Source organism: Cucumis sativus, chromosome 5 (genome assembly GCF_000004075.3).
Source record: "Cucumis sativus cultivar 9930 chromosome 5, Cucumber_9930_V3, whole genome shotgun sequence".
Lineage (NCBI taxonomy): Eukaryota > Viridiplantae > Streptophyta > Magnoliopsida > Cucurbitales > Cucurbitaceae > Cucumis > Cucumis sativus.
In genome coordinates this window covers 22546522-22611359 of record NC_026659.2, presented here as the reverse complement: position 1 = coordinate 22611359, position 64838 = coordinate 22546522, and the positions used below count along the sequence as shown (strand labels likewise).

Below are 64838 nucleotides of genomic sequence, written 5' to 3'. Positions count from 1 at the left end.
TACCATAATGTATCCCGATTACGAAGTATAAATTTTTATGCCAATTATTTTTCGAAAGATCACTATACCAGTCGATCATCGGTGTTCTTCTTCTTCACCGCTTATACTTCCCTCAATCTTCTAATATTCGACGTTTTTAGGAAATTTGGATGAATATTGTAATATGATATCCATTTTAGGCTATCTAGGTTAAAGATTCTATAATTAATTGGAGAAAAAAAATGTTATAATTATTAATATATATAGATGTATTTATTAATAATTATTTTTAAATTAAAAAATAAATAAAAATCAAATTACAATAAAACCAAAGTAAGAAACAAATAAATCTCCCAAGAAAAATATAAGAAACAAATAAATCTCCCAAGAAAAATGATAAAATTAAAACAAAAAGTTTATCATGATCCGTACTTTTATATATACTATATATATATATATCTTTTTTCCTTTTTCTTAATGTATTTACTTTTGTTAATTATCTTGGAAAACAATAATAATAATATTTATTTTGGATACGAACTACATCTTAAGAGATTCATCTTAACAAAAAAAATTTATAAACAAGATCCCGTTGATTATAGATTGAAGATTTCCCATTTGTATTATAAATAGGGTAAGGGAGTGGCAGTATAAAGCAGAAGGAATATTAAATCTACCATAAAGAAATTTGAATATGAGCTTTGAATCTGCCTTCAAAAACTTTGAACCTACCTCCAAGAACTTTGAATCTATCATAAATAACTTTGAATCTGCCACCAAAAAAAACTTTGAATCTGCCATTAAGAACATAAATCCGCCACAGCCATCAAGAAAAAATAATATCTTCTTTGTTGGGCGAAAATTATCATCTTCTTTGTTGGCGAAGAGTTTGCCAACTCCCATTGTACGAAAAGGGTTTGAAACTGGAAACTGCACTTTTTTTTAATATGTGTGGAGAACAGGGGTATAGAGGGCATTGCAGAGAGAGGATAAAAAAAAGAGTAGGACGAAGAGGGAGGGAAAGAAAAAAGAAAGAGAGAAAAGAAAAGAGAAGACGAGAAAAGTGTTGTAAAAATTCCAATGATGATGATTAAAATAATTTACTGTATCGTGATGAATCACTGCCTTGAAAGTAAAATTCGACCAGACCGTGGTAGTAATCTTACTGCCGATTGCTCCCCAAGGTTAACACAACTCCCTACTTCTGACGTGCACTCACTGGAAATAGGAATAAAAATGATGAAGGATTGCTCAGAACTTTGTATCTCGGAAGGGAGGATGATTTAGAGATAAAGGTAGAGATGAGAAGGTTTTTTGTGTTGAATGAAAATGAAGTGGAGGAGGGCTCTATTTATAATGGAGTCCCCCTCAACTGCCATCTAAAAATTCATCAAAAAAAGGGCACGGAGGAAAGAACGACAGTGGCGTGAAGTGTGGAAGACCGACTATTTGGAACGACTGGAGAAGTGGCCCGAATATTAGGGGAACCAAAAAACTATTCAGATGAGTATCAAAAAATACATTCTTATTCGTGCAAGCGCGGTTGCCCGAGCCCACTCGACCGGACGGACAGTGGCGGCGGCGACGCGCGTGGTGACAATATCATACTATCACCATCAACACAATTTGTATTCCCCTAGTTGTACTTCACTATTTAAAAACATTTGCCTCTTTTAAATTTTCAAATAAGGAACAACATTATAAATCACTTTGAATTGAGCCAAAGACTCACAGACTTTTCAAACAAAAAGGAATAGAGAATGAAGAGGAAATAAACATAGGAGGAGAAGGAAAAGGAAGAGAAAAGAAAGAGAAAGAGAAAAAAAAGAAAGAAATAGGGGTAGGTGAAAGAATACCCTCACTTGTATCAAGCTCATTGCATATGATACCTTCACTCGAATGTCACACCTACACGAACACGTTGGTGAAGGAATGAAATTCCCATAGCGGAAGCGTGTGAACGCCGTGCAAAAGAAATTCAACTTGAAACACAGAGAAAACACCTAAACATGCTCCTATGGAGGATAAGAAGAAAAGAAAACTAACTTTTGTAGAACCTTCCAAGGACCACCACAGAATCTTCCTCGTTATCCTCAAGATTAAAAAAAAAAACACACACACAGTTTGTGGGGCTTCTGTATTTTTGTTTTGTTTAAAAGGAAAAATATTTGGAGAGAGAATTAGAGAAATTGTATATCACCTCACTTTTATATCTTAACCAAAAGATATGAAGAGAGATGGACAAGAAAGTTATCAAAATAACTTCCTCTCTCTTCCATTATGTAGAATAACTCCCTTGGGAGTTATTCTTTTATTTAAATTAATATTAATATAAGTATAATATAAGATATAATGTAAATTTTATATTATATATTATATAATATTAATATAATATAACCAATTGTTTAGATCTTCTCATATGATCTATAGTTCTAATATGAATAGAATCCATATTAATTTTTAATCTACAGTTTATTTATGAATCTTATTCATATTATTATTATTTGAATCATATTCAAATATTAACTTCTCTCGTAAAAACTTTATATTATAATGTATCAAATACATTATGTTAATCATATACAATTTATTCTCTTTAATCAATTTGAACGATTCAAATTAAACCAAAATAAATTTGATTCTTATTTATCTTTATTGAGCTAACAAGAGGACCTTGTGGACCTATAGATTAAAGCTTCAATGATGTGAGATTAATTAATTAAACATTTTAATTAAATTAATCACTATTCATTAACTATCAGTAATTCCACTAAAGACCAATAGTTGCACTCCTCTTACTGTAGATATATTTTTGTGTCCATTAGATATAACCAATCAACAGTGCAATGACCCTTCACAAATTGGTCATAAGTATAGCTGACCAAAAATTATCGTTTTGCCTCTGTAGTTACATCTAACTCCTTAAGTACCACAAATTCCTCTAATGAACAACAATTATAATCCCACTATAACTAAACTCCAACTCCTCTCGAGCCATGAGAGGGTGTGGCGCCACATTGTTCAAGCCTTGGAATCAGCCCTTAAGAGAGCAATTTCTCTACTTACTCTATCTATAGAGAAGGAGTGAATTCTTTCTTGTGTAGTTGTGTTCCCAGCTTCCTAATCAAATGAATCTCCAAAATGGTAGGCCAATTGAGTCAGCGATATAGGCCACTCTCACCCATGCAAATCAAAGGATTGCCTTCATAGGCATGAGTCAACTCACTTAGGATTCAGGTCAAGTCACCTATGGTCATCTTGGTGAAATGTAGTCTCAACTAGTAACTGTGTTAATAAGAGAGAGTATTCATTTCATGGTCCGATCTTATACAAACTCTTTGTATGGAATGCCCCTACTCTAATGTCTCTACATGAATGATTAGGATCAAATCATTTGTAGCACTTTAGAACAACTGTAATAACTACAAAGCAGGCTGTATTCGTAGTGTCACTAGAATAAGGTATACAACCTTATCCATCTACTACAGACCTTTTAGGTTATCATTTAAACATGATCCACTTGTATGTCTCCACATACATGTTTATGTTACATAAGATAACCTTGGATGTTAGTTTATTAGTTTTGTGGGTTAGTGCAACTAAATGTTAAATAAAATAAGACACTTTAGATAAATAAAATGTTTGTATACAAAACCACAAGATTTAGGGCATCAATCCCAACAATCTCCCACTTGTCCTAAAGCTAGTGGGGTGTACAACATAAAAGTTAAATCACTATAATAGTACACAAAACAAGAAACTAGGGCATACAATACGCACCTAGTAAATCTTCCACTTGCCCTAGATTAAGTGTGGCATGTCACGTAGACCTAGACTCTCAAACACCTTAGCTGTGAGAGACTTTGTAAACGGATCAGCAACGTTGTGCGCCGAAGCTATCTGTGTGACGATCACGTCCCCTTGATGCACTATCTCTCGAATCAAGTGATACTTGCGTTCAATATGCTTTCCACGCTTGTGGCTTCCAGGCTCACTAAAATTAGCCACAGCCCCCCTGTTATCACACTACAATGTAATTGGTTTTGACATATTTGGAACAATTTCCAAATCAGTCAAGAATTTCCTAAGCCAGGCAGCCCCTTTGGTAGCTTCACAAGCTGCGACATACTCTGCCTCCATGGTGGAGTCAGCAATACATCCTTGGTTGATACTTCTCCAAACTACAGCTCCTCCATTAAGAGTGAACACTGAACCTGAAGTAGATTTCCTAGAATCTATCAGTTTGAAAGTAAGAGTTTGTGTATCCTGTGAGGATCAAATCCTTAGAACCATACACAAACATGTAGTCCCTCGTTCTCCTAAAATACATGAGGATAGTTTTAACGGCAATCCAGTGAGCTAATCATGGATTTGGATTGATATCTACTAACTATCCCCACCGCATAACAGATGTCAGGTCTAGTACATAGCATCGCATACATCAAGCTACCAACAACTGATGCATAGGGGATATGTCTCATTTCCACAACCTCTTGAGGTGTCTTAGAACATTGTTCCTTAGACAAAGTAACTCCATGCCTGAAAGGTAGTAAGCCTCTCTTGGAGTTTTGCATTGAATATTTAACAACTATCTTGTCAATATACGATGCTTGAGACAAAGCTAGCGTTTTGTTCTCTCGATCTATAAAGATCTGAATGCCCAGAATAAATAGTGCCTCTTCCAAATCTTTCATTTGAAATTGGGCCACTAGCCATTGTTTGATATTAGTTAGTACACCTATATGATTTCCAATGAGTAGGATATCATCTACGTACAAAACTAAGAAAGCCACTGAATTGTTGATAATTCTCTTGTAGACACAAGGTTCATCAACGATTTGATTAAAGCCATAAGATTTTATTGCGGTATCAAATCTTATGTTCCAAGATCGAGAAGCTTGTTTCAATCCATAAATGGAAAGATTAAGCTGCAAACTGTTTGCTCTTGACCTGGAGTTATAAATCCTTTTGGTTGTTGCATATAGAAGGCTTCCTCAAGATTGTCATTCAAAAAAGCAGTCTTAATGTCCATTTGCCAAATCTCATAGTCATAATATGCAACAATTGACAAAAGTATTCGAATAGACTTTAACATGGCAATAGGTGAGACAGTCTCCTCATAGTCAACTCCCTCAACTTGGGTATAACCATTTGCCACTAGTCTAGCTTTAAAAGTTTGCACCTTACCATCTGCACACCTTTTTCTCTTGTAGATCCATTTGCAACCTATAGGTTTTACCCCTTCAAGTTGATCTACAAGATCCCATACTGAATTGAAGTACGTAGACTCCAATTCAAGATTCATAGCTTTTATCCATTCATCTTTATCCACATCCTCCATTGCATTACTAAAAGTCAATGGATCCTCAATTTTGCCACCATATATGACATTTAAGGCTTCAGTTAAACTAATATAACGAACAGGTAAGTTTGTAACTCTCCCCTTTCATCGAGGTTTCCTCAATGATTAAGGTTGATGTGTCCTAGTGGATGAACTGACATGAACAACTCTTGTTAATGCACTAGGCTCTTCAACAACTCTTGTTGAAGGTTCAATAGTTTCATTAGAAAGTTCATTTAACACTATCTTACTACGCGATTTGCGCTCCCTTACGTGGTCCTCTTCTAAAAATGTAGAATTTGTCGATACAAACACTTTATTAGCTTTAGGATCATAGAAGTAACCACCTCTAGTTCCTTTGGGGTATCCTACAAATAAACATAATTTTGAACAAGATTCCAATTTCTTAAGATTGGTCTCAAGCACATGTGCTAGACAACCTTATATTTTGAAATGACGTAAACTACCCTTATGACCATTCCATAATTTCAAAGGTGTTTCATAAACAATTTTAGATGAACCACAATTCAAAATATAGACTGCAGTTTGCATTGCATAACCCCAAACGAATTAGGTAAGTGAGAGTAACTCATCATAGACTGAACCATGTCCAACATGGTTGGATTTCTCCTTTATGATACACCATTTTGTTGAGGTATACCAGGTGCTGAGAGTTTGGATACAATTCCACATTCCATCAAATAGTCTTGAAATTTTAAATCCATATACTCTCCACCTCGATCAGATCGAAATGTTTTAATAGTTTTGCTTAATGCATTTTCAACTTCAACCTTGTATTCCTTGAACTTTTCAAGTGCTTCAGACTTATGTTGCATTAAATAAACATACCCATATCTTGAATAATCATCAGTAAAAGTAATTAAATATTCAAACCCTCCTCTAGATCTGAATGTACAAGTTCCAAGGGTTCTTTAGCCCTATGACGTTTTCCAGTAAAAGGTTTTTTAGTCATCTTACCTTCGAGGCATGATGCACATACAGGTAAAGAATGTTCTTCTAACTCACTTAGAAGTCCATTCTTTACTAATCTTTCAATTCTATTGAGATTTATGTGCCCTAATCTTAGGTGCCAAAGATGAGCATTTTCTTTTGGAGAAATTTTAAGTCTTTTGTTTTGAGTTACCGTAGTTTTGAACATTTCAGTACTTAGGAGGGCTTTAGATGTTAACGAACTTAACACATAAAGATTATCTTCTAACTTTGCAGAACAAACCTCAACACCATTTTTGTAAATAAACACTTTATTTACATTAAAAGTTAAAGAGTAAGTTTGTTCAAGTAAGCATTTTATAGAAATCAAGTTCCTTTTCAAATGAGGAACAACATATACATTTTCTAATAAAATAAAAGATTTGTGTAAACAAAGTCAAAGCCCTCCCACTGCAACTGCTGAGACGACATGTCTAGTTCCAACTCGCATCGTCATCTCTCCAGTCTCCAACTGAATGAAGAACAAACATGATTAGTGGCACCTGAATCTTCTTCTTTTCTGCCAAGTACTTGGGACAGATTCTCTACCAATGTCCCTCCTAGTTGCAATCGAAACATATTTCCTTTGCAACCTTGGTTTTCTTGCTCGTTTTAACAGCAGTAGGGTTAGCTTTATTTCTTCGACCGCCCTTCTTCTTCTTTCACTTCTTAGTGCTAGATAAAGAAGGCACAAACTTAGTTCTAGAGGTCGAACCTCTATGGAACTTTCTTGTGGAAGTAGCAACATTTACCTCTCCCTTTTGTCCCTTGATTTTCATCAGAGACTCAAAAGTCTATAGCTCATTGAGAAGAGTGGTAAGGGTATAAGAAATCTTGTTCATAACAGCAATGCTTCTAAATTGTAGAAAACTCTCTGGTAGAGATTCCAAAATAAAGCTAACTTGACTGGCTTCATCGATGACAACCCCCATTCATTTTTGCCACATTGAAATGAACCATTATATTGAGAACATGTTCTCGCATTGAGGCTCCCTCATTCATACGGGCATTATAAATGTATTTCAGAGCATCATGCTTGATTTGATAAGAGGCATGACCAAACATCTTCTGCAAGGAGTCCATGATCTCACGAGTAGTGAGTATTGATTCATGTTTCTTGGCCAATACTTCAGATAAGCTTGCCAAGATGTATGCTTAGGCTTTTTCATTTGCCTTGACCCAGCACTCATGTGCTTCTCGAACAGTTCGTGTTGCATTAGCCGCTGGGACTTGAGGACACTCCTCAACTAGGACAAATCATAGGTCATCGATAATTAGCACAGTGTTGATAGTATTTTTCCAAGATGCATAATTAGTCATTAAGTTTATCAGCAACCAACATATTCAAAGTAGCACTCGTCATTATCAAATTGCTAAAACATACAATTTATTTATATTAGATATACATGCACTTTTCATACAGAAAACCAATCAATTTAGCAAAAAATTAATATATCCTAAGTGATATCTATTTTTGCAATGATGCTTCAGTGAGGTAGGATAAAAAAATCTTCATAGGGTGATTAATTATCCCTTCACTGAATTGAGACAATCTCAACTAAATATTATACCAGAATAACTCTTATTTCTATAATAATTAGTCATCAGTGTTTAGTCAAGAAATGATTAACTTACTTAAAAATTTCTTGTAAGTGTAACCCTTCATTTTAGATTCTAGAGTTCCGCCCCAATAAGTAATCCGTAGGAAAAAAACGATTGGAGCAAAAACTAAAGAAATCCTATCCATTTCTGGAGTTTGAGTAAAATCTCATGCAAACACCGTCCGTAGGGGGACACAAGCAAGGGTGCCTCGAGGCCGAGCATGAGAATTTACTAGAAACTAATGAAAGAGACCGCGGGATATGTTGACACACATCCCTCTCCCACTTACTATAAACACTATCTCTATTCACCTTGTTATAGACTTAAGCAAACACCAATCGTAGGGGGACACAAGAAAATATGTCTCAAGGCTGAGCATAAGTCTCACGGTGTGAACATTTAAAGAGAAACGTGAAAAGAAAAATGAAGTATCATATACCCCATTTTCTTCCACTTAGTGTTTTACTTAAAATTAATTAATTTAGAAATAAACGGCTAATTAATTATCTAAGTCCATTGTTAAATTGACCCAATATAACTCTTATATTGGATAGTTTAACAATATATGATTATTGTTCACCAAACACTTTGATAAATATAATCATGCATTGCATGCTTATAAAATATTCAACTAATTCACCTTCCAGGTCAGTTCCCAGGTAGGGGTGTTCCGTTACCGTCAGCTTAAGTACCCCAGCCTAGATAGAACCTTCCTTAGACAAAGGTCCCTTATAGACAAATATTTTATAAAATTAATCTTTTATTGATATCATTTTAATCCTTTTAAAATAATAAAAAATTAATCTTATTTCTAATTTAATTAGAAATATTATTCATTAAGGTCTAAGAGAATTAATTTTAAACCATTTAGAACTAATTGTGACTTTATGTTAGCGTGCAACTCTTTATTATAGAATTTAATTTTCAAATTCATAAACTTATAACACTTATAAGAAAAGGAAACAATTAAAACCTATAAATATGCATTTCTAATGTCATTTTATAAAGAAAATAATTATATTCATTAAGTAATGACATGCTCAATGCATTTCCAATTTTATCACATAATATAACAATTATATTAAATATGATGCATGATATTTATAATCCTGAGGTGGGATTTTAAACTATATGACATACCATATAATTAATCTAATTAAAAAATATTCAATGTTAGACTAAATAACAAAATAAACAGAATTTGGCACCCCTAAAAAAAATATTAATTTAAGTAAGTAAATAAAATGAAAATGTGCAGAGCTTCTAGGACTTGAACCGACGACCTCCAACAACAATGAAAGATGACACAACCAGTCAGCCATTGCACGAAAAATCCTTCGATAGTGTTTCAAATTTTGCACAAAAAGTATATATTTGTTCCTGTAAAAAATCTTCGGAAAAGGGCCAACCCACGACTTCTCCACAAGAAGACTAAGTCCATCTTCTCTTGGTCGATTTTTGTCAAAAAGTATTATAAAATGTCTGTTTCCATTCATGAATCGTTCTGTGAAGTAAACCATTGTTCTACAAAAAAAAAAAAAATCACAAGAAGAGAGTTAGTGCCAACACCTTACTTTCGAAAAAAGAAAACATTGGAAAACAAGTATCATGAAATTCAAGCTGCCAAAAAGCCAAAGAAATGGGCGACGTGATAGAGTTGCATCGTCTATCATGTACAAGCCCAATAAGTCTCAACAGTACTAAGAGCCATGATAGAGTTCATCATCTATCATGTACAAACCCAGTCACAGCAGTGGACGCCATGATAAAGTTGAATCGTCTATCATGTACAAATCTAATAAGTCACAGCAATAGTGGACGCCATAATAGAATTAGATCGTTTATCATGTACAAACCCAAGAAGTCGCAGCAGTAGACACCATAATAGAGTTGGATCGTCTATCATGTACAAAACCAAGAAGAAGTCGCAGCAGCAGTGGGTGTCATGATAGAGTTGGATCGTCTATCATGTACAAACCCAAGAAGTCGCAGCAGCAGTGGGCGTCATGATAGAGTTGGATCGCCTATCATGTACAAACCCAATAAGTCGCAGCAGTAGTGAGAGTCATGATAGAGTTTGATCGTCTATCATGTACAAACTAAATAATTCGCAGCAGCACTGGACGCCATGATAGACGATCGAATTCTATCATGGTGACAGAAAGAATTGGATCGTCTATCATGTACAAACCCAAGAAGCTAGAACGTCGACCAAACAGATACTTACATAAGACCTTAAAAAAATGATAAGAAATTAAAAAAAAAACAAAAAAAAAAATAGTCATGAATGGTAATATAAAAAAAATGGAGACCTTATCCTTTGATAAAGTCTTTAGTCACAGCTTCAGCCACATCTACTAAACTTGCACAAGAAAAAAAAATAGTTTAAAGAAAAATCAGAATAAATAAAACAAAAAGAAAAATATAGCATTGTTTTTTAATAATAATAAATAAAATAAATAAAATAAAATCAATTGATCTAGCCAGGTAACAAAATGTTTTTTTATAAAATAAATAAATCTTATTTTGTTATTTGGATTAAAAATACAAAAGAAAAAAATGAAAAAAAAATAGTAAGAACTAAAATAAAAAGAAAAATAAACAAAAAAAATGAAAAAAATAATTATAGAGTTTTTAATGAGTTAAATAAAAAAAACAAGAGAAGAAAATAATCTAAATATGATAATAATGAAAAAAAAAAGGTTTTTTAGAAAAGAAATATAAAGAGAAAAAGATTTTCTATATATATATTATATAATAATAATAATAAAAGTTTTTTAGAAAGAAATATTTATATATATATATATAAGAATGAAAAAAAAACATTAATATTGAAACACAAAACAGGGGAAATTAAAAATAAAGACAGAGAAACAAAAAAATAATAAAAATTAAAATTCTTTTATATATATGTAATAATAATAATAATAATAAAAAGAAGAAAATTAACTCTCATCTTTCTTTTCCCTCGCCAACCCTAAACCAAATGGTGACGAAATTTACCTATTTACAATAGAGGATTAAACATATTGGGTTGATTTTGCTATCAATCTTCTCCTACCAATAAGGTTGATACAAGATCTCCCTAAGATGAAGGAAAATTTTGAAGATATTGAGTAGTTTTTTTTAAAAAAAAAGACAATTTATGTTTTAGGTGAATTATTAAATAATATATCTATATACATATATATATTATTTTTTAAAAAAGATAAAAGTTTGGTAATTAACAAGTAAAATAATTAATATATATATATATATATAATATAAATAAATCTTTAAAAAAAAATCTTGGATTTGAATTCATATTTTGACATCCGCAATTTTCCAACTTTAGTCTCCAATTAAATACTATATATAAATTTTTTTTCAAGATCTTGTATATTTAGTACACGATCTTAAACAAAAATCATTGGGATATTGGTACACGATCGTACGATCGTACGATCATGTACTAAATCTTGAACAAAATTGTGTACCAAATATAAAAGATCTTGAACAAAACGATTGTTTAGATTTAGGTACAGGATCATGTACCAAATCTACAAGATCTTGTACCAAATATAAATTTTTTTTACAAGATTGTGTAATCAACATAAAAAATATAAAAAAATCGTTGGAATATTGAAACAAATCATCATTGTGTTGACAAGTTATATTTTTTGAAAAAATCTCTAAATGATTATATTTACAAGATTTGAGATAGGTTATATTAGTACATGATTGTTTATGTTTTAAGAATTAAATTTGGATACATTTCCATAATTGAAAGTTGGGATTTGAAGCCTTTTAGGATGACATAAGTCTTTAGAAAAATATTTGATTTTCTCACATTGTTAATTCCTTTATTAAACTACAAGTTAAGTTTCAGAACAAATTGGGGATGTAGCTCAAACGGTAGAGCGCTCGCTTTGCATGCGAGAGGCACGGGGTTCGATACCCCGCATCTCCATTTCTTTTTATTGATTATACCTTATGGAAAAATCGTTAAAAGGCCTCCAAGAATATGCACATCCGAGCCGGCCCAAAAGCAACTAAATCCACAGCAGCCTAAGATCAAGTATTCACGAACTTTATTGAAGTATTCATGGTTATATATTTTTAATAGAGCACAGGAGACTTCTGCTAAACTTTACCTGTCTACCATTTTTATTACCTTTTTTTTCCTCTCTCCTTCAAATTTATTTTTTTACAAAATGAATAGAAAGAAAATAAGATGCTTGAAACATAATTAATTTTAAAGAAATGAGTGATAGTGAAGCAAAAAAGAGAGGAGAACTTTCTTTTGAAAGCACAATTATTTGATGATGATGCCAAAATAAAATAAAATAGAATGTTGAGATTAGGCGATGGGATGAGGGCGAGGGGTGTGTGTGGTCTTATTTGTTCTTGTTGGGAAGTTTAATATTTAAATTAAACTACGTGCTTACAAATATATATTCTCTTTTATTTTAATTTATAAGTCCTTTTTTGAGTTTGGTTTAGTTTCATATCAACCGAATCTTTTTTTTTTTTAATTTAAAATGTTCTTTTCCAAAAATAAATAAATAAAAGCTCTGATTATCTCTCACAAGTTTTGCTGTTTTATTTTCTTGTTTTGTTTAAAATTTTCTTATTTTGATAATTACATTTCATCTCTCAATTTCCAATTATGTGTATGTATGTTTTGCCTTTTCTCTTAAAAAGAATTGCCCCATTAAGCTTAACTATCCATTCTACACTTCAACATTAAAATCTTCAATTTTGTCGTCATATCAATTTAAATTTTGAACTTTCCTAAGTATATCAATTTGAACTTCAAAACCTATAACTATATCAATTTAAACCATCTATTTGAAGGGGTCAAATCAAAGCAAAAGCATTTGATCGTCTTGTCTTTAAAAATAAGAATGTATGAATGACATCTCATTGAGATCACTCCGCACAACCATAACTCGATAATAAGAATGTATGAATGACATCTCAATCGAGGTGACATATACATTTGTGATTCATTGTGAATTTATGCCTTATAATTTATATTGAAATTATTTACATGAGGAAAAGATGAATTTCCAAGAGATTTTGGTGTGAACTAAATGTTGTGGATTTTAAATGATTGAAATTGCTTAAAGCAACGAAATGATTTTCAGATTTGGAACGAATATTCTTGTCAATCTTGTTGCACCTACGTAATGAATTTCAAGTTTATGATTTATGCATTTGTGTTTACGAAAACCTATTTAAATGAAATGTGTTGAAGAAATCCCCAACTCACTAGACATTTTGTCTAATATTTCAAATGTTCCCTAAGTATTGAAGGATATCCAACGTTTGACTTGCTGTCTTGATCATCTGTTGTGCGATAATTGCATCACATCTTTTTGTTAGTGTCACCCACCAATCTGATCGCATAACATGTAGAATAGTTAGGTAGGATGGGGAATTGTGTAAACTATATTATGTATTAATGAAGTACTTTCTTTATAAATATTTCTGATTTAATCTACGTGAAATGTTATGAGTTAGCCACTTGAATATGTTGCATGCCTTGTGTGGAATTAGTCAATGCGATACAAAAATTAGGCGATATAGCATTAGGTTAGAGTCTAAGCATTTGATAGAATGAAGTCTTCTGATAAATTAACTAAGTCTATAGTACGTGTTAAGTAAGTGATTGTGGTAGAATTTTGGTTACTAGGCACCTAGCGCATTATCACATGGTGAGATAGGTGTTGAGTGCCTAGGTGGTCACACATTCTCTAGATCGTGTGGACTAGCCTCGAGAAGGGGTATGACAAGCTGGTATCAGAGCGCAAGTTCTTTAGGGAGTCTTAGAAGTTAGAATCATGCATATAGTAGACGCATGTTAGGAACATAAAAAATAGGGAGTCATGGCACCATGAGGTAGGCAAGCGACACCTAGAGTTCCAGTTACTGAAAGTGTTGTTAAAGTGCAAGAGTCTGAAGGGGGATCAAGCAATCCTCATAAGCACGTGGGGTAAGATATGGAGGATAACGTGTATGACTTTATTACTCAAAGGTTGGCTTATCGCTTCGTGCCTGTATCCTCTAATGCAGAAAAACGGTTCAGAGTTGAAAGATTTAAAAGACATTAGTAATGGATTTAAGACATGAACAACAAAAATTTGATTGTAATTCTACCATAATTGTTCTTAATTAACATGTATAGTCTAAACTCTAAATTAATTAGATATTAGGGTTTATCAAACACGTACCTTTGTAGCTACTATAAATGCACAATACTCCACCCGATCAAGCGAATCACCACTAGAGTTGACCTACTCTCCTCCAGACGCAGAACTGGGTTGTGAGACAAAATGAATGAAGGAACCAAGAGAGAGAAAGAGATGGAAATTGTGGAATATTTTTTAGAATTGAATGTTTATTATGAAAAACATTTTTTTATCTAAACCAAATACCTAATTTAAAAAAAAAAATAGAAAAATTCTTCTCATGCTCTTTTGAAGTCTATATGGAGAGAGAAAAACCAGGCAAAATTGCATGTCTCAAATTCACTATGACTCAACATCTCAGAATCCACTTTCTATTGTGGGCTTTTTGTCATCATTAAATTACAACACCTAGTCCAATAGGGTTAGTTGGATTATCCAACAAAATGTTGAATTTTCTCATTAATTTTGGTCAAAGGGCAAAATGGTCATTTGGTCAAAGTAAAAGTTTGGCTTTTCAAACTAAAAGTCAACGATTTGACTTTTTAAGATCTTGTCTATCTTGGATAATGTCGACCTCTTGAGCATAATTTTGCATTCATTTCTTCAAACTTCAAATCACATTTAAATATATTGCTGATCAAATTTGAACTTTTAAAGTCCAAAGTCAACCCTTTGACTTTTTATGTTGACTTTTTACGACTTTAACCATTTCAATCAATTCTGAGTTTTTGAATATGAATCCGTATTCATATTTTTTTATATTTAAATCTCATTTAAACATAAAACTCTATCTTTAAACTGATAGTCGATGACTATATCACATATATTTGTCGATTTCTCTCTCCTTCCTAATTCGAACAATTTGAATCATTGTATCATATTGTTCTAAGTTTATTTCATATGAGCTAGCATGAGAACCTAATGAACCTACATATCATGGGCTCTAATGTTACGAGATTAACTATCTAAACTCTTTTGGATTGAGCTAATAAATACTCGTTAACTAACGAGTTATTCCAATAAAGTCTCGTAGTTCCACTCCCCTCACTATAGATATATTTATTTTCATTTGATATAACCATGATTAGTAAGTTAATCCTTCATATGTTTTTCGTAATCCCGGGTAGGTCAAAATTATTATTTTACCTAAGATTGCATCTTGTTCCTTAAGTTTCACTAATTCATTATTGAACAATTGGTTTAAGGTCCAACCCATAAATCGAATCTCTCTCAGGCCAAAGAGAGGGTGGAGAGTCTTGTTCAAGACTTGGATTCAGTCCTTAAGAGAACAATCTATCTATAAACCCTGTGATGGACATACGTGAATTCCATCTTGCATCTTATGTCCCCAACTGTCCACCTAGTCTTACCCCTGAAATGGAAGGCTTATTGGGCCAGAGCTGATGAGTTGCTCTCATCTATGCAAATTTAAGGATAATTTCGTCTAAAGAAAAGTTCATAGTTAGCTTAGGATCTTTACATAGGATACCCCCACTTTTATGTCTTTATATGAACGACTCAGGATCACATTGTTTGTACTAAATGCAAAGTGAGCCACATCTATAGTGTCCTTAGAATAAGACATCCAACTCTATTCATATACAATAGATTGTCTAAGCTACAGGCTCGAACTAGATCCATGTTTATATCTCTATTTAGAGTTCAAGTTTACTCAAGATAGCCTTGGGACTTATTTGATTCAAGATTATAATATTCAATTTCACTAATAATTTTTCAATAACAACTTTATTAAATAAAATGTAATTTTAAATTACAAACTACGAGTTTTAGGACATAAATTTCAATAATTAAGAGCTACTACATTCGAAGGAACTGTGAATCCAGTCGACATGGAGAAGTGACTGAGTGTAATAGAAAAGTGTTTTGGAGTGATAGAATGCCTTAGAGAAAAAAATGTTAAAGTTAGCAACACATTCTTGTTACAATTTTTGTAAGATAACGTTGAAGATTGGTGGACCTTGTGTGAGGCGAGAACAAGAGGAGTGAGTTTCGTTTCATGGGAAGAGTTTAAGGGAGTATTTTAAAACAAGTCATATCGTTGTTAATTTTGTGATGCGAAAATGTATGAATTCACGAGCTTATTGTAAGGCTTAATGATTGTAGTTTTGTAATTAATGAAAATATTTTTATTGTCATAATTTTACTGCCAAATTTTACCACATTGGGGCTTACCTAAATTAACTAAAAAAAAATAAAAAATTAATAAAAAATAATAAAACAAAAAAAATAATATTAAAAAGCCTTCCCCTACGCACGTCTTTCATGTCGTGGAAGGGTTTCGACAACATCATGTCGCAGAAACCGTCTGCGACGTGCTGACAGCGTGCGCTGGCAAAAACCTCCCCGTCATTGATGTGATCTGCATCAGGGAAAGTATTCCCAACGTGCTTTCCTCGACGTCATCCTTGACGTTGCGGTAACCTTCCCCGATGTTGTTTATATTTTTCAGTGACGTGTTGCTACGCTGGAGAAAACCTTATTTCTTGTAGTGTATAATGTAAAAGACTGTTTCATGGTCCAATTTTATGATTTTTTTTTTTACCTAAAATGCTCCCACTCACATGTATCAACATGAGCAATTTGAGATCACATTGTTTGTATTAATTGCAAAGCACGCATCTATATTGCCTCCAGAATAAGACACCAAACTATATTCTTATACTATAGACCATTTAGACTATCTAGTCAAACTTGATCCACATTATTTATGTTACTAAATAAAGTTCAAGTACTCATACTATGATCAAGAAACTTTAGTTTATTAAATTTTGAGTAAATAACTTATTATTCAATAATAATTTATTGAACAATATCTAATAACAACTTTATTGAATAATAGAATAGTTTAACATTCATAAACCATGGTTTTAAGACATAAAGTTTCATACAATGTCTATTATTGATAGGTAATGACATTTTTCAAAATCTATAAATAATTTTGTTCATCTCGGATAGGTTTGTTATTTTGCTATATTTGAAAATAAACTTACAAACACACACACGAACATGTATAACACACAATAAAATTCTTTGAAAATATATAATTTGTATGTGTTTAGTTAATAGTTTGTAAAAGTGTTATAATTATTAGTAATCAAATAATAAATTGTTTAAATATTATTATAGTTGTAGTTTCTCCCATTATTTAAATATGTTTTCAAAGTATGGTGAAAGATGAAGAGAGGAGTTAAGGGTTTTATTCCATATTTTGCATTCAAGATTATATTTAAATTTACCAAAACTCACTCTTTTCTACTCTCAACACAACCAACTTTATCTTTACCTTCTAACTCAAATTTCTTCTACTCTATCCTTTTTTTATTTTTCTATTTTTGGTCAACCATTATAATATGCAAGAAAAAATTAGAAAAAAAATATAATTGTTACTTTCCCTAAATTAATTTAGTTTCCATTTGGTACTACAAAACTTACTACAAATATGTAATTAAGCAACTGTATTATGATAGGTATATTATGGTTAGGGTGTAATTTACATTATTAAAGTTTTATTGGCATTAAATAAGATTGATAAATTTGTTTAATAAAAACAAACAAATGTTTACTCATCCTAGTCAAATTTGTTTGAAATTGTCATTTTATTAGCATCAAGAATGAATTGGATATTTTGTTTAATAATTAAAGTGAAATTTACAAAAATTTGAAAATTTGAAAGATGAAAGGAAAACAAACATAAAAAAATGAATTTAAAAGCAACGACTTTGCCTCAAATTGCAAACTTCTTTTAAATAGAAATTTTAAAATGGTTAGCTTTCAACCTAAAAACAAATGTGTTCTACTCAATGTTTATAAATATATATATATATAAATTAACATGAGCCTTGTCAAAATGTCACTAACTACGACATCATGCACCATAAAGATAAAAAATAATACAAGTAGAGTTGCACCAAAATGTACATAATTTATTCATTCTCAAAAACAAATTAATTAAAAGTAATTACCAGATGATTGTTCAATTTAATTTAATATATATCAAATTTGTGACCAATTTGTTAGGAGTGAAAATTATGAGAAAAAGAACTGCTATTATGTACAAGATTTTGTGATTGTTTTTAAAATGTAATTTAGTTAGAAAATATATTAAGGATAAGTTACAAGGGTTTCTTTTTTTTTTTTTAAAGTAAAAAGATCAATTATTTTAATAGAAAAAAAAAATTGTTATTAAAATATTTAGTTAATTTTTCAAATATTACGCTAACTTTTCAAATTTTTGATAAATTTCAAATCATAATTGTTTTAAACATAAGATCTTACTTTTTTTTTTTTTTTTAGTTTTAAATTATAAATGAGATTAATCTTTCCTCGACGTTTGAATTTTAAAAATTGAATTTGTATTTTTATTATCTTTTTTATATTGTTTTTATCCTAATTTTATTATCTTTTCTACAAACCTTTATTTGAATTAAATTGGTTGTCATATTGTATTTATTGTTCGTTTGTTTTTCTATATACAGAAAATAACAAACAAATATGAGTCATTTTTGTTGTTTACAAATGGTCATATGATTGATGGTGTCGATGGGATTGATTATGATCAACCTCCATATGGAAATTTTAGCATAAATTTAAATAGTAGAATTGTTTTCGAACAATTTCTCCAAATGGTGGGATTATCACTTGTTGTATAATGTAGATGTGAGTTCAAGCCAGATAGAGATAATGTATAGACACCATAATTTAACCTCATCCGGATCAGTAAAGTTTATGTCAATTCCTATTTCAAATGAACAAGCAATGAACACCATGTTTTCAATTGCACAGCTCTTTTCGAACATGGTACATTTGTATGTGACTGTGAGTAGGGTAGATTAGGGCATAAACTTAATGTAGAAACATAATATGTTGATGTTGACCTGGAGTCAGAATGGGTACGCAGACTTCGGAACAAAAACTGATGATGAATTTGAAGAGATGGAATTTGTTGGTCGTGAATATGAAGTTTCATCAAATGCATTCACTAAGTTGGACATGAATGCAGTAGATAACATACAGGAACACGATCCAATTATAGTTTCAATGGTGACTGACAATAAGAAATTGTACAAGGGAATGATTTATGAAAACAAAGAGATGCTACAACATATGGTCAAGTGCTTTGCTATTAAGAGCCACGCATCATATGAAGTAGTAGAGTCAACACTGACAAAGTAGACCATCTGATGTAAGAAGTTGGACGAAGGTTGTAGATGGAGACTTCGTGCAATAATGAAAAAATCTCATGGTTTATTTGAGATCACAAAATTATCTGACCAACATACATGTTTTTACTTGAAACTTAGTCAAAGTCATGTTCAGTTGGATTCTTCAATGCTTGCATGAGAATTTTTTGAACCTGTTAGAGAAAAATCATCAATAAATATTGCGTCACTCCAATCAATTATCAAGGAAAAGTTTGGCTATCGTATTTCTTACCGTAAGGCTTGGGATGGTAAAAGAAAAGCAGTTGCCAAAGTGTTTGGCAATTGGGATGAGTGGTACAAATTATTACCTAGGTGGTTATACATAGTGAAACACACCAATCTTGAAACACTTGTTGAATGAAGGGTACAAGCCACATTTATTGAAGGTCATGTCATACTATCGTCGATATTTTGGGCATTTGGTTCATGTATAGAAGCTTTTAGTAGATGCAGGTCACTAATTCAAATCGACGACACTCACTTGTATGACAAGTATCAAGAAAAATTATTAATTGCTACATCTATTGATTTGAATGGTCATCTTCTGCCATTAGCATTTACCATTGTGGAAGAGAAGTCTGCAGATTCATAAGGATGGTTTTTAAAACATCTAAAAAAATTGTGACGCACGATAAGAAATGCTTGGTTTCTTGTCGACATGCTGATATTATATCAACAGTGAATAATTCAGAGAATGGGTGGACAAAATCAAATTGTCATCATAGATCCTGTTTACACCATGTCATCAGCAATTTATACCAGAGATATAAATTCACACCATTGAAGAATTACGCTTATCGCATCGAGTGTCAATTCCATATCCAAAAGTTTGATAAAATAATTTAGGATTTGATGAGAATAAACAACAGTTGTATGAGTTTTTTTTTATACTAAGTGTGTCAATTTTCAGGTACGCCCTTAAAAAAAGTTTGAAATGGGCTACAAGATCCAGTAAGCATGAAGTTCAATCATATGATCGATTTCAAGGAGTTTTTCATGTGAAAACTGGACATCACGACTTGAATTATAAAGGAGGAAATATCCAAATATTAAGTTGTATGAGCGGTATTGTTCGTGTAACAAGTGACAAGCCTTCAGTATTCCATGCTCACATTTTATGGTGGTTTATTCACAGTTTAACATGAACTACAAAGACTTTATTGAGGACTATTATAAAATATCAACTTACGTTGCATGCTACGCTCCTCAATTTCAACCTATACGACATGAAGATGTACACCCACGAGTATACCTGTCTTACATCCAGATCCATCGTTGTTGAGGAAACCAAACTGACCAAAGAGTTCACGTTATCACAACGAGATAGATTGGACAGAACAAAGTGTTCAACAAAAATGCTCATTTTGTGGTCAACTTGGTCACAACCGACGGAAGTGTACTTTGTTAAGGAGATAGATACCTAATAATTAGAGATATTTGTGTACTTAATTTTTTTTTATAAATATTTACATCTTAAAAATATTTGTTACACTAGATTCTAAATAATTTATATTTAATTAAAGTTGACTTCTATTTACTTTTTCTTTATATTGTTCTTAATGCTAAAAATAAATTATTCGTGTGTAGATAATGACATTAAACCTAGGACCAATCGATCCAGGCATTATATGATTAGAAAATTCATCGATCAGAAATTGTATGTGATGATCGAACTACATCTGAGATAAATTGTAGACGACGTGAGGCGATTGTTTATCGTACTATTCCACTACATCGCAACATACTTCCACTCCTACGTGCTTCAAGATTTTATGGGATTGTCAGATTGAGGTTCATCCAGTTAGACTGGCATCTCATCACTGCACTTGTTAAGAGATGGAAACCAGAGACACATGCATTTCACATGTCGGTTGGAGAGTGCACAATTACGTTGCATTATGTGAAAGTTTTGGTGGAATTACCTATTGATGGCGAGTCCATTACCAATCAGAGTCATGATGAATGGTTGCATCTTTGCCAAGTGTTACTCGGTGTGACCCCACATCCTGAACAAATTATGGGTTCAAGATTGAGTTTAACATGGTTGGGGACAGATTTTCCTGGATTGGCTAATGATGTTGACGAGAAAACTATCACAAGATATGCATGGGTATATATCTTATAGTTGATGTTGGGAGTATGTTTGCAAATAGTTATTTCAATTTAATTTAGATTAACAACAATTTTTTATATGTAGTAGATTTAAAATCTAAAATATTACTTGAACAATACAGATAGAGAGATCAATTTTGTGTGACCAGGTCGCTTACACATGTAGTCTCTCAGTATAAGTACATGTTTGGTCTTCTTCAACCTGATCAGATACGTCGTGCTAAACTTGAATTTTAAGTTTTATATTATTTGTGCAATATTATTTATTTCATACAATATGTTGTGTTTCAGATTATCTGGGAGCTGTACAAAGCCGTCATAGATAATTTGTCACATTTATCTACGAACGGTCAAGACATATGGCAGATGATTCGTCCTCTCATATGTTTCTACATTGGTGAGTGGCATCAACCTGATAGAACACCTAGACAGTTCGGTATTCAACAAGGTGTTCCATGTGGTTGTAATACTGAACCACTTTTGCACGACATTGACCTAAGAACTGCTGATTGGTTAGATATAGTTACTCATTTAGTGATGCGATGGCTAAATCGCATAAGGTTTATTGTTGAGGGACCTCCAATTGAGCAATTTCATATGGATGTAACTCTAGAATACATCCACTGGTACAAAAACATCACTAGGCTCTATACCACCCGACTGGGAGCTGCTATGGGTCATGTGGTACACATTTAAATACTGTCTGATTATTTTAGTATAAATTTATTTCCAATGCTGTCTAATTCATTTTAATATTTAACAGAGATCGAATAATAGTAGACTTCAAGATGTTGCAGATGCTCCACAATAGGTCCTAAAGTATGTGCAACTATAACGAGCCGTACATGGAGAACATTTACTATATGTACGAGGTCCCTATTGTACCTGCTCCAGTTCAAAGGAGACATGCTCGAGGGCAAGAGCTTGATCAATTGGAAGAAGTTAACCAACATGTGGAAGAAGTGCCTCCTGTGACATAGGCACAAAGCAAACATGGTTACTCCAATAATGATGATGCCAACATTTGGAAACGACATATCCTGATTCAGGAGTCTGTCAATCATCAGACTTTGGAACATGATATTATAATTCAGAGGCAGGTTCATCATCATCAAAATTTGGGCAACAATACTATGATTTAGGGAGCGATCCATCATCTTCATACATGCATGGTCACGGGTGCGGTCGTGGAAAACATAATGAACATTTGTACTACGAAGTACCTGCAGCAGTACCTGAGCAACAACAACAAGAGAATCAGGAGAAAATACAACAACATAGAGTTTAGAGTCGACGACGACAACCAACTAGAAATCGTCAACGTCCAGGTTGTGGAACACATTCATCTTTATTTTCAATGAATGAAAATTGCTAAATTATTGTATTAGACATTTTGTTCCATCTTTTAATTATTTTCTAATCAAAATCACTTACTACAAATTTACGTCCTTCCATTAATATAAAACTAGTGGATTACAACCATAAATATCCATAAATTAGAAAATTAATGTAAACCTAAATTGGAAAATTAAAGAAAAAAGTTTAATGAATTTTCATCGATCTAAAATATAATGAATATACATTTTCAATAAGTTTCAATAACAATAAAATTGGTTTTCATAAAACAAATAAATTTTTTTCATGGAAGAGGAAAAAAAACGATAATAAATTTAAAAAATTAGAATTTAAATTAGTTAAAAAAATAAAATTTATTTGTTATATAAAATAAAAATTGATTTAAAAAGATATTATTTTCAAATTAATTTAAATGGCGTGAAAATGAAAAAAAATGGAAAAAGAAATATAAATGTCAAGTAGCAATGAAAGAGAAAGAAAAAAAAAAAAATAAAACAACCATATTTTGGTAATTAGTTTGAAAAAAGCCACATTTTGGTAATTATTTTGAGAAAATGCATTATTAATATAATTTTGTGTGGAAGGTAGGGTTTGTGAATATAATTTAAATCTAACCAATATATAATATTTTAATTAAGTTTAGTTACAAAAAAAATTGTAACAACTAATTTTAATCAACAAAATTTTATTACACATTGATTTTTTTTTATTAAATGAAAATTATTGTATTAGATATTGCTGTTTCATCTTTTAATTATTTTCAAATAAAAAACACTTACTACAAGTTTATGGTCTTCAATTAATACAACACTAGTAGACTACAACGATAAATATCCATAAATTAAAAGTCAATGTAAATTTAAAAATTAAAGAAAAAAATTGAATGAAATTTCGTCAATTTAAAAATACAATGGATTTACATTTTCAACAAATTTAAATAACAATAAAATTGATTTTAAAACAAATTTTTTTTTCATTAGAGAGAAAAATAAATGGATATTAAATTAAAAAATTAAAATTTAATTTGGTTAACAAAATAAAATTTATTTGTGGTGCAAAATAATTTTTTTTCAAATAATATTACTTTGAATTATTCAATTACGTTAAAAAAATAATAATAATAAAGGGCAAGTCTTGGCATGTGAAAGAGAAAAAAAATTAAAACATTTATATTTTGGTAATTAATTTAAAAACAACCATATTTTAGTAATTAGTTTAAAAAATTACATTATTATTGATTTAATTTTCCCCTTTACAAAATCTCTCATATATTACTTCACAACTAATATTCTAATTATTCATTTCCTTATCACTCTTTCATTTTTTTTTGTTTTACAATATAATATATTTGTGAAACTACTCCTTTTTTCTTCTTCTCATTTTTAGTATTGCAATTTTAATTTGTGACATTTCTAATAAAATAAATTAAAATATTTATAAGTTATAACAAAATTTTGGATTTATCAATGATAGTCTTCTATCATTATAATATATCAATGATTATCAGTGATAGAATTTGCTATAAGTTGTAAATATTTTGTAAAATCTTCTATTTTTAAAAATTTCCCTTTTAATTATTGAAAATCAATTCTATAAAAATTGCTAAAATAATATAATATTTACTCATTCGAAATCAATTATTATAAAGATGATTTATGTTCTTTTAATGGAAAAATCAAACATAAACATAACATTAGAAACTATCTTAACATTTATTAATGTAGGTGTATAAATAAAATATAAATAGTTACAAACTAAAGATACCAAAACAATATTTTTAGCATTTTTAATAAAAAAAAAATTACATAAGATCACAAAAACATTTTTAAAAAATAGCCAATGACATTTTTTTTAAGTATTACAAATATGACAAATATGACAAATATGACAAGTAATTAGTGATATCGACCGGTAATTAGAGGACTATCAAACAGTTATCAAAAAGTTATCGACATTTAAGTTTACTACTTTTGTAATTTGAAAATACAGTGAGATAGATCTTATTATCATAAATTCTTATAATTTCTAACTTTTTACACAAAATAAATGAAATTAATTTTGATTTTTTCATTTATCTTAATCAATCTTTGATGTATGAATTTGAATATAGAACCCTTAAAAAACATATATAGGAAGATAGAAGGAAAATATAATTACTCTCCCATACAAATAACCTCAAGTCAAAGAATATCGTACTTTAATAACATGACTTAGTTAAACATTATTACGTCTAAAAGATGGAGTTATTATTGAAAAGACAATAAGATTTTAATTTCATCAAAGTTAAATAATATTCATTTTTTATTAAAATAAAAATTGTTTTGAAATATAATAAAATGAAGCAAGATGTTTAAAAATAAAACAAAGTATTACTAATAGAATATTTTGTCTACTAACCATACAAATAGTAATTTATCGCGTTTTATGGTTGATATAAAATGATATTTTGGTGTATGGGTAAATATTTTGAGTAGTTTTGTTATTTAAAATAATTTTTTTTAAAAGGACAACGGAATAAAAATGTAAAGAAAAAAAATATAAAAATTGGGTGTGGGTGAGATGGAAATGATTGAGTAATATTATTGTATGATGGAGTGAATATTTCTTATGAAGAAAGAATTGAAAAGCTTAAAAATCACACAATTCATAGCTTTTATTTTGCACCAAACACCAACATCATCATCATTCATCCATCACTTACGCATCATTATTCATTTCATTTACACACTAATTTTATCTCATGCCATCTTTTCATTTTCCATTTTTTCCTTTTTTTTGCCAAACTATATTATTATGGTGTCATACTATTTGATTTTCATCCATTTTCTTTTCACGTTTTGGCATGTTCGGTTAAACTGTCATTTTTATTATATCATAGAAAAATCCACCAAATACAAAAATGAGCATTAAAATATCACTAATATAAATATAATATGAGTAAGGACTATTTTCAAATGAGTATTTTTAAAAAGTAGTAAAATAAATTAAAATATTTACAAACTATAACAAAATTTTGAATTCTATCACAATACCATATAAATGACTATTAACGATAGAATTTGCTATAGATTATAAATATTTTTGTAAAATCTACTATTTTTAAAAATTTTCCATTTTCAAATATATTAAAATGGACCAAAATTTAGCAAAAGTACATACTATTATAATAATAGACATCAATAGTAATTTATCTTGGTCTATATGTTACAAATATATTGTGATATTTTACTATATTTACAAGTATTTTAATGCGTTTTATCCTTTTACAAAATTTTCCTCTTCATACGCTAAATAATTTCCCTATAAATGATGGTAATAATATCTTATTTGAAGATAATAAAGTAAGTGAAATAAAAATTAATAGTAAGATTAAAAATAAAAGAATAATTTTGTAGTAAAAAAATGATGCATGAGATTGACGGGACAACGGAACCACATTTGCATTTGGGCTAAACAATGTCAAAAAAGATAAAAATTAAAAAATCCATTTCTTTTTCTGGAGACCCTTCTCCTCCTCCTTCTCCTCAAAGCACAACTTAGAATCATTGCTTCTTTCATTATATTCAATTCCTCACTCTTATTTACGTCCCCTTTTCTATTCCTCATCTTCCTTTTTAAATTTCTAACACCTTTTTTCCTTTAATTATTTTAAAACATAAAACTGTTAGAAGCTATTATATTATCAAGCACACTGCAACTTTACTTTATTGTATGTCAATGATAAATATATGTACTATTAGTGATAGATGATTGTAGGTGATATTTTGCTATATTTACAAATATTTTTGTTCCCTTTACTATAAATTTATTCTTAAATAATATTCATTTTAATATATCATTTTAGTAATATCACTTTAGAAAAAGAATTAATAGTAAAACCCCTTCTGTTTCTTTGGTGGAATTGGCAGGACATATGTTTTGGGTTTGTAAGTTTACTAAACATATATATATATATATATGACTCTTCATTTTTCCAAACTTTAAGGGTCTTTTTTGGACAGTGGGAGCTCGACTCATCTATGGGATGCATTAATGAATCACAAATCTGGTTTGGATCAAGAGGTCGCAACCATTCTTGTGTGGGGTGTGTAGAATCATCGAAACTATATTAAATCGTGTGGCGTTGATCTCGATAGTGAAGACATGCTCAACAAAATATGATTATATGTCGAGGAATTCAGTTAGAGATTTTTCGTGTAGAATGAAGTGGTCAACAGAAAGTCTGCAGCCAATCGCATAGACTAAAGGCATGTTTGATCTCATTGTTCAGATCGGTGTTTCTCTATACCTTTGCATGATTGTTAAGTTTGACTATCTTGATCTTATTTTAAGTTGCCACTCATGTATGTGGGAAATGACTTTTCTGAGTTGGTTTAGGTCTATTGAGGAGACTCTCTCCATGTCTGAAGCTCCCCAAGTTGCGTCTTTCACTTGGTGCTCAAGAGCGGGGCAATATATATACTATCTTGTTTGTGCTGCAGTGTATTTGGTAGTTTTGGAACTTACTTTTTGTAAATCTTCCTTCTTCCCTCCGTGAAAATGTGTGGACTACACTATTTAATTTTGCATGGCTTGGTTTTCCTTTGATATCTTAAGTGAGGCATGTCATTAACGACGTAGGGATTAGGGTGACTATCCTGAGGTACTCGGACAGCGTCAGAAGTTCTCCTTCCATTAAATCCTTTTGTTTTATAGAATCAAAAGAGAAAAGAGAAAGAAAAAATGAGAGAGAGGGAGATCGAGAAGAAGAAGAGGAGATCTCACTCCCCGTCGGTGCCCACCGTTTGCCGACATTTCGTCGTCGTTTTCCGCCGCTCGTCGTCGCATATCGGTAAGTAGGGTTATTTTATATTAGTTTGATGTAATTTGTTTTTATTTAGATTAGAAATTATGATTTAAATTAGAAATTATATTTTGATTAGAAATTTGGTTTTTGAATTAGTTTTTGTTTCGAGAATAAGATTTTGAATTATGTGGAATAATATTATGCTTTTGCGAGGGGATAATTAGAATTGTTGATTGAAAATTAAAGGGATTTAGGATTGGATTAGAATTTTTAAGGAAGGGGTGTTGAATTAATAATTAAAGAAGGGTGAATAAAAAATTAATGGGAGGGGTGAATACAAGAAATGAATGTATCTACCTTCTATTTGAAATGAAAGGTATTTTTTTAAAAAAAATAGAGGAACTTCCGACGCACAATGTTGTGTATCGAGAGTTTCGAGACATCTTCCAACGCTATATTGACATCGTCTTCGACGTTTATACAACGTCGGGAGTTCCTCTCCGGACACATTTTTTCGACTTGTATCCCGATGTATATTTATGCGTCGAAAAAGGCTTTACTGATACTTTTCATATATCTCCCGACGTGATGATTCTATACGTCGGGAGAGCCCCCTTTTCTTATAGTGCATAATTTTAAAACATAACTGAGTAAAACCCTTCTCATTAAACAAACTTTATATAAGTTTAGTACATACAAAACTTAACCTTATTTACATAAAACATAACCTAATTAAACTAACCTTCCTAAACCTAAGTCTAATACCATTAAAATACCAACTAAACGTAGTTTGGAACAACAAGACACATACGATAATAAAGCCAAAACCCTTCAGCAGACAGATAGCATCGATTTAGGCTTCGAGGATACGATCTCTACTTGTAAAGTGGAAAAACATTTTCCAGAGTGTGAGCTAAACGAGCCCAGAGAGTGATAATTTTTCTAAATAATTTTTCGTAAGCTTATGAAAAGCAATAATTCGTAAATTCTTTGAAATAGTACATGATGAATAAATACATAAATGTTTGAACTTCACAAACATTTAAGAAACAGTGACAATTAAATCCTTGGTTTTTCCGCTCATTTTTCCTGCTCGAATCCCAAGTATTTACTCTTACGAGATAGTAGAGATTACTCAATACCAACTCTAAATTTCAAAGATGGCCATCTCTAATCCATGTTCCTACGAGGTAGGCGTCCCCGCTCATTCTTACGTATAAGTGTACTTACTTGTCTTTGGCGCCCCTTATTTTACCCCATTAAGGGCTGTTTTGAGATATCTTGGTTCCGTGAAAACATTTAGAAAATCATAAGCTTTAAACTCCTTAAAGAATCCTTTTGCATAAAGAGTCTTTAAATCTCATAACACCTTGATAAACTCATTTTTTAATATGCCATAAACATTTCTCACTAAACAATATGCTTGAATAAATACCTTAATGAAATCACATGCCCTGGAAACTATTCGTAAAACAGCTTAAACATTTAATTCAAATTCTTCATAAACAATAGCTTAAGAACATGCTTGAAATCACTTTAATAATTTCATTTTCCACTCATAAATACAAGCTTAAATTATTGGTTTATGGATTTGCTTGATCTCTTCTTGACCTCAAAATAATGGTAAAATAATCCATTTATTTTCCTTAACCATGAAAATATAAAAAAATTACTTTGAAGCTTTCAAAAATCACAAAAACGCCCAAGACACCCCAAGTTTAAAATTATACAAATACCAAAATTGGACCGAGTGAAAATTTCTCTTTTTACTTTCCCTTTTAGTTTTGTAAAAATCAAGCTATAAACTCTTATTCTACGTCTAAATATAATAGACAGAATTGTCAAAAATAGTAAATTTGACAAAATATTTACAACATATAACAAAATTTCTAGATTTTATCAATAAAAGACATTGATAGTCTATGATATGATTCTATCCGTGACATTGATAGAATCTAAAATTTAAATTTTTTATTTTAAAAAATGTGTCAAGTAAACCTTATCAAAATTTAGAATTGGACTGATCTAAAAAAAATGAGAAGAAAAATAGATTTAATTTAAAAAGAGAAAAATGGTTATCAAAGAATTGCACAATTTTTATTTATAGAAATTAGAGTAAGAATTGAATAGTTTGGTTAGTTTTTTTGTTTTTGCTAGTCAAAACATAACTGAATTGACATGTATGTAAGGCCCGATTGGAAATGCTATAGTTATAAAAAAAAAAAACTTAGTTTTGAAGCGATTTCAACATCTGAGCCTGAGGTGGTTTAATATTTTAATGTATGTGACATTCTGTTTAGTTTAAAATATATTTCTAATTCCATTCTGTTTAGTTTAAAATATATTTCATGAATTAGAAAGAAAAAAAGAAAAGAAAAAAAGAAAAGAAAAAAGAAAAAAAGAAAAGAAAAGAGCATGATATATATAATTATAATATGAGAGAATGAAAGCGTTGAAATAGTGTGTATGCGAATTGGTTGAGAGGTGTGTTTCTTTTTTCTTTCTCCAAATTACTTCATCACCACCAACTCCTTTCCTTTCTTATTCTCTACACCAACAATGTCCGTTTTCTAATCTCACCATTTCTATTCTCTCCCCCTTACCTTCTTCAATGACAAGGTCTTGGTCCTCTTTTGCCCTTCCCAACTCCAACAACTCTCGCCGTTCCACCTACACTCGTCGACTTCCCGACGACCACGGAGACCACGATCTCCTCCACCATCATGATCATGATCCTCAAGGAATGTTGCCTATCTTCTTGAATGACCTTGTTAATCACCAAGACTTTGTCGAGGTCACTTTGGAAGTTGAGGATGATTCTGTTTTGGTTCGCAGCATTGCTCCTGTTGCTCCCTCCTCTGACCTTCAAGATGACGCCGCTCTTTCCATCACTGCTAGAATTCGTAACAAATTCCCTTGGCTTCGGTCTGCCTCTTCTCGTGCCTCCACTGCCTCCTCTCTCGACAGGGACGACACTGCGCAGGTACCCATGTCTGCTCGTGACGCTCGCCGCCTTAATGCTCAGCTGCAACGTACCCGATCTAGAGCTCAAGCTGCCCTTCGAGGCCTTAGATTCATTAGCAAGACCACCAATGCCTCTGATGCTAACGAGCTCTGGCAACGAGTCCACTCAAGGTTTCATTCTCTGGCTCAAGCTGGACTGCTTGCTAGAGATGATTTTGCTGAATGCATTGGTGGGAGCTTCTAAAACAATGTTACCCACAGTTTTAAACTGTTTTTCAAATTTCAAGTAATATTTGAATTTGTGACAGGAATGGTGGATTCAAAGGAATTTGCGCTGAGAATATTCGACGCGTTAGCAAGAAGAAAAGGATTGAGGATTTCCAAAATCAACATAGAGGAACTCCATGAATTTTGGTTGAAGATTTCGGACCAAAGCTTCGATGCTCGACTCCAAATCTTCTTTGACATGTAAGAATGGTTGTCATTCATCCATTTTCTCTCTTTCACTCTCTTTCGGAGTTTGTAACGAGTCATTACATTCAAAACAAACAGGGCCGACAGTAATGAAGATGGCCGAATCACAAGAGAAGAAGTACAGGAGCTGATCTTGCTAAGTGCTTCTGCAAACAATCTTTCCAAACTCAAAGAGCGAGCTGAGGAGTACGCTTCCTTGATCATGGAAGAACTCGACCCTGAAAACCTCGGATACATTGAGGTAAGGTTTATAATAATTTAACTATATGATATCAGAACCCAACTTTGAGGTGATGGAGTTCCTTACAAGCTGTGAAATGGATTGATTGATTCAGCTATGGCAACTTGAGACTTTGCTTTTACAAAGGGACACATATATGAATTACAGCAGACCCTTAAGCACAGCAACAAGTGTAGGATGGAGCCAAAATCTAAGCTCATTCAACCCAAAACACATCATCAAATCAGCAACCACAACATTTAATTCAGTGATCTTCCAAAACTGGCAAAGAATTTGGATTCTTTTTCTATGGGCCTCAACAATGGCAGCTCTTTTCACATGGAAATTCCTTCAATACAAAAATAAAGCAGCGTTTGACATAATGGGCTATTGTCTTCCCACGGCAAAAGGCGCCGCCGAGACTCTAAAGCTCAACATGGCCTTAATTCTCCTCCCCGTCTGCCGCAACACTCTCACATGGCTGCGATCGACTGCAGCGAGATCACTAGTCCCGTTCGACGACAACATCAATTTTCATAAGCTAATTGCATGTTTCATAGCGATTGGAATAGCCGTCCATGGCGGGGTTCATTTGGCATGCGACTTCCCGAGATTGGCGAATTCATCGGCAGAGGAATTTGAAGTGATATCGAGTGACTTCCACAACAAGAAGCCAAACTATAAGGAGCTATTGATGAGTGTTGAAGGGGTAACAGGGGTATTCATGGTGATTTTGATGGGGATTTCATTTACACTTGCTACTCGTCGTTTTAGAAGGAATGTTGTGAGATTGCCTTGGTTGTTCAACAGATTGGCTGGATTTAATGCCTTTTGGTACTCTCATCATCTTATGGGATTTGTCTACCTTTTGCTTCTTGTTCATGGAACTTTCTTGTTTCTTGCTCATAATTGGACTCAAAAAACGGTAAACCCAATCACAAAATTCTTCTTTTCTTTTGTAACCATTTGGTTTTTGCAAATTAAATTTATACGTACAACTTCTACTCTCTCGTAAGGTTCTCTGATTATTGAAATTTAGTCCACTTTTCTGAATCAAAATTTGAAAAGCCAAATGGTTATGAAGACCATTGTTCTTGTTTTTGTGTTTTTTATTTGAAAAAAGGATGAATTATTTTTTGGTGATAGACTTGGGTGTATATCTCTTTTCCTTTGCTGCTGTATCTTGGTGAGAGGAGCCTCAGAGCCTGCAGATCAGAGTATTACTCTGTTGAGATATTGAAGGTACGTAATGCAACCTTTAGTTAAAATTTACCATGCCTTGGCTTTACTTTTCTATTAAATTTCTCGGTTCAAACTTTACTATAGTCCGTATTGGTTAGGGATAACGAACATCCAAATATCTCTACAATGGACTTTTACTTCATCCTCTTGTTTCACAAATTAGGACTTTGATTGCATTGCATTTCCAGCAGTATTACTTATCAGCTTAAATGAATATTATTTAGTGGATAAAATAGTCGTCATTGTGAAATAGGTTTCAGTATTACCAGGAAATGTATTCAGCTTGGTGATGTTAAAGCCTCGTGGATTCAAATACATAAGTGGACAGTACATATTCCTTCAATGTCCATCCATTTCCCAATTTGAATGGTAAGTTTTTAGAACTCCAAATCCTTTTGCTTAAAAAAAAAAAAAGAAGAAAGAAAAAGAAAAAGAAAAAGAAAAAAAGAAAAAAAGAAAAAAAAAAGCATAACATTGAAAACAAACCTGCTCAGGCACCCATTTTCTATCACTTCAGCACCAGGAGATGAGTATCTGAGTGTTCATATTAGAACAGTTGGGGATTGGACAAGAGAACTCAAACGTGTCTTCACCGATCATGTCAACTCTAGACCTCTCCTTGGTAGAGCCAAATTGGGGCATTTGGTCAACATGGAAAGAAAAAGGTAATATAATATGTCTTTTCCTCGATCTCTTTCCGTGTCTATTTATTTAGTTTATATATCTACTTTTGGTTCAGCCAGCCGAGATTGTTGGTGGATGGGCCATATGGTGCTCCTGCACAAGACTACCAAAACTACGACGTGCTTCTTCTGGTGGGACTTGGAATTGGAGCCACACCTTTTGTTAGTATCCTCAAGGATCTCCTCAACAACTCTAGAACCAATGAAGATCAGCAAACGCCTGCGGTAAATCCAATATACACAACGTATTTATTATTATTAGAATTAAATTGTTTCATTAGTATATAAGAGTTGAACCGTAGGAATCAACAACAACGGAAACAAGTAGATCAGAAGATAGCTTTGGATCTTTAAACACGAGTACACCAAGTGGAAAGAGGAAGTTGCAGAGCAGGACACAAGCGCAAGCGTATTTCTATTGGGTAACGAGGGAGGCTAGTTCGTTGGAGTGGTTCAAAGGGGTGATGGATGAAGTAGCAGAGATGGACAAGAAGGTAACTAAAACTTAATAAGACGAGACATTGAACTAAATGCTTTTTTTTTCCTTCCTTTTTAATTAAATCCATAGATTAATGGAAGTGTGTACTGATGAAATGAATTAGGGCCAAATTGAACTACACAACTACTTGACAAGTGTGTATGAAGAAAGTGATGCAAGGAGCACATTGATCACAATGGTTCAAGCTTTAAACCATGCCAAGCATGGTGTCGACATTCTGTCCGGCACACGAGTGAGTAACGTAACGTAAATACACGCTTATGAATATATATGTATGTAATGTAATTTGGGGAATTTAATTACAATTCAGGCAAGGACTCACTTCGCGAGGCCGGAGTGGAAGGAGGTGTTCGGACGAATTGCATCGAAGCATGCATACAAGACAGTGGGAGTGTTCTATTGTGGAATGCCAATGCTGGCCAAACAACTCAGAAGACTATCACAACAATTTACTCTCAAGACTACAACTAGATTTGAGTTCCATAAGGAATATTTTTGATTTCATTATAATTACTCTTTTCTTCAATATAAACTATACTATAAAGGGAAGGGAAACCCAAATTGGAGTGCTTATATATTATATATTAGTTGTAGCTTAGCTAGATATAGATTCACATGCCATACCATATATTAATTATACCCCATTTATGTATATTTTTCTTTCTTTGTAGGGGATTTTAAAACTCTTACTTGTATAATAAACGACATATTTGTGAAATATGCATGATTAGCATCAAATATAACTCATACCTTACACTTCTTTAAACTCAAACTAAATTTGTTACAATGTGTTCCATCTTATGATCTTTGCAATACATAAACTTCATCCGTTTATAGTATAGTTTTAGTTCTTAAAGTAATAGACGGTCGTATCTCAAATAGAAATCTATTAAGGGTAAAGTTTGACAAATTTAGTAGTAACATGTTACTATACACTTATTTATTAAAAATAAAGAGACTATTTACCACCGTTAACGAATATTGAAAGATGTAGTTTTGTAAATCCAAACATCAAACTATACATAAGATTGCTCAATCCAACAGGTTCATTAATTGAAGTGATTAATGTTAAAAGTTTGGTTGTTAATTTAGCTTATGAAGAGGTTCCAAGTATTATTTATGTATATATTAAGGAAAAATAATTAATCCACAACAATCTATACAGCTATGAAAAGATTTGCAAAAGGAGAGAAGATTCAAAGCATCAAATCTGGATTTTGATTTGGGATTCTCAAAAGTGTCAATCCACTAAAGAACAGCTGTTGGAAATTGATATATTGCAAAGGTTTATTCAAACACAACTAAGGGTTGTTAAATTTTGAAGACAGAAAAAGAAAAAGAAATGACATCTTAAATCGTATCGAAACCATATCTTAATAATGGGTTTGAGCAATGTACAATAATACCCTATTAAGATTAAGACTAACTATATATTAAAAGAAAAAAAAAAAGAAGAAGACAATGCTATAGAACAATTTGAACTTTGAAGTCCAAGTCAAAATCCTATGATTGAATGGCAATTTGATGAAATAATTGAAATACAAAAAAGTTATTCAACAATTAGGTTTTATGTTTTATGGATAAGAAGATCCATATGTAGAGTTGGCATATTGTTGACCTACTACAATAATGGGGTGATTGTTAATAACAAATAATATTCATATTTGACTACAACAAGTTGATATTTATTTTCAAAATGAATTAAAACAAAAAAACAAATTATACATTTTGTTTTATGATGCAATTAAACCCAATTACCAATTACAAGTATTCTCAAAACATTAAAGACCCAATGTTTGAATTTTTTTTTTTTTGTTTAAAATTGAACTTATAAACATACTTCCTTTCCAATTTTTTTATTTTGAAATTTTTTATTGTGTTATCTTTTTTTTAATCTACCTTTTACCAATGCTTTTAAAAAAACGGTGCCTAATTTAGAAAACTAGAAGAAAAAAAAGTAGTCTTCAAAAAAATTCAAGTTATAATGAAAATAAACATAAATTTAAAAATTTTCATTAATGAATAGTTTCTAGTTTTTAAAAATTGAACTTATAAAAACTACTTCTACCTATTGATTTTTGGGAAATGATAAAAAATATGATAATTTTTAAAGGTATAAAGAGTTCTGGGATGAATTTTCAAAAAGATGATTTTTAGGACAAATAACTAGGACAAGTCTATAATGTCCTTTTTTTAGTTATAAAAAATCATAAAAATCAATTTATGGAATTCTTTCTCGGAAAATTATAAAAAATGAGATAATTTCGAAGGGTATAAAGAGTTTTGGGAATGGATTTTAAAAAAGATGACTTTTAGGACAAATTAACTAGTAAAAGTCTATATTGGCCTTAAGTAACCGTAAAGATAAACTTCTTACTATTATTCTTCTTTTCCTCCCTCATTTTCGCGCTCTCCTTCTCCTTCACTCTCTTCTACTGAGCAAAATGCAGCGACTTCAACTTTCTCAGTCACCGCCCTCGTCTCCTTCACCGTCGTCGATTGTTCAAGCCTCCGTGGTGGTCAGTCTATGTATGGCATGCAAGATTCTAGAGAAATGCATATTGGCCCCCTATTTTCCTCCCTCTCAGTCTTTCAAGTTCACCATTGCTCACCGCATCTTCAGCACTAGCAACATCATCAAATTGCTTCTGGTACTTCCTTAGTCCCTAATTTTCTACTTCTCTCCTTCAAATTTCAGGTGTTATCTTCTTGTTTATAGGTTTAGAAATTATGAATTTCGTTTTGAAAATGGACCAAAAACCATCAAATTAGTTTAGAAAATTTGTTTGAGCAATTGATGTCATCTCTGGTGGGAATGAATTAGTACTGAAATTGATCAAACAAAATCCTAATAGATTCAACTTATTGTGGTAATTATCCTTGTCATATTGTGATTGCTTCCAAAACATGTCATTGCTGTAATTTGCTTTCTTTTTTTCTTTCCTAGAAAACATCTTCGGAAGAAACTCGGGTAGGATTAGAACTGTAGCTGCCAAAAGAAGAATGAGTTCCAATTAATCCTCTTCTGGTATGTAATGTTCTTTTACAAATAGTTGCTGCCTGGGGTACCATGATTCGATGAATTTGATGGCACTATTTCTTTGTAAACATATTGTACCATATAGTTTACCCATATGCAGCAATATTCTTAGTCATAATTGTGCATTTCTATATCTATACATTCACACACGGTGTAGGATGTTTATCCTTTAGAAAAACAACCTACTGCATCTATCATAGCACTAGGAGTGAACAAAGTTGAAGTATACTTCAAATTGACAAAGTTCAATTGTTTTTTTTTTTTTTGTTAATGTTCTTCTTTTTGGGCTTCAGCTCTAAGTTCAATTGTTTTTTTTTTTCCGTTAATGTTCTTCATTCTTGTGCTTCAGCTCTACCTTTTCTTTAAGCAATTAATAAATTGGTAACTTGTGCTCTTTTGCTTCCTATGATATGAAGTTTGTTGGGTTGTGTGGATTCTAGGCTGTGTGGATTCTTCCTTGTAATTTCTTATTATACATCTCCATTTATTGATTTTTTCTTCAATTTTTTAATCATTGTTGACATGTGAACAGGTTGGATTTGGACAAAATATTTGCATTCCCCTTAAACCCAAATGTGGAAATTGTAGTGTTAGTGACCTATGCTCATCTGCATTCAAGGAGTCTTCAACACCATCACTCAAATTAAATGGTTCAAGTTCTACCAAAAAGTTGTGATCATCTCACTCAAATTAAATGGTTCAAGTTCTACCAAAAAGTTGTGATCATCTTTATGTATGAATGAATATATTTACTTAGTCCAACGTTTTTCCCAAGTTTTTGGTTTTCTATCTTTTTGTTTTTTTGTTTTTTTTTTCTTTTTGGCACCATAATGGTTTATGAATTTAGAGGTTCCATGATGGTTTATATCGCCAAGTGTTGAATAGATAAATAAGTGGATATTGAAGAATCTCAATTGGCCAATGTTGTGTAGAACGAACCTTGTTATTGATATTATAATGTATTGATGTTGTTGGTGCAAATTTTACATTATACCATAATTTCATCATCGTCATTTTATGATTTTGTGCATGTTTATTAAGTTTATTAAACCTTTATGTTTTATTTTGCATGCATCTCGCAATTATCTCGCACCTATCTCGCATGTTTCAAACTTTCACTATGGGTTTTACAATCAAATTGCTACCCCTTATAACATATTTAGAGTGATTTTGTGCATTTTTATTAAGTTTATTAAGCCCTTATGCTTTATCTCGCACGCATTTCGCAACTATCTCGCACGCATCTCGCAACTATCTCTCTCACTTATCTCGTACGTTTCAAACTTTCACTTTGAGTTTTACAATCAAATTGCTACCCCTTCTAAGATATTTAAAGTGATTTTGTGCATGTTTATTAAATTTATTAAAGCCCTTATGTTTCATCTCTTACACATTTCACACCTATCTCGCATGCATCTGACACATTCTAGAAGTGGTTCTATGCTTGTTGATTTCATCTTCATGGTTGCAGAGCTTAGTGTGTATTTATAGTGATTTCATCTTCTTTCATGTTTTTTTTTAATCTGAATTTAGCAATAGAAACAACTATATCAATTAGTGTGTATTTATAGTGATTCTTTTCATTATTGCAGAGCTTTTTGATATTACATTTCTTGAGGAGGAGACGATCAGGGAATGACTCTACTTCGATAAGCCAAGACATTGCATATAATCACTCTAAATGACAGTATTTGAGAACCATGAAAAGCAGCATATTCTCACCAAGTTACTAAATCAAAACGTTCACATTGATTTTGATAACCAAAACCAAAAGGTTGAAGTCCAAACCAAACGATATCCAGAAAAGAAAAAAAATACAAAGTAGAAGAAATAAAAAAAAAGTTTCCCCTCCTTAGGGAGATGACTTTGGTTAGCTTTACAAATTAAAAATACAAGTAGGATTTACAATAAAGATTACAAAATAAAAAGAACAAAATCAAGGAGAAGGAAATTCTTCAAGTTGCAGATTCATGATTTCCATCCTCACATAAAATCAAGGAAAAAACCATCTTCCACCTACATTAAAACAAGAAACTTTTTTTACGTTCTGATCTTGCAAACAGATCAAAGCAAAAAATCTGAACTCACATGCCCTAGTTGAAAATTTGAAGTAAAACTGATGATCTTTAAAGCAATTGAATCCATATACTACCCCATCTTTCTTACTCCCAATGGTTGTTCTAACGGTAGCCAATTCAGAGTTGAGACAGTAAGCATAATTACTTCCACACTGATATTTAAAATTTTCTTCTTTTCTTTTTTTTTTTTTTTGCAAAAGACATAAATTTTGGACACCTCCAATCAACATAAAAGACTTGGTTATTGATAATGCATTATATTTCTATACTGCACACCCTTATATGCATTATATTTCTCCCCTCAAAAATATTGTTTAACAAGAAAATAAAAGGGGTCTATTAATCCAGAAGGCATGAGAAATCAAACATAATATAAAAAGGCTTAAAGGGTCTCTTTCCCTAAACATAAAAATTGATAATTACACAAGACAACACCCAATGTCATTCAACCATTCAATGAAAATGCACAACAACAAAGACAATACAATCAAAACAATCGCTAAACAAAAAGTGCGTGGTTATAAAAAAAAAACATACAGAATGGGACGAAAATTGTCACAAATTTCACCATGTATCTAATCCAACTGAGGGCTCCGCTGCACACTGCTAGTCATTCCACCAAAGACAGGTCACGTTTCTCACAATATCAAACTAAAAAATAACAAAAGACTCAGAAGTTGTTCTTGCTTAGTAGTTTTTTTTCATAGCATTAAGGAAATGTGCTTTCTTAATTTAATCATTGATAAAAATAGGAAGGAGGAGTCATCGCACTACAGACAATTGGAATGAATGTAAAACGTTGAGAGCAAGAAGCAAGATTAAATGTGTTCTAAACAATTTCTCATAGATATTACTATCTATAGAATTCAACTTTTTTGTTTAGCCGATGGGGTTTTGAGCAATGAAAGACAAAATTTAACAAAAGCAAGAAAAATAACAAACAAGTAGATGAATATGTGAAAATGATAATGAACTTGAGGAATGAGACACTAATACTACAATATAAGTACTCAATTTAGAGAATCAAACAAAAAACATAAACTCTTACCGGACATCACGAGAACTCGATAAAAATTAGCTATAGAATCACAAAAGAGATTGAGAGAAAGGGAGTGCGAAAGAGATTAGAGAGATCGAGAGGCTAGAGATTGGATGATTTTTTTTCTCTCTCTTCATGTTATGGTTTTACGTTGAAGAGAAGGAAAGGAGAAGGGAAGAAGAAGAAAAAATTTAAAAAGGGTAATCTAGACCTTTCACACACAATTTGTCCTAAAACTCAATCTTTTTAAAATCAATACTAAAATTCATTTATTTATCTACATTTGGCCTATTTTTGGCAATTTTTCTCTTATCTCTCCCTCTGCCTATTTCAGTTTTCCTCATTTTCACAAAACCTTTCATTTCCCTTTTCTTCCTTTTCCATTTTTCATTCACAAAACTACAAAAACAATGGTAATTCCAACGATTTCATCGTAGAACATGACTCACTCAAGTCCCAAGACGTGATCTTGCGGCGAAAATTGGATTCCAGCGAGGAGGTGTATGAAGTTAAATCAGCTATGGAGTTGATCTCGTTTTCCATCTTCACAATCTCTACGACTATGGAGTTAAATCAGCTATGGATTGTCCTGAAATGCCCAACATTTCTTGCTTGGAGGAATCTTTGTAAAAATGTGAATGGTTTTGACTTTCATATTTGTTTTAAGCTCAAAATTCATTGTTTTTCATTAGAATTCCTAACTTGATAACTTAATTCTATTATTTATGAACTTAATTTGCATTACTCTAGTGAGGGGCACTAAATCTTCAAACTATCATCTAAACTTGAAAAACTTCTTTAATCAATACCATTAAATGAACCGGTAGTTAAGTTCTCAGGAATACTAAATATTTCATGTGTGCAATATGCCCAGCAGGTCATGGCTTTAACTCTCATTCCTTTAGCTTCATTTAGTTTTGTTGTGAATGGTTTAAATTTTGGGTTGGGCAACAAGCTTCTTGGATGATATATGTTTCTCTAACTATATGCTTACCATCCTTAGTTATTAAGTTTTTACCCACATTAGTTACGATGATTCCAATCAAGGTCTAACTTGGCTTACCATCCTCAATTATTAAGTTTTTACTCAAATTAGTTATGATGATTCCAATCAAAGGCTCCATAATGTGTATAAGATATCAATTCTTTCATTACCAATTAATTTTAAAAGAAGCCTCATGCTATCTAATATGGTATGAGATCCTTAATCTAAAATGAATATTCAACTCATTAAAAAAAGTAAATTTCGATCCAAGAATAGTGAATCCAAAAGGGTACTATCGTGAAAAGGGTTCATAAAATAGTGCATAGTTGAAAAGGCAAATAAGAGATGAATCAGATGAAGAAGAAGCATACCATTAATTTGTTAACTTTTTGAGTGGTTCTTTTTATTGGTTTTCTCCATAGATTTTCTTCCTCATTTTTATTGCTTATATGTTACTTATGTATACTAGGTAGGAAATTTGGCTGCTCTAGTTGAAGATTGGATAACTGGTGGAAAGCAAGTATCAAACAACACTTGATGCCTTATTAAAAGCAAAAGATATGGACACACATGATGTAATTAGGTTTAGGGTAGGCATTACAAGAATTGGAGTTACTGTTTTGTATCTCTTTGAATTTATGCAAATCATTTAATTGTATTCTTGAAGTTGATCATTTGTGATATAGAGTCTTTAATTTACAAGAATTGGAGTTACTGTCACCAATGTGATTGAGAAGAATTTTGTTCTTTCATTGTCTTTAATGTATTATTCCAACCCTTATTGGATAGGTGCGAGATGCTACGACATGTGTGCGAGATGTTGTAAGAAAGATATGAGATCTGTGCGAGATAAAACATAAGGGCCTAATTAAACTTACTAAACATGCACAAAAACACTCTAAATGATTTACGAAGGGTAGCAATTTGATTATGAAACTCATAGTGATAGTTTAAAACATGCGAGATAGGTGCGAGATAAAGCATAAGAGCCTAATAAATTTAATAAACATGCACAAATCACACTAAATGACTTAGAAAGGGTAGCAATTTGATTGTGAAACTCATAGTGAAAGTTTGAAATGTACAAGATAGGTGGAGATGCGTGTGAGATAAAATATAAAGACCTAATAAACTTAATAAACACACACAAAATCACTCTAAATGACTTAGTAAGGGTAGCAATTTGATTGTGAAACTCATAGTGAAAGTATGAAACATGTGTGATGCGTGTGAGATAAAATATAAAGGCACGTATCTCGCATCAGTCTCCACATTTCAAAATCTCACTAGAAGTTTCAAAATAAAATTTTCACCCTTCATAAACCATTTAAAATGATTTTATGCATGTTTAGTAAGTTTATTCTCCCTAATATTTTATCTTGCACGTACTTGACATGTATCTCGCATCTATCTCACACATTTCAAAATTTTACAAGGAGTTTCAAAATGAAATTGCTACCCTTCAAAATCACTCTAAATGGTTTATGAAGGATAACAATTTCATTTTGAAACTCTTAGTGAAATTTTGAAATGTGCGAGACAGGTGCGAGATACATGTGAGATAGGTGCGAGATAAAACATCATGGACTAAGGAACTTACTAAAGCTTCACAGTAAGTTTTAAAATCAAATTGCTACCCCTCTCAAGCCATCTTGCACGTATCTCGTATGTATCTTTTTTTACTCAAAGCTTTCAATTTTATCAAATTCCGCCTGAAATTTAGATAACTTGCAATTTTAATGTTAAAATTGTTCAAGTTTAAGCCTCAAACAATATTTTTCTCCCAATTTCATTAAAAAAGTCATTAAGTGTTCAATGAATTATAAGCAAATGTACCAAATTAATGCTAGTACTGTATTATTTTGAAGTTTGGTTAATGAACTCATATCTATATCAGAGGCATAGTTGTACTTTGGATTTCACCACACACAAACACACACATATATATATAAGTTTATTTTATTTCCACTCAAAGTTGTGTTTAAAGTTGGTGTAGTTGTAGTTATAGTAGGGTTAGCAAGTATCATTCAATAGTAAGACGATATTTGTTGGCTTCACGCCTCCTTTCAAGTTGAAAGTAGGTGATCTAGGAGAGGGTGTGACATAATGAACCTATAGATAATGTGCTTTAACAATTTGAAATTAACTGACTAAACTTTTTTAGAGTAAACTAATCAACATTCATTAGCTAACAAGTCATTCCACTAAAGTCTTGTAGTTGCACTCCTCTCACTATAGATATATTTGCGTTCGTCTAATATAATCATGATTAGTAAGACAATCCTTCATAGGTTATTCATAATCTCAACTAGGTCTACATACCGTTTTACCCCTAAGATTACATCTTGTTCCTTAAGTCTCAATGGTCCTCTAATGAATAGTTGGTTTAAGGTCCAACCTATAAAATGAGTCTCTCTCAAGCCAATTAGAGGGTAGAGCCTCTTGTTCAAGACATGGATTTAATTCATTAAGGAACAACTTGTCTACTAATTCAAGGCAAAAATGAACTCCATTTTGCAGCTTATGTCCCCAGCGCTATTCATCCAATCTTACCCCTAAAATAAGAGATTTATTGGGCCTGATAAGCTTCCCTCACCTATGTAGATCTAAGGATAATTCCTTGCGAACAAAAATACATAGTTAGCTAAAGATTAAGATTAAATTACTTAGGTCATCACTAGAAAGAAATAGTTGATTTTAAATAGTAAACGATATTATAATATAAAAGTGACTATTTACATAGCATGCTCCCATTTCCATATCTCTAGATAAACAATTTAGCATCACATAGTTTATACTAACTACAAAATAGATTGCATTCATAATATCCCTAGAATAAGGTGTCCAACCTTATTCATATACTATAGACCGTTTGTACTATATACTCGAACTTAATCCATATTTATGTCTACACAAGATAGACTTGAGACCTTAATTTATTAAATTCGAAATTATAATATTCATTTTCACTAATAAGTTCTCAATAACCAATTTATTGAATAGAATATGATTTTAAATTACAAACTACAAATTTTAGAACATAAAATCCAACAATTATTTCTTCTTCGTCCTTCGATTTCAAATTTTCAATCAAGCCTCCATCTTGCTATGCCTAGCAAATAACTAGAATTTGAATATTCACCATTTGATTGAGATCTTCCTTTTTTCATGTTTGTTTCTTCCATAATGGAACAAAAGTTGTGGAGTTTTAGTTGGTTGTTTGTCCAACAGAACCATTCTCCAACAGGTTTATACATAATGATGGAGAATAACCCATTAAAAAGCAGAGGTAAAACATAAGTTTGTTTATCAAAATTAGAATTCCAAGTGCACTCTAAATAAAAACAAATGCAAAAAGAGCAAGTTGGAATAGTTTCAAATTAAGAGGTGTTTCATGGGGTTTTCACATTGTCAAAAGTTTCTCCACAAACAAGAGAAATGGACATCGTGAATTGCATTAGCGTATGATAGATTTCGAGTTGAAAGCCGTCATCGCCTACTTTTTGGAAGGATGGAGGAGAAAGAAGGGCATGAAAATGAAGATCGAGGAGGAGAGAAAAAAAAAAAAGAATGGCCAGGGTTTAGCGCACAATTCCCAAGAGCAGTTTAGGATTAAAAAAAGAAATTCACGTTTTGCTATTTTTCAAAATCAGTGTAATTAATGCCACTGAATTTCCTTTAAAAAAAAAAGAGTAAAGTTGAAACTTGTATGAAATTAGGGTGTAAAAAGTGATTTTACCTTACTTGATTTTCTAAAACCGATCCGACTCAACTACGTGGTGATGGAAACGTGTAGACCAAAACTGAACCAGAATCAAACTAGAAAACAGATATGGAAAGAAAGTGATTGGGGCAACACCACGTTTTTCTAAAATAAAACAAAACTTAGCCTTCCCCAAGGATGGGAAGAGAAACTCACAACTTGAAGTATCCACAAATGCCTACACACCAACTTGACCAAAGTAACTTTTGAAGGTTTATCAAAATTGTTTTCTTTTCTTTTCTTTTTTTCTGAACCAAACCCAACAAAAAATTTCCAGTTTTATATTTTTTTAAACCCAAAACCCCCAAACCTAACATAATGTTTCAGTTGGTTTAAAGCAGTTCTTTGGGGTTTTCCTTCCACTCATATATGTATGAAACAATTTGAATCCAAACTAACCAACGGATGAATAAGTAATACAATGATTTCAATTCGAAGTATCACTATCAACCTAACCAAAATTCTTAAAACATACGTATTAAGAGCCTCTGCTGCAAAAGGGGCAAAGAAAAAAGAGATGAGATACTATACAAACGAAAATGACATGCAAAATTTGCAATTGACATGGGTGAATCTCCCTGCTGAAGCAAAATTTTTTACAGTAATTGGTTAAGCAAGTTTTCAATATAATGGAAGGGAGGTAAGCATTTGGTTTTCTTTCCTAATTGAGCAACAAATCAGCAATTCATTTCTTTCAATTACAAACAATGAAACTGGCATACCAGAACATGGGCATGGATGGGCATATCAATCTTTCAATCTCCTCAATAGCTTGGAAATCCATCGATTAACACATCGCTTTAACGAGTAACCAACGACCACCCCAGTGACAAAGCAAACAGCACATAGCTTTGAACAAGTCCATATTGATACTACTTGTCTGCTCTCGAAATGGTCATATTAATCATATTAGAACAAATGAGGGAATACTGAACTTTTTATAGTTTCTACTCAATGCAGATGAAAAGAAAAAAATCACATAAATGAACATAAATTCAATCTAGCACTTAAAGTCTCTTGATCCTTATTTTTGTTTTGATATGGTAAACCATCTGTATATTAAGCTAGAGCGAAAAATTACATCCAAAGAAAACAAAAATGCTACAACCCACAAAAAAACACAACACTATAGTTGTGAAATATAGAAAATAAATGGTAGGTACTAAAAAAAATCGTAGGGAAGATCCAATATAGTGAAGCTTTTCTTTAATGTTCTTATGACATTGGGCAATTCACTAGATCAGATGTTTTCATAGCTTGTGTGCACTAAAGCGCATCTCTTATGCTTAGGTGTGGGCTAAGAAGCACAGGCACTGACATGTGACACACGACACTGACACGGCAACACGTGAGTTTCTAAAAAAGTAGAACACGACACATCGGGAACTCATTATTCTTTTTTTAAAAAATAAATCTATGTTGTGCACATATTATGAAATATTACCTTTAAAAACATCAAACTAACAACCTTACAATAAAAATAATAGAAAAAATATATATATGAATTAAAAACAGAAGAAATGGGAGAAAGAAACTAAAATTCCCAGCATGAGGTTTGTGTTTAAGAAAGAGGAAAAATCTTGATTTTTTTATAAATTAAAATATTAAGAAAACTTTTGAATAGTTTATATAAAACTGAACAATATTTTTAGATATGTTGAAAATAGTAGACTGCCAGATCTGATGTCTGAAAATAGTCTTGTCGTTTCATACATCTTTTTCTTCTTTCGAAATTTTCTTGACGCCATCTTCTTTTCATGGAGTCTTCACTTTTTTCTTTACTCTTCTTTTCATTTTTCTTCTCCCAACTCATCTTCTTTTTCATGTTCTTTTTTCCCAGCTTATTTCTAAGATGTCTAAGAAGTTGAAGAAGCTATAGAAGAAAAAAAGGATAGATTCTTCAGTTGTGCACCCGGGTTGCCTTGATAACACTGCAGTTCAAATGCCTTGTTTTAATAGTTTTTTTCTTCAAACATTTTCAGGTTGTTGTGACCTTCACATGTCTTGCCGCGTCGGAAATAAAATATTTAATAACAAAATAATGTACATGCTAGCTGGCATGTCAGACATGTGTCAGAGGCATGTACACGTGTTGACATTTCAAGAGTGTCCGTGTTTCTTAAGTGTGGGCAGGCCTTTGCATAATAGAAGTTAGGGGTGAAATTATCTAATATGATATGTCCAAGACCCATAAGAGACCAAGAGCCCATCCATCCATGGTGGTCGAGTCAGATTAATTCAAAATCATCAAGCTTTTGAATCAAGAGAATTCTGACTTGTCTAAGGTTTATTTATTTATTTTTGTTGATGGGGCGTTCTTTCTCACTCCATCAGCTATTTTTCTAATTTTTGTAAAATCCCTAGAGAGGAGAACAAAGTTGCTCATAATCTAGCAGCTTTAACATCTTCTTCAGGTCAGAGTTCTTTCTCCCTATGTTTTATTCCTCATCCACAAAAAGAAGTCGCGGCTAGACATTGGCTTGTTGTGTTGATTTTATAAGTTTATGTCTTACAAGAAAAGACCTACAGCCTGGTATAAAGTCAATGTGCTAAACAAAGCCAAAGTCAAACACAACCCAAGTGCCGAAATCAAACCCACTCATGAGGATTAACGTCACCCAAGGCAAAGTTGGCTGACCCCAAGAACCGATTAGGCCAACACTCTAAAAGGGGGATTGAGGCCAAGTGGTCAGCTCCTTTAGGGGATCGACCAACGCCCAGTAATTAAGTCTAGAAGGATCGATCAAGATTTGTTTGCATCAAACGCATCACAATTCCATTTGACTTGTAACACCCTAAGAATCCCAGTGAGATTCTTGGTAGGATGTTGATTAGCTTTATCTTTTGTTACAAATTGAAACCTAGAAGAGGACGACATAACATGTCCAAAAGTATTCGAAAATACAATATTGTATTGTCTAGGTTACTCACAAAACCGATACTAACCTTTTATTTTTTATTTATTGAAACAACTTTCATGGAGTAAAATGAAAGAGTACAAGAGCATACAAAAAACAAAGTCCACGAAGGATCCCAATTAAAAGAAAGAGCTATACAAGAAAAAAAAAAAAGAAGAAGAAGAAGAAGAAGAAAAAACTGGATTAATTACAAAAAGTTCTTGAAATTGAAGCCTAGAGGGAAACATGAAATCTAACAAGGAATCAAACATCACTAGGATCCTTTTCCAATCCTATAAACACTCCATTATTCTGCTCATCCCAAAGATCCCACAGAATAGCAGACCCCTTGCAAGCCAGAGAAGACAAACTTGATCAAATGACTAAGCTCAACACCACATCAGTGTACCACTTGCACATTTTGTAGTCATTATTTGATCAATACTATGCCTATTCACCATTGGACTAGATTTTGGTATCAGCATATGGTGTCGTACGTGGAAACAATTCTTGTGCTTTACTAAGAATTGTCATCTGTTATCATGAGCAATAATCAAATGGCAAACGATGATGATTCAGAATCTGAATACTAATTTGAAAGTTGTCTATTTTCATAAAATAATAATAATAACTTAAGCGTCAAAGTGTGTGTAGCTTAGCACCATACCAACTCTCAATTTCACTAGTCATTTCAATGTCTTCATCTTGAATCTTCGTTAAAATTTTCCCAACCAAGACAACAACGAGAATCTACTGTTTAAACTTACTTAGAGGAAGAACTTTGACTGTCAATCGGTCTTAAGGGTCATGTCATTCCTCAGCTCACCTCATCTTTGCCTCAAGTTGATCCTTGTTACCTTGCCCCCTGCCTTTAATGTGGTACGGCCAAGTGCTTTTTTCCTCCAGTATATGTCTTGGGTGAAGCAACTTCCTAATGCTTATGTACTTGTCTTCGCGTGTCCATTTCCCTAAGATGTCTTTTCTTTAAAAATTTTAGAAAAAAAAAAAACTTGACTTTCATTAAGAAGCTTATCCTCCTTCTGGAACCATCAGCCTAGGATGATGATCATCATTACAAACGAATGAGCAACAAGGCATTTGCCTAGGATGTTGCCTTGTGTAGCAGAATCGACTGTGAGGAAATGAATTGATTTAATCTACACAAGGCAAGATCCGAAAGATGTTTCAGAAAAAAACTTATACTCTTTCAGGAACCATTTTCCTAGGATGTTGCTCACAATTTGATTTCTCTCCATCTATCATTCGATTAATCTCCATCAAATATCATTAATTGAATTAACTTTGTTAGTTTCTAGAGGAGTATAATTTGTTTTCAAGGTTAAAATTACATGTTTTATCTATACAGAAGCATTTATATATTCATGCTGGAAATTAGAATTAAGGGTTTCAAGTCTATCAGGAGCTCCCCTACATTAGAATTAGTCTTAAACAGTTGATCAAGTTTGATAGATTCAAACCAAAAGGGAAGGGTGTATTTCGTTTCTTGGCACTCGTTCTCTTCGTTATGCCAACCTAAAAAGCCAGAGGGATATCGGAACCTTCCCGGCGGTCGAGTTGTCAAATTGAGACTAGTATCTAGCAATTTTCAATAAATCCCTTCAATCCTTGTAGTGAATGCAGTAGAATGAAAGAAAATCAATGGAATTCATAGGGAGGAGGCAGTGCTGTCAGCCCCGAAACCAATGAAAGCGTATGAAGAGGGTTGAATCCAAAGAGAGTGAAGGGAGAGAAAGGAGAGAAGAAAGTACCTGGGAGGTCTAGTGGCAAGCAAGAAGCGAGAGTGATCGTAAGAAGATAGGGAGGAGGCAATTCCTTCTCCTTTGTTCCTCAGAGCTTCAACTGAAGAAGACGAAATCCCTGATTTCATATCTTCAGAGTCTCACAGTCACTACTGAATTAGACGACGAGACCCAAAGCCCCACAATTAGGTTAGGGTTGTGAGCTTCGCATTTACTAGCGTTTGGTAACAATTCTCTTCTTTTATTTCGGTTTCCTTTTTTCTAGTTTTTTCTTTCTTACAAGAACTCGAGATTGTTTGATAATTGTTTTGCTTCTTGTTTTCTTAACAATGTTCTATATTAAATATACAACTTATATCTAATTCAATTATATCACTCTACAAATTGTCCGACCAATTGTGTATCTTCAACGATCATTGATTCATTGCTAAAGTCGTTGAATAGATCATCTTGGCGATCATTCAATCTAATATAATCATGAATTGTGCAATATGCTACAAGTATATATTTCTGTGTCTTGATTGGGTAAGGAGGACATTTGCAAGAATAGGAAATCAAGTCTTGAGCACACCAAAACAATGTTCAATGATATTTCTCAATAAAGAATGTCGATAGTTAAACACTTCTTCTCTACCTCCAGAGCAATGTCTCATTTCTCTTAAATCTCGTAAATAATCTCTTTAACCATGAAATGGTATCAAAAATCCCAACATATTTGAATACACTGAATTGACAAGATAATATTGACTTGCATATAATAAAGCAAATGAAATACTATCATTAAGTCAAATATTGAATTAAAGTTCTAAAACACATAATTTATTTACCTCTCTTAGGCATAGAAAATTTATTATCGAGATTCTTTATACATTCTAGGAAATATGCGAGATATCAAGAATCTCGAGAATCATTGGTCGATCCTTTCCAACTAGACATGACATACATGAATAACGTATCAAATGAACAGATGCACATTATATTTCATGTTGTGTTAGTTGTTTTTCCACGAAACGGTATTTGTTCATTTTGGAGAATACTTACACCAACGTGAGTGTTATCAATAGCACCAATACAATCCTAAAAGATAAGCATAAACACAAATATATTTCAAAATATTTATATTTTTTAAAAATAAATAAAAACATTAACGCCTTACCTTAGAGAAATGGTAATTTTTCGAATTTGATATGATCTCCATTGGTACAAAAACTTTAGGGCCCCCATTCTAGGATTCTCGTCCTCTTCTATCTGTCCAACTTCTCCTTCAATCTGACTCAGTCTATCATCTGAGTCTGAGGCTAGGGTGGCTTGAAAAACGTTGAAGGTGGTCTGGTTGGGGCATGAGGCCCTTTACATATGAAATAACTGATGGGACGACCGGTTGTGTTATGATTGTTTGGTCTGCCAGTTGTTTCATGTATTTGCTTGGAAGGGCTTACGGTCTCCACCTTGACGCTTGTCCCACCTGCAAATTTAGGGGAACTTGGGCGATTGTTTTTGTTTCCCCTAGAAGAGGAAGCTTGATGTCGTCTCGCATCTTGCGATTCACTAGATAAGTCAAACAACTGTTCAGTCACTGCGTATGCCGACGTGAAGTCTTGGATTCGTTGCTCATACAGCTTAGTCCTAGCCCATGACTTCAAACCCTCAACAAAATAGAAAACTTTGTCTTTCTTTGACATATCACGTATGTCCAACGTCAGTTTCGCAAATTGTTTCACATAGTTCCGGATGTTTTTCGTGTGCTTTAATTCATGCAGCTTCTGTCGGTCAGAATTTCGACGCTCTCAGGAAAAAATTGCGAACGTATCTCTCCCTTTAGGGCATCCCACATGTCGATTGTGCAACGCCCTTCTTGGATATCAACGTCGGGACCTATACCACAACATCGCATCTTCAGACAAATGCATAGTCGCCAATGTCACATTGGCCTCTTCAATAACTGTGTTTGTGGCCTTGAAATACTGTCAATATCAAAGATGAAGTTTTCCAACGTCTTTGTATCCCTCGCCCCATAGAAGGGCTTGGGTTCAGAAATCTTGATTTTGCCAACAGGGATGGCTTCTCCAGCTGAAGCCTAGTTTGCTAATGCTCGTATAGTAAGGTTCACCCTCGTGTTCACCTCTGCGATCTCATTCCTCACGATATCGAGGGTTGCTCGAAAATCCCCTGTCATGTCGTTTATCATCTTCAACATATTCTTTTGCGAGTTATCAAGCTCCATAACTCGTTCTTCCATTTGGGCGACAGAGCCCAGTAAACTGTCCCTACGCTCGTAGGTGACATTTTCCGTCCTCACAATTCGAGATTCTAGAGTGTCAACTCTAGTCAGCAGTTCTTGTATGGGTAATCCATGAGACGACCAGACACCCTTCAATGTCGTCGACTTTCTTGGCAACATCCTCAAGCTGCTTTTTCAAGAACCGAATGGAATTAGAAACTTCCACCAGGTAGAGCATCTGCTCTTTGATTCCCACAGGTTGTTCATTATGGGTCTTGCTAGACTGTTTCACCACTAACATCTTTCTATCTCAAACCGTCAACTAGCCAATTAGACTCTGATACCACTTGTCACAATCGCAGCCTTTCAAACACGAGACAAGCGATTGTGCGGCACTTGTTCGATCCCATTGAGACGATCGAAATCCAAAAATTGCGAACAAACTCAACGTACAATTTAACCTTCACTCACGTTTTTTGGAAAATGTTTTAAAAAACGTAAGAGAGAAATAAATTCATTGAAATCGTTGTTAAAACAAGCATTGAAGATTGTCAATTACAATAAGAAAGCATAGATTGCAAATAGTACGACAAGGCTTGGGCGAGGATTCAACTGGTATGCCTCCCTTATAGTACATTTTGAATATTTTCAGCTTTGGTAGGCTTGCATATGAAAATGTTGGAACATCACACCCAAGTATTATGGCTTGAAAATGGAAGCAACTAGCTAAACTATGTACAATACATAAAGACAAGATAAATTGGGGTTATTCGAAGCATACGGTCATAGGTAAACACACCCTAGACAAGTATGTTTGTAACACCAGCCACACCAAATATGTGTTTTGGGGCTATTTTTGGTGTTTTGGGAAATTGTAAGCAAAGTTTCGATATTTTTATGATGAAAGTGAATTATTTTCCATTATTTTAGGTCAAGAGGAGATTGGACAAACTTACAGGCTAAAGGTTTAAGCTACCATCTGTGAGACAAAATGAGTTTAAATTGATTTCTAGATATGATCCACTAAAGACTCACAACTGAACTCTTCTCATTGTAGATATATTTTTGTGTCCACGGATATAGGCCAATAATAGTAAGTTAGTCCTTCACGAGTGTTTGTAACACCAGTTGGGTCAATTTACCATTTTACCCATGGGTTACCTCTAATCTTTAAATATCAGTGCTCCTCCAATGAACAACCTGTTTATGGTCCTACCAATAAACAGAAACCCCTCTTGTGCCATGGAGAGAGTAGGGCCCTTTGTTTAAGACCTGGAGACACCATTTAAGGGAACACTCATCTACTTATCCTAAAGTAGGGAATGAGTAAATTTCATCTTGTGTAATTATGTTCCCAGCTCCCCACTCGATCTTGTCCCCAAAATGATAAGCTTATTGAGTCGGCGATCTGGCCACTTTCATCCATACAAATCAAAGGACAATCCCTCGCAAATAGGAGTTTATAACACACTCAGGATTAAGACTAAGTTACTTAGGTCATCGTAGTGAAATAGAAACCTAACTAGTTAACGGAGTTACATCTAGTGGTTACTAATTCGTGGTCCGATCTTATGCAAACTCATTGCATAGGATACTCTCACTTGCATGTCAACTACACGAACACATTGAATCATTGTGTTTGTATCAAATACAAAGTGAGCCATATCAATAGTGTTACCAGGATAAGGTACCCAGTTTTATCCCTATACTATAGACCCTTTAAGCTGATTTTGAACATCGATCCCTATATGTCTCTACATACTATTCAAGACTCATTAAACAGCTTAGGATGTTAGTTTATTGAATTTGGGTTATTAAGACAAAACTAATAATTTATTCAATAATAAATATTACAATAATAACACTTTATTAATAACGGTCAATGGATTATATTTACAATCTACGAGTTTTAGGACATAAATCTCAACAACTATTTCTCACTTCTCCCTTTCACTATTCCCCACTTCCCTAAACCTAGATTCTAATAACCCAAATTATAATAATTTGCACTCCAAACACAAATTATTATAGCCACATATCATAATAACCCACTCCACACCCCAAACGCCATTTAAGAGGTTGTTTGAGGTAAGTATTAAGGGAATTAGAGGTGGATTATTGATAACCTACTCCTTGTTTGGGGGCATGTTATGGAAACCCTAGTTTTAGGGTTTCCCTAACACTCAATTTACCCATAATCCCTCGAACAAACTCCTACCCATAATCCTTCAAGCTCCTTCTCATACAAAAATATAAAAAATTGAAAAAGCCTTTAATTCATCACTCTTTTCTTCTTTTTTTTTTTTTCCTTTTCAATTAAATTAATGTAAGAGAGTTTTTTTTTTTTTTTTTTGCAAACAAACAAAAATGAAATTAGATATTGTTTTAATATATTCGTCTTTTAGTTCGACTTCAACAATCGTGGGATATGAAAGAAACTGTTCAATAAATTTTGATGTTGAATTATGTTTAATTAAGTAGTCTTTTTCTGTTCATTAAATTATTCAATTGAGTTTAAACCTAAAATCAACATACCAATGTTTGAGTTCCTATCAATCTTATCCAAATATTTTGATTTTAGCTAATAAAAGTCTTGTTTTCTAACTAAATTATAGATAATTATCTTGGATTTTATTGTCTTTTTTTTATAGAATTTATTTCTTACTGTATTTTGTTTAAAAAGTATTTTTTTAAAGTTATATTAATACTCACTAAACCTTTTTAAAGGTTAAAAATACTTACCGCTTGAACAAAAGCATTTAGACCTAGACATTTTTAGAAAAATATCTTAGCCATAGATTAAAGAAGATGACCAACGTGGAAATGCCTATTTAAAATGTCTTTTGCATTGCTTTAATACTAAAGTTACGAATAATAATAATGTATGCTTAAACTAGTATGCCAATGTAAGCATTATGTCGAGATAGGTCAAAATTTAATGGAGTAAGAATCTTATGTAAGCAATTTTAATAATAGTGGTTTGTTACATGTTTTCCATTAGATGTGTACACCAAAAAAAGAGGTGAAAAATAACAATTCAATAACAAATTTATGGAGTGGACATCGTAATTAAGTAAATGAAGGAAAATGATTTTAAGAAAAATATTGCATCTAATGACAAATATACATACATTGAAGTAACATATTAGTGCAAACACAAGATCGCAACATAAACTAGTGGTATGAACGTTCAATTTAGGAAGCTTCTTTAATTCGATATTCAATATATACATATGAAAAAAGAACCATGAAACATTGGGATGGATGCTAAATTTATTGAATGAAACACCATAAGTAAAATTATTTAATAAAATAAATTTATGAAATTTGTGTATTAAATCTACATTATATATTTTATAAAAAAATATCATAACATAATATTTCCCTCAAACGCATACTATCGTAATAATACCTATCATAATCTTTTCTCCAATCGCATGCTACCCTAAGAATAGTATTAGGATTATGATAACACTAATGCAGTTGAATTTATCCTAATAAAAATAAATAGTAAAGCATTTGGAAAGAAAGGGTAATAAAGTAATTTTTGGTGTAGTTGAGGAGAAGCTGAAAACTGGGAAGAGGGGAAGGGAAAGTCGGAAGTGCGCAATTTTGGATCTTTAAACTCGAAGAAGGAGAAAGAAATCAGAGCAAGCAATCTTCAATGGCCAATAAGCCTTTGGGATCGACGGGAGAGTTCTTCAGGAGGAGAGATGAATGGAGGAAGCATCCCATGCTTTCCAATCAGTTCCGTCACGCCACTCCTGGCCTCGGCATCGCCCTCGTTGCTTTCGGCATCTACCTTGTCGGCGAGCAAGTTTACAACAGGATCAATTCTCCTTCTTCTTCTCACCACCACCATTCCAATGCATCCTCCGCCACCCATTAACTTCTACCGGTGATTTCTCCATCTCTTCACTTCCTTTTCCATTCCAATACTTTCTTCCCCGTGCCGTCACGTTGAATTTTTTTCGTGTTTGAATCGAATCATACATATTCATTTTCCCCTTATCTGTGTGTTTTCATTCTAAATTTTGTCACACTGTCATCTGAATGAATGAAGAACAGAACAAACTTGTTCTTTTACTTCATCTTCCTAGGTCTAGTTTGTCCATTATGTCGGGATGCTCTAAAAATTTGTGTATATGTGTGATTATTATTTCTTTAAACTATTGTTTGGACGATTTTCTCTCTTTTACAATCTTTGTATGTGGACTGGAACTTCTTGGATAAAGTCCTAGAGATAAAGGGATTTGGGTATATGTGGAGGCTTAGATATGAAATTGTATTAGGTTAGTAAAATTTCCATTTTTGTCGGTGGAAAGCTCTGAGGCGAAATCTTTGCCTCAAGGGGTCTTAAGCAGCGAGATCCTCTATCACTCATTCTCTTTGTCTTATTGCTAGATGTTCTAACCATGTTCATGTTGTTCTGCGTGGAGAATATGGGGGTAAAGGAGTTTAAGGTGGGAAATGATTTAATGCATCTATCACATTTATGGACAGGAAAGACTTTGTTTTTCTTTTTGTTAATCTTATTGGGTTTTCTTTTTGAAATTATTTCTGACCTTGGGATGGGCAATAGCTCCATCGTAGGCTTAAAATGTTGTTTTTCTAAGTTGAGTTCTTAGGCTTTTTGGAAGGTGTCAGTGAGGGGTGAGGGTCCCATTTGGTTAGGTGGGAGGTTGTGATGAGATGGTGGAACTAGGAGGTTAGAGATTGGGAGCTTGAGATTACATAAGGACCATTTGGTAAAATGGTTACAGAAGTTCTTGGTGGAGCTTAATGCTTTGTGGTACAGAAGCTATTTTCATTTTTCAGTAGGTATGTTCCATACACCCTCTAAATGGGTTTCAATTGGTGGGTTTTTTTTATAAAGGAAACAATACTTTTCATTGAATATTGTCATGTAGCATTGCTTGTCTTGAAAAATTCATTGATTCTTTGAAAAATAGTACTCAAAGATAAGATATTGAAACCTTTAAATAACCACCTAACAAAGATAACAAAATGAGGGAGACAATAAGTGAGATGGAAGCTTTAACAAGACTTGAATAGAGAATTGTATCCTGATGGGAACCGTATGTATTATGAAGTAAACTTTATTGATAGTATCTAGTCAATGACTTTACATGTAGGGAATTCTGCTCTTCTGTATCTTGTCTTTCAAAGATGCACAGAAGTCTCTCTCTATTTACTAACTACTATTTTTGCCTCCTCTTTCTTTCTTAGCCTCTCTTTTTATTACCGTAGTACTAACGGAATTAACTAACTTCTTAACTTCCTGACTAACTGTTAACCAACTTCTTAACTTCCTGACGAACTGTTTTGGCTAACAGTCTACTAACTAGTTTTCTTTCTTCTACTATATTGGTATATGATGGGGGGTCTATCATATCCATTGGAGGAGAGGCAACCAAATGCTTGTAATGAGAGTTATGGAAAACAGACTTCAGGTACACAAAACATGGTGATCAACCACTCTTTTACCCTCTTATGAACTCAACGAATACTGAAAATCCAGTGCTTGATATCCTTCAGATACCGTCTAGAAAGAGAGAAATTGCAACCCAATGGGCTGTTTCCAAGGCCAAGCGTAAACCAAAAAAAAAAAAGAGATTCAACTTGCTGTGGATGCTTTTTGCCATTTTGCACAAAAAAGTATAATTTGGAAATATCTAGCCCCAATTGGCCTGTAATGCCAAATAACTATTTTCCAAACCATCAAAACCACGGCCTCAGCATATTCAAAGTAAGACTTCCGTCACGACACACGTTGAAGCTTATCCATCGATCCTATTTCTCCTAAATTACTCTAACCAGATTTTGATTTTGAAGGAACTTTTTCAAAGAAACGTGCTAGGAAAAGTCACCTAGCACTTAAAGGTAACACAAAATGAAAGTCACAATGAGAATATCCAAAAATTTCATTGTAGGGTCAACAGGGGAGAAACTTTACACAATTGGAGCCCACAAGCTTCCACTATGGAGCAAAGATCATATGGAATTTGAGAAGGTGACAGGAGAGAAAAACTTACTTTTGATTTGTGGACATCGAGTCTTTCAACTGATTTTTGAAATAGTTTGCTTAACCTTCCCCATATTGTTCTTCTGAGAACTATGCTTTTGTCACTGGTGTCAAAGAATGAAATTCATCTTCCTCTCTGCTCACACTAACAATTGAACCATCATCAGACACAATAGGAGATGGAAGGAGTACCACAATCAAATTGAATAGATGAATCCATAAAAGAAATGGTTGATTGTCTAAATCTTTGGAGGAGCGAAACAGTTTTTGCAGGCTTGAATGAAGATTGTTACACTTTTATGTGTGAAACCTGAGCACAAATGCAACAAACTTCGATTGAGTTATTATTGATCTCTCATGGTTTGGAGAAATTGTGAGATGTTTGTTTACGTGAGATTTGATTAATGAAGTGGAAGAGCTGAAATGAACTTTTTATCTTTTTCAGTTTTGGTGCCCAAAAAATACAATTACGTAGATGTTCCTCTTCTAAGTAAATTTATAAAATGGATTGGTTATCTTTGAGTAAGTGACGAGAGATAGGGTCTTTAACTGAAGTCTGTTGGGCTTATAAATTAATGACCATAAAATTTTCGGAAGAGGGGAGAGGGAATAATTTTTTCTTTGAAACTGGAGAGAAAATTTAGTGATAACTAAGTATTAGCAACAACCTTGACCATCTATGTTCATTGTTTCTTTTTGTGGTTATGCACTCTTCATGCATCAAAGAAACGGTTGGACTATCCTTCTATAATATGAGACAATCATCTTCACAGACCAATATGCTATATTCAACTAAGAACTCTTCATCTTTCAGTGTTTTTAGCAGTGAGGGAGTGGAGCAATTGGATAGGTCAACAAAGCTTGAGAGAGAAAATTTTTGACCCTTTAGAAACAGATCTCAATGCCTTTGTTTCAATGCGAGGAAGAGCCAAAATCTGCCAATTTGCCTTCTACAACTCGCCCCTATCCTCAGTCTTGCTAAGTTCCAGATCATTTAAAGCCAATAGTATCTGCTTGTGAAATTATTCTAATATGATTTTTCAGCCGCAAAATGTATTTTTCCAGATTTTGGTCCAACTTCAGTCTTTCTGGGTTTTCTTTTCTTGTGGGTGGCGAGTAAAGCCTCTTTGCTGATTTGATATTTTGAAAGTCTTTTTCGAGCCTTCTCTGGTTTTTGGACTACTATGGCATGAAAGCTACGAGGCTACTGGTTTCATCTTCTTGCAAGTCTTTAGATTTGAATGGGCTCCTTGTGAGAGAGATCTTTCATTTTGCTTTATATTTAGATTACTTCGGTCTGTTTCTGTTTACCTTAAATTTTTCTGTTGGTATTCGCTTATTAGCTTGTCATCTCTTTTGTTTGCCTAAGTTTAGCTTTTGTTGTAGTCATTGACTGAATTTTTCTCCATTCTCTAAGTCACATTTATTAATAATAAATAAAGAGGCTTGTCTCCATTTAAAAAAAAAAAATCATCCGAAAAGCTGTTACTTCTAATTCCCTTCCTTTTGATCACCATCTATGTTCATTGTTTCTTTTTGTGGTTATAACATTGGTTGAACGATAGATTGCATCCATCGGCCTTCCTCTAAATCTTTAGTCTTTGATTTTCGCTTTCTGATAGAGACAACACAAGTGGCTGTTCTTCTTTCCCTCTTTCCTAGCCAACACCCATCTCCTTGTTTACACATGTACAACCATCCCTACAAATAAGTTCAAATCTTGTGTTCTCTCTTTCTATTGTTTTTCCACATTGGCTGCCCCTTTCTCCGCCTCAAGCTGCCTTTGTTTTCTCCACTCTTTGGGAAGGTTAAAATTTGTTAGAAAGTCAGAGATTTGTGTAGCGTGTACTTTATGTTGCACTTGCTATGGCTGATTCTTTGTAGCCGACAGGAGGAAGACTTTGACCATATCCTATGGGGGATTGTGAGTTTGCGCAATCTATTTGGAATGATTGACAAGCTTGTTTGTTTTATGTTTGACCTGGAGTAGAGCTTTGTTACTTTATGTTGGAGGAGGTGAAATCTTAGTTCTCCATTTTGAGACAAGGGCAAAGTTTTTCTGGCATGCTAGTTTCTTTGTAGGCATTTGACTCGAGAGAGGAATAACTCAAGCTTTAGAGAGGTGGAGAAATCGTGTGAGGAAGTTTGAGAAGCTCTCAATAAAAAAGCTTGGTTTTGTCAAAAAAAAAAACCAAAACAAAAGAAGTAGAAGTAAAATAAAATGAAATAAAGAAAGTGGGAGTTGTATATAAAATAACATTTTACACTTACCTTTGATTGTAATTTGTCAATTGGATAGATGTCTAAATATGATAATATAGAACTTTTTCTTGATATGTAAGTGTTATATTCATAAGATGCTTCCTATACGATTTTGCAGATGCATTCCTGCTAGGTGAATCCAAGCTTGGAGTTCTATAGCACTCGTTCTCTTTTACTTTTACTTTTACTTTTTTTATGTGCAATAAAAGTAAAACTTTTGCTGGACGAAGCTTGTGAATGTATTTGATGAAGTTGGGATTGAAATTTCCATCACTAACTGAAATGTTTAATTTTACAATCTAGTGGTTCAAGCAATTCCTTTTGCTCATGGCCAGTGATGAGGTTTCCTTTTATTTCCTTTTATTAAATATGATTTTAAGTTTATGTTCCTTGCCGACCCCAGGAAAGCTTATTATATTATTAGTACTTCTGTTTATTTGATCTTCTTTTTCACTTTCTGAACCTCATTTGGTCCAGCATGAAAATATTTATGATAATATTTGTTCATATCTTGATACATCCTTAAATGGAAATCTTTGATATCGATATTAATTAATAAATTAAATTATATAAAAATGCTTTCTAACTTTACACTTTTTATTCAAAATGTCTCTAAAATTTCGGAAGTTTCAAAGAAAGTCCTTGAATAGGAGCAAAAAAGCAGGAGCACCGTGCTCAATCTGGAAATACAGCAACTTAGGAAAATTACAATTCTAACTTCCACGAAAATAAGAGAATTGAGGAGAATTTGATGAATTAAGGTTGAAGAATCCAATTAAAAACTTGGATTTGGGAATCCCATAGCATATCATATGCCTCTTTGAGCCGAAACAAAACAAGAAAAGAAAGAAAGAAAGAAAATCCCTTCATTAGCCCCTCCTCCTGGCTCCATCTTTCCCTTAATTCCTCAATCTTCTGATCCCTCACCAGTCCCCAGCAGCTAATATTCGATGGAACTCCCAAATCCAAACCTCCTAAAAGCCGAACCCGTGATTGGGAAACATTCAAACAATACCCACAATATTTATAACTAAAACCAAACTAATTATTAAACTGAAAGAAGCTTTCTTAAAATACTTGTATTTGTTTTTCGAAACTGTAAGCCGTGCAAGAAGAATCTCTATCAAAATTCATTTTGGCTCCTAAACACCCTTTAAAGAAGGCTCCCATGAGCTTGTCTTTTATGAGAGATACAGCAAGTAAGTCCTTTTTGGTAGCATTCCCCGTGAAAAAGGTGTCAAACATGTCTCTTTTTTCTTTCTCTCAGCTACTAAACTAACTTTAAACTTCATGTTTGAGTTTCTTCCTTACAATCCACTTACAACCTATAACTTTACAACCTTGAGGTAGGTCTAGTAAGTACCATGTCCTATTCAATAACTCATTAGTGGGCTAAGTGGAACTTAACGACACCAAGCCCACTAAGAGTTAATGAAATAAGAGTTTTAACTACTATAGCCTAAATAGGGGTACCTTATTATAAGTTGGACCTAATGTTGCTAAATTTTTCATAAATGTTCTAATGTGCTTCAATGTTACACAAATGTAGAGCCCAAAAGACCAAATTACGCATCTTTATTGTTAATAATTTATTAAAAAATAGAAAAATGAAATAAGAAAACTGGACCATAGTTAAAATTTGCATTTATTACGTATCGTACTTTCATTTATTCTTCCGTCCAATCATTTATTACGTACCGTACTTTCATTTCATTTATTAATTCATTTATTTCATTTAATTTTTGAATTAAATAGATCAACATAATATTAGATAATAATAAATGTGTGCATATTTTAGATTGTATTTTAATTATGTAACAAATTTTACATTATGTGAAAGTACGAATTTATATCAATACAACTAGGAAAATGTATTGCTAATGATATTTTATATATACTGTATAATATATGATATATTATGTGTTTGCTGCTTCAAGATATATTCTGTCTGTGATGCTTAATGATATTTAGTATATATTTTAATATATATGAAATATTATGTGTCTGTTGCTTAATTATATATTATGTGTGTGATGCTTAATGCTTAATGTTTAATGATGTATGATATATACTGTAAACTATATGATATTTTTTATGTTGTACGTTCGGAGGGTGCACTATTGATCCTAAAAAAGAATAAACAGTTTAGAGTTTAGAAACTTTTAAAAAAAGTTCATTAACTGCACAATAGTATTAAAAAAGAAAGGAAAAAGAAGTTCATAATATAATGTATACTATATTACATAATTTAAGAAAGAAAATTAATAACATGAAGCAATTAGTTGAAGGAGATGACCATTATAATATTTGGCAATTTTGGTCATACCTGACAATAACTAATAGAACTATATGTGTTATTGCTTACATATTATTTTAAATATACAAGTGTATATATAGGTCACAGCGCATAATTGTTTTAAATATGCATTGGTATATAATAATAATGAAACAAATATGCCCTAAAGAAATATCAATACTATCAATATCTATAATAGAAGACTATTGTACAAGTCTTGAAAAGACATGTTCATTCACTAATATTTCAGAAACTATAACTAATATAGTTGTCGCAATCATTGAAACAATCATCATAGTATACTATAATTTTGGATATACGTGACAAAAAATAATATAAATATATGAGTCATTGCGTACATCACTATAAGAAATTTTGTCTCTGCCAACGACAAACATGTCGACTGAAGGGATAAAAGTCCTACGTAGCGAAAGATTTTATATTTTTCGATTGAATTTGAGAATCTCAAAATACTAGTACATTATGAGAAAATAATTAAGAAACTAATTCTCTTATTAAATATGCTTAAATAAAGTATAGATTAGAGAGATAAAAACTTACTAGTTTGACGTCTCTAAATCTACTAAATCTCCAAATCTGGAGATACTACCCGTCAGAGACTTTCTTATCAGATTAGATTGGTTTGTGGAAACCAATTGGGATGAGACAAGTTTTAGAGAGAAAATGATTTTTGCAAAGAGCAAAAACATTGACCTTTTCTTAATTGATTGAAGAAAATTGTTTTCTTCTACATATTTATAACTCTGATTTCTTGAGGGGTAGGAGAGAATAATGAGATTCTATTAATTTAAAAAATATTAAATTAATAGAAATTTCAAATTAATTAATTAATTAATTGAATCATATTTAATTAATAATTAATTCAATTATATTTAATTAATATTTTATTTAAATCATATTTAATGAATACCTCTCCAATATCTTATAGTTTTAAATTAACTCAATTAAATTAAATTAAATTTAGTTAAATAAAATTAAACTATACTATTAATTAAATCTCTTAATTAATAGCTAAATTAAATATCTTATAAAATATTTGAATCATATTCAAATATAAATTTCTTTGTAATGAATAATTTTAATAGGAATTCAACTCACATTAGATTAATATCTAAACTCATTCAAATATTTTATCTCTCATAAATTAATTTTAAATCATATCGAAAATTAAATTTATATAATAAAGTTTGATTAAAACATAAACTTTATATTATAATGTATCACTATACATTATACTAATTCTCAAAGTAAATTTAAATATTTCAAATTAAAACCAATATAAATAAATCTCATTACCCTTTACGAGCTAGGAAGGGAATTTAATGGACCTACAGATCACAAGCTACAAAGATATGATATTAATTGACTAAATTCATTAGCCACATTAATCAATATTTATTAACTGTGTGTAAATTCCACTAAAGACTCACAACTGAACTTTTTTCACTGTAGATATATTTATGTGTCCAGGGATATTATAAACCAATAATTGTAAGTTAGTCATTCATGAGTGTTCGTAACATCGGTTGGATCAAAGTACCATTTTACCCCTAGGTTATATCTAATCCTTAAATACCAGTGCACCTATAATGAACAACTTGTTTATGGTCGAACTAATAAACATAAACTCATCTAGTGTCATAGAGAGGGTAAGGTCCTTTGTTCAAGTCTCGAACACACCATTTAAGGGAACAATTATCTACTTACCCTAAAGTCAGGAAAAAGTGAATTCCATCTTGTGTGATTATGTTTTCAATTTTCCACTCGGTCTTGTCCCCAAAATGATAAGTATATTGAGTTGACAATCTTGCTACTCTCACTTGTACAAATCAAAGGACGATTCCTCGCGAACAAGAGTTCATAATACACTTAGGATTAAGACTAAGTTACCTAGGTCATCCTAATGAAATAGAAACCTAATTAGTTAATGAATTTACATATAGTGGTTACTATTTTGTGGTTTGATGTTATGCAAACTCATTGCATAGGATATGTTCACTTGTATGTTACCTACACGAACGCGTTGGATCATTGCATTTGTACCAAATACAAAGTGAGTCGTAACCATAGAGTTACCAGGATAAGGTACACAGTCTTTATCCCAATAGACCATTTAAGTTGATCTCAAATATTGATCATTGTATGTCTCTACATACTGTCCAAGACTCATCAAACAACTTAGGATGTTAGTTTATTGGATTTGGGTTATTAAGACAAAACTAATAATATAATCAATAACATTTATTGAAATTACAATAAAAACACTTTTTTAATAACGTCAATGGATTATATTTACAATCTATGAGTTTTAGGACATAAATTTCAACACCGAGGACCATAAATTTCATCGGTAGAAGTGGTATGCCAATAGATTGTTTTATCGTTGGCAATAAGTGAAATCGCCAACGGCAAAAATTATAACATTGGTATATATGAGTTTTTGCTAACGACATATTTTTGTATTGTTGGCATATGTAGACATATGCGGATGATTTATTATTACTATCAGCTTAAGTGGACCAACGCCGATGGAATTAAATATACCATCGACAGTTCTTTTAAAACAAAAGTACCTTAGTATTTTTTCCCAAATCTCTTTTTTCCTCCCAATAGGTCGCCGCCCACACACCTTCATGAGTTTTACTCACCTTTCTTCCTCCCACATACGCCAGCCACCCTTACCCTTTCCCTTCATGATTTTTCCTCATCTTTCTTCCTCCCACACATGCTGCCCACCCCTTCCATTCACGCAAACGGACGGACTGACGGCTTGCACAAGTAAGAGTCTTCACACGAATGGAACGACCA

The 64838-nt window shown here is 32.5% G+C and overlaps 2 protein-coding genes, 4 long non-coding RNA genes and 1 other non-coding gene across 8 annotated transcripts in view; 4 read left to right on the top strand and 3 right to left on the bottom strand.

The window, feature by feature from the left end:
- Nucleotides 1-11788: 11788 nt before the first annotated feature.
- On the top strand, nt 11789-11861 carry TRNAA-UGC. Its single transcript has one exon. It is a non-coding gene; the product is annotated as a tRNA-Ala (tRNA).
- Nucleotides 11862-30003: 18142 nt separating this feature from the next.
- Nucleotides 30004-34415, top strand: LOC101218616 (respiratory burst oxidase homolog protein E). Of its 2 annotated transcripts, XM_011657127.2 has the most exons (11): nt 30012-30755; nt 30834-30993; nt 31078-31240; nt 31335-32144; nt 32366-32461; nt 32715-32830; nt 32956-33126; nt 33201-33369; nt 33447-33638; nt 33747-33875; nt 33954-34415. In XM_011657127.2, the coding sequence occupies exons 1-11, from the start codon at nt 30173-30175 to the stop codon at nt 34140-34142; spliced, it is 2778 nt and encodes a 925-aa protein (XP_011655429.1). In that variant the 5' UTR covers nt 30012-30172; the 3' UTR covers nt 34143-34415. The 2 variants fall into 2 exon arrangements, with proteins under 2 accessions (XP_011655430.1, XP_011655429.1); XM_011657128.2 differs by lacking the exons at nt 33747-33875; nt 33954-34415 and having other exon boundaries at nt 30004-30755; nt 33205-33369; nt 33447-33631.
- A 3973-nt stretch (nt 34416-38388) lies between these two features.
- LOC116404158 lies at nt 38389-39368 on the bottom strand. The gene is made up of 2 exons (XR_004217098.1): nt 39299-39368; nt 38389-38699 (listed from the first exon to the last, which is right to left on the bottom strand). It is a non-coding gene; the product is annotated as an uncharacterized LOC116404158 (long non-coding RNA).
- Nucleotides 39369-45270: 5902 nt separating this feature from the next.
- Nucleotides 45271-49453, bottom strand: LOC105435528. Its single transcript, XR_969586.2, has 2 exons — nt 49215-49453; nt 45271-45428 (listed from the first exon to the last, which is right to left on the bottom strand). It is a non-coding gene; the product is annotated as an uncharacterized LOC105435528 (long non-coding RNA).
- On the bottom strand, nt 47468-49207 carry LOC116404159. The gene is made up of 2 exons (XR_004217099.1): nt 48213-49207; nt 47468-47979 (listed from the first exon to the last, which is right to left on the bottom strand). It is a non-coding gene; the product is annotated as an uncharacterized LOC116404159 (long non-coding RNA).
- A 5544-nt stretch (nt 49454-54997) lies between the features above and the next one.
- On the top strand, nt 54998-60108 carry LOC101207175 (NADH dehydrogenase [ubiquinone] 1 beta subcomplex subunit 3-B). Its single transcript, XM_011657126.2, has 2 exons — nt 54998-55324; nt 59832-60108. The coding sequence occupies exon 1, from the start codon at nt 55091-55093 to the stop codon at nt 55313-55315; it is 225 nt and encodes a 74-aa protein (XP_011655428.1). The 5' UTR covers nt 54998-55090; the 3' UTR covers nt 55316-55324; nt 59832-60108.
- Nucleotides 60109-64439: 4331 nt separating this feature from the next.
- Nucleotides 64440-64838, top strand: part of LOC116403713 — a 2631-nt gene continuing 2232 nt past the window's right edge. The window contains exon 1 of the long non-coding RNA XR_004216545.1: nt 64440-64838. This exon is cut by the window's right edge and continues 152 nt beyond it. This is a non-coding gene — a long non-coding RNA (uncharacterized LOC116403713).

Excerpts from the sequence above, each read along its gene's own strand:
- LOC101218616 (XM_011657127.2), top strand. The coding sequence starts at position 30,173 with ATGACAAGGTCTTGGTCCTCTTTTGCCCTTCCCAACTCCAACAACTCT. Across the intron at positions 32,145-32,365 it reads ATAATTGGACTCAAAAAACG|ACTTGGGTGTATATCTCTTT; the intron begins GTAAACCCAATC and ends TTTTGGTGATAG. Across the intron at positions 33,370-33,446 it reads AAGATCAGCAAACGCCTGCG|GAATCAACAACAACGGAAAC; the intron begins GTAAATCCAATA and ends GTTGAACCGTAG.
- LOC101207175 (XM_011657126.2), top strand. The coding sequence starts at position 55,091 with ATGGCCAATAAGCCTTTGGGATCGACGGGAGAGTTCTTCAGGAGGAGA.